General features: G+C 36.1%; 1 protein-coding gene across 2 annotated transcripts; it reads left to right on the top strand.

Annotated features, from left to right (window-relative positions):
• The first annotated feature begins 12,000 nt into the window (after window positions 1-12,000).
• LOC113497598 (headcase protein) lies at window positions 12,001-65,932 on the top strand. 2 transcript variants are annotated; one of them, XM_026877190.1, is made up of 6 exons: window positions 12,001-12,730; window positions 24,395-24,454; window positions 34,242-34,338; window positions 63,955-64,143; window positions 64,775-64,963; window positions 65,079-65,932. In XM_026877190.1, exons 1-6 carry the CDS (start codon window positions 12,138-12,140, stop codon window positions 65,247-65,249), a joined length of 1,299 nt encoding a protein of 432 aa, XP_026732991.1. In that variant the 5' UTR covers window positions 12,001-12,137; the 3' UTR covers window positions 65,250-65,932. The 2 variants fall into 2 exon arrangements, with proteins under 2 accessions (XP_026732991.1, XP_026732992.1); XM_026877191.1 differs by lacking the exon at window positions 24,395-24,454 and having other exon boundaries at window positions 12,004-12,730.
• The last annotated feature ends 6,157 nt before the right edge of the window (window positions 65,933-72,089 follow it).

Here is a 72,089-nt window from a genome sequence, read left to right as displayed (position 1 = left end):
AACCAATATTGACATGATGCGAACATTTTTAATTCACTAATGGGACATTTTGTCAACACCCCTTACGTAGTCCGATGCAAAAAATAGGTGACCAAAGAGTCCATTAGCAGATGAAGAGTGATTTGTCCACCTGAGCTCTTTGCCTTGTCTGTTTGGAAATAGATTAATTTTTAAAAAAGCATATAGAAACTTTTTACGATCAAATTCCCGATGCACGAACGCTATAGAAGAAGTATTGTTATTGAAGCGTCGTCATTGTATGGTGATTGATGTTCAAAACTATGAGTTCTCTTCATCAGAGTTTTTTTAATAGTGGTTACTTAATTATAATGTTTACGTTACAAATACTTTGCTGATAGTATTCGCCGCTAATTAATTGTCTTACTATTCATTATGTTGTGTGTTTAAACATATAGCCGAGTGATATAGGTACACCATGCCAAATGTGCGATACATATCGCGGGTTCGATCCCCGAGTAGAAAAACTATTTGTGTGATCGGCATAGGCTTATCTTAGTCTGAGTGTTTTGAATGTGTTCATGTGAATTAAATGTTTGACAAAGCCCGCGTTCGTTATTGCGGGAGTCTTTTTTTGCAATGCAATACTGAATTAGTGATAATTTAAAACGGTTTTTTGGGTATAAATACCGATTTGGAAAACCTAAAATATTTTGTTTTATAAAAGTACTCGCTTTGTTCACTCATCAAGATCCTTTTTGATTTCAGTACAAAGAAATACAAAATCCACGCTGCGTTTAATTTAATAACAAAAAGCTTCGTTCAATATGCATGGAACACGACGCATTATCACATAATTAAATCCACGTTTCATCCAGACCATTAAGAATCAAGGCCTATAAATAAACAGCATACCACAACTTCAATACAACGCACTCAACGTTACCGATTGTCATTTTTAATACCCAACACACGATTTCGGTACAATCTTGATACATTACAAAGTTGTGACGTACACTTGTGTACATATTTTCCTGCACGATCTTGTATTACAGATCTAAGAGATAACACCGAGACTTATAACTACAAAACATGGTACGTTTTGTCACATGTCACCAAGATTTGTTGCTAACTTCGATCAAGACTGATTTATCGCGAATATTGTCTAGACGAGCTAGTTCTAAGGTAATTTGCGTTTTAGATTTTGAAAGTACCTCATTTATAAATGTTAGCCCGTACCTCCCTTCAGGATTATACGCGTGGGCGTATGAATGCTTTCATAAATCTCGTTCAATTCGACTTTGAAATTCCTCAGCATAGCTCAGATTACTGAAGCAAATGCTGTCTCATTTTTTTGTTTATTCGAATTCCTCACAATAGCTTTCTTAGTTTTTTAATATACTTTTAAAAGAGTAGAACAAAAGTAACCTCACAAAACAAATGAATATATCTTTCTTGATAGCAGAAACAAGATACAAAGAAAATAGAAAGGTGCGCACTAACGAGCAATGGCTTTGAATTGATTTCACGAACTTTACCTACTTGTAATAAATTGTGAACGAAACAAAGAATTAGTTCTGAGTTCGGCTTTGGTTTCGAGCGTTCACAATAAACAGCGGCCCATAAACTACGTTGGCTGACACGCATATTTCTTATTTTTCTTTGAAAAATCTCGGAATGATATTACCCTAGCGGGCCGTAAAAGCTGCTCTATTAATTAGTGACCGGCTACGACTACTCCTGAACGTATGACATCATACAACCGCGATTTTCGACAAGACCTCTTTGTCTCCAAACTCAAAAGTTTCGGCGTAAATCACAGCCGGTGACAGCCGTGGCAACACAAATCTGAGAATATAATATTTTTTTAACTTGGTAATACTCTTTGTCCTCAAGGAGCGGCGTGCGGTTGCGTCAGAGCCCATCTCGCATGCCGCTGACGACAATGTGCTGAATGATGAAATGGTTTCACGGCTACATTTGTTTGTATGGACTCAAGATAAATATCCTCTCGTGAGAGCCGCCCGAGGAGGCGGCGGTTTGATTAAAAGAAGCATAAATGTTGATCTCTCGCACGTAATGATATTTACAGCTATTGAAATTTCGTCGTCAATCAACATGATTAGAGTGAAATATGAGACGATTGTTACAAAGAAGTAGGGGAGTCATATTTCATTCCCAGTTGCGAAGGAAAGAAATCAAAGCTGGGATGGTAACTAAACACAACAACCCACTGTTATGTATAAATTATAAAACCACGTCGAAATTTTGTCACTCCAACTAATCGGGACGATGACGTTCAAGTGTAAGTGGAAATAATTACAACGCGTTGTGTTGTCTGTAACAAAGACGAGTCGTGTCCTGGGGCGGTTGTGTCAAGAACAGGAATAGAACGAGCGGAGCCCCCGACTGAGCGCGAAGACGAGGTGTTTCCAATTTACAGACGACGACATCTCTAATGCGCGACAAGATTTACAATCGGTATTAATTTAAAAACATCTCTGATGACGTAACAAGCTATATTTGAAGATTCGAAGCTCTCATTAAAATCCCCTCGATACCACCTTGAGCACATAAACATGCAGTACGTCATGCAATGCGAGATTACTGAAAACTGAAATGGGCGAACTTTAGAAACGGCTCCATAAAAACCGCGTAAGAAACACATTATTCACCGTAGCCAGACGAATCACGTATCCGAACTGCAGTGAAGACGTTTAATTAGTACCAAACACGCAATCTTCGGGGTCTCAGAATACAGTTACTCGGTTATAAAAGAAGAGTGGCTCCCATCACCGATACTCGTAAAGTGGGTGCAATGAAAAAACCGTAAAACAAGGGAGAGTGCTGAGGCGAAAATATGATTTTTGTGGCTCGCCTCCTCAAAAATAATGTCTGCATGACGCATGTAAAAAATACACCTCTGGCTTTGTTGAATTTAATGCTTTAACGAATTAATGAAACGTTTTTATGTTGGGTTCTTTTAAAAAACTAAGAAAATTCATAATAAAGAATTTGATGAAATAAAATTGATTATGGAGAAATGTAAACAAATATTATCCTTAGTAAATTAAAAGTTTAATCCAATATCAGTTATCAAAAGATTTTGGAAGAAATACGTATTAACCCAATTCGTGAGAGTTCAGAAAGTTCATCATGTCTGATATTGGCTTCTCCTTTCAAGAGCCTTTTTGATGTGACATCAAAAGGAAAACTGATCCGTTTTCCGGTTCGATACCTGCGTCATTGTCATCGCCTCAGATCATCGTACACTTCGACTTCCTTATTGTGATCAACCCTCATAACTTTTGTCAATGAACAGATTTCTTTATTACACATGAATTCTTTTCTAATTCAATCTCGTGACCCTTCAGTTCATTTATTTATTCGTTTCAAAGTAATTCGCTCGGGAGGCAATGGGATTTTTTTCTTATTAAAATAGTCAAAGAGGAAAGCCTCGAGGGAGTCTATCGCATTGTTAGTCTACCTGTACTTCCTTTAGCTAAGTTCAAAATAAGTAAATCTTATTATGTTCTTCAATGGGCATCTGGTTACTTGAGGGATTGAGTTCATTTAATATTTATGACTGCTCCACAATAGCTTTTTATAAATTTCGATCTATTCATTCCTTTTAGATAAAGTTGAAACATAATCATTTTTGTGTTTGTTCATAACGATATATAGATGAATATATTCATATAACTCTCACGATTAATGTTATGTAAAATTACTTTTTATTTATAATATTTGCCCCTACGGAAGTTACGCACAAATCCATCATTTTCTTTCTGATTGCACACCACAAAACCGACCGGTTTTCGTATGAAACGATTCAAGTTATTTTTATGGCTGCTTTTGAAAAGCCTGGTTAAATCCATAACATATTATGTAGATATTAAAATGTGGAAACATCGTAAACGTTGGCTGTTCGCGAACTGATTACGAGTAACAGTCCCCTCGCATGCTCACATAGATTTTTAAACACAGGCGAGCTGAAGGGGCCCTTTTATTCTTTCTGTTAAGTACACGTTTACGACAAACTCGTAAAACACGGATCACTGAAAATTTTTGATATGTAACTTTCCTATTCAAATGTGCGCTTTACGAGGTGGCCCATTATCATTTTACTGATGTCGTATTTTTTCCTGTCGTAGTGATTATGAACGGTGCATCAAAGGGATTTTTAATAAAAAAATGTTATATCTTTTTAATCACTTCCTATCTTTATTGCTCTACTTGAGGTACCTTTAATATTATTCACCGTAGCGCTATAAAAATCTCATTTGCATTACGGAATTGCCTATGTTGCATGTTGATTTTGGCAAAGATATTTAGTAGACATTTTTATATCCTTATTTGCGAGAAGTAGTCAGTTGAGTGTTTTACACGACCAAATACACACATCGGCTGACATTTAACTTAACATGTTATGATGTTATTTATCCAGTGAAAAAAATGTCGACATCATAAAATTGCTGCACTCGTTAGAACAGATGACTATAATGACTTTAAAAAAGAAAAATAAACAAGTCCAATTTTATTGCCAACACGGGTTGATTCAAAAATTGCTCCAATTTATAGCCACATGATGTCATAAGGAGGACTGTCCAATAAGAACAAAAATGCGCAATGAAAAACATGTGGCTTGGTACCGTGAGAATATTAAACTCAATCCGATAAAAGAGACAAAGAAGCATTATTTCATAAATATTTTGTTGTACCGATTATAATCGGTATGTTGTTAAATGTATGGCCGTGTAAACACAACTGGAATATCGAATAAGGTCGTGTTATTGTGTTGATATTTCATTTAAAAGTTTCCAAGTTTCGCAACGTTATAATTAATTAATAAAGAATAAATATTCTATCATTTGACTAGACAAACATTTGCTGTTAGGTAATAGGTCGCCTTAATAAATATTATTGTAAAATTAATCAGCGGTAAAACACAAAGAATTGTATAAATACAAATAAATATAAAAACGTATCGAACCATACACAAAGAATTCAGACACTGCGCAACACGTCAACAGCTGCATACAAAATTCAATCCACTTTAGTTATCGTTTTGACAACTTTATGCAACTTTTTTTTTCTGCTCATTAACTCCATATTTAAATTCGTTCGTGCAGCAATATTGGCAATGTAAAGGATTAAAAGCTTGCCGGATCCAGATTGTGCCAAAATATCTTTTTAAACCGTAAGGAGGTCTTAGCAATTTACTGATTCACATTCATTACTGAGAGCCGTAGCTTCTTAATACCCCTTTATTATCTCCAGCCAGTACTTATAATCAAAAACAGGTGCAAAACCGTCCACCACAACTCACTTCAGCGAACCGTCATCATAAACATCATCAGTCCAACCCTTATTTATAAAATCAACAACTCGCTTTAATTAAATAACGTTAATGAAATAAAACAAATTGGTATACGAATGCAATCGATAACAAGTTCCTGCAAACCGCTTTAACAAGTCCTTTATTGTTGATATAACTGGATCCATGTTTTTTTGTGTTTTTTTTTTTATATGTATTGCTCATAAAGCTTGGTATCCACAGTATGTGTGGCGCTCGGCACTCCGCTCACGTACCACATACGCCACCTAATTTGCTACACATATCGTACCGCGACTCGCGACAGTCACTTCACAGTTTTCAGCACGAACATTCTTTGTTAACATAAATAAATATAATGACTAATAACTAATAAAGAGATAAAATAGTTTTATCGTTTCGACGAAATTTTATTAAGGTCAGGTCAATAGTCGTCTACAATGTGTAGCGTTGTTAGACCCGCAGTTATGCAATCACGATGAAACTTTAGCAGTGAGATTGTTCCGAGAAACGTGCTTTGAAGAAAAACATCGGAGGTTTTATTGATTCGAACACGATATGGGAACATAGCAGGGATTCGGAGCATAGCTTCCAACGTTTAGCGGATTTAATTCGCTGATTAATCTTGATTATAATTCGTTTATGCATACCGAAGCGCGGAGTTTATTGACATTGGTAGGGCTACGCTTTCTATTACGTTCGATATAAACGCTACAATAGATGAATCACGTGCATGATTAACATTTTGCTTATTGTGTTAGTTGAGTTCAAGTGCTTTCGTTGCTTCTATTATTATAGAGGACGAATTAATAATGCGATTGACAATGACATGACTAAACTCGATAGTAATTTTGCTTTGTTCTAATAAACGGGAAATCCCGAACTGTACTTTTTGGAACTGTACTTATACCACAATTTACATTATGTCATCGGAATACGACACCGCACTTTTTATTATTTAATATAGGTACTTTCATGCAGATGGCCGAGCCGTACAGATGCAACATCACAATGTGCAAGCACTTATAGAATAATAAAACAATCATACTTGTATCTCCAGTTTCCTTGCAAAATGACCAACAAGAACGACACAACGAATGTATTAAGCAAAACGAGTTCCACAGGTTCAGGTATTACCGAAGTATCTTTTTTATATGGTGTACAATTTCTTTCAGTGCACAAACAACACAATAAAGCTGGAGGATGCATGCTACCGTGATAATGGCGTCCAGTTAACGCATTGCAAACACACAAAGGTAGCAATAACACATCTCAATGGCGCGGATAGCTTTATTGATGTACTTGAGCGAGTAACTGTTGCACGTTTCTGGGTGACCGAAAACGAACGATTACATATTTTGGAGAACACCGCAGCTGTAGCCAATATTTCGCGGCGAACTCGAACGCCCATTATTCCGCACCATAAATAATCCACTACACAAAAAACGCTAACCCTTCATTGCCTCTTCCTTTTACGATTCAAAGAAAAGAAATAAAATATGTGCGAGCCAAAACAAAGGGTATAAAACCTAAATGACAGGGCCACACGCTTTTCAAGGAGACGCGAAATAAAAAGAAAAAACTATAATTTCGCATTATGTAATACTCGGAAGGAGTCGTCGGACAGGATTCGTATGCAGCCAGCGTGGTTTAAAAATAACTCAAGGTTAGCACGCAGATCGAGGGGTCCCTTTGTGATATCAAGGTCCACCGGTTTTGCAGGATGCCTATAACCAACGTATAAGTATTCGTTTGTTGATCAGCCGACGCGTAGGTTGTGCTCATCCGAAGAAATTGTACGGCATACAAATACAATGTAAATGTTCACCAATATTTAAATTAAATACACGACCATTAAAGGATTGTTTTTTTATTGTCGACTTAATACATTACGGCACGATCCTTTGAATGAAATTAATCAATTCTTCAGAACAATAAATTATGGTTAATTGATGAACGGTTTCGGAGTCATGTTTATGTATATTTTTGGACAGAGTATCTTAACATTAAGAAGTCATGTTTATGTAGTATTTGGTAAGGGTTATCGGATGTGCCCTATCAAGCATGGTGGTCTTGTTAACAGAAAATAGCGACAAAAAAATTGTTTTCAAGATATCAGCAGGAACCTGCTATTTGACGTAGTTATGTCATGAATGATTTTAACCATAATATAAGTATATGAATTTTGGACCATTTTTATTTATAACCACGTGCAAGACGAACTGACGATGACGTTACGTTTAAGGATCTTTGCTTTGCGTTCATCTTGCATATGATTGAGCAAGTGAGCTTTCTACAGAGTTTTCGATTGCCTAACAATGTTTACATGTTAAAAATATATGTTAGATCTTGCAATTTTTGAAGTGTGATGGAATATACCGGGACGTACATAATATACCCGTCCGACTTAAGTAGTTTAGAGTCCTTTTTAACGCATCTTTAAATGTATGTTATGCTGTTGGTTTACCTAATAAATAAATAAAAAATCTATATCCAACGATATTGTACCTACAAAAATATCTGCTGTTAAATAGTATAATAATGAATTAGTTTTCTTTTGTATAAGTAGTATAATTAATAAATATTAAATATATATACTATACTGTGAGATAGAGATACGGTATTGTGAGATAGTGCTTTGAATATTAAGAAAAAAATCTCAAAGTGAGTGTCGCTTTTTACAACTTCATAAGTTTAGCGCCATCTATTGATGGGCATTCGAAATGAAGGAAACGAAATGGTTTACTGAAAAGTGTCCTGTCTATCTACAGCATTCATTTTATCTATCTAAAAGGAAAAAGAAGAGTTTCAAGATTAAAAATGTAAAAACAGAAATTTTTAAATATATATTACAAATCGATTGCAATCATAGTAATGGTAATAATATGTTGTAGTCGGATGAATCTCGAGACAAAACAAAATTTATTAACTATTATTATATTACTATCAAAAGAATTTATAACGTTTTTATTTTACTTTCTAAAGATCATCTAAAAAACTAAAATTGCGTTAAAACTGCATCAGTCTTTTTTAAATATGCTTTTAACATATTTCTGTAGTTTCTTGGTGAAATATGTAAAAAACGCCCTAAATATCTATTATTGTCAAAGATAACATTTGAACTTTTGTATAATACCGAAAAAATAGACTTAAGTAAGACTGAGTAAAAGAATTGAAGTTACTTCGTCATTAAAAGACAATCCTTTAACATGGCTTTTTCGTTGTAACTACTGTTTATTACGTACTAAAAGTTATTTTAAGAGGCTTCTAATGGCTAATAGTGCCTAAAAGTGAGCAGTTTGACTTTTGATTTTATCTCAGGTTTTATTCGTCCTTCACATCTAAAAACTCCTTAGTACCGAAAAGAAAAAAATATTATTTTTCTTCTTTTAGAATTGAAACTGGCTGATTACAAAACCGCTAAGTGTTCTTAGCGATTAGTTGTCACTGCACTAACAACAGCACTCGTAACTGAATTAAATAGTGAGGTAACAAAAGCATTTCTCTGTACATGAACTAGTTTAATTGTCTTTATTGTACGAGCACGGAAATGCACTTAACAAAACATTTGCTCTTGAAACACCTGAGCTATCGCAAACAATGACTTATCCTGCGTTTAGTACAAAATAAAAGTCTAAGAACTGTTATATAATTCACATAAAAACTTATATTTTCGTGACGTCATCAAAAGCATCACGATATCGCTTTCAGCTCATTCTTAACATAACACCGCTTGAACGTCATGCTACCCTGGTACTTAACTCCCAGTGTACGTCGAACTTAACCTTTGGAGAGCGAAAACAACGTTACGTTGCCGTTTATTTCAGTACCAAAATTAAAACAATATTCAGTGCTAATAATAACCAGACTACTTCAAAGTACTTTGCGAAGACGCATTTTGCCCAGACCTTGAAATACCCTAGCAGGTGCAACAGAGCATGCACCTGCTAACATTATACGTTGACCTATAAAAGTAATAATTAAATAATTTATTCCCCGACAATTATCCCTTAGATGTGGGTCAAACAAAAAGGGGGTTTATGGTTCAGTGATATAAAACAATGGTTCTAAGTTAATTAATTTTTGGTTGGGGAAACCTGTTATGTGAAATCAGCACTGTTTGCCTCCTTATCCGAATCTGATTGTGTTGATATTGTTTCTAGAAAACAGTGTTAAATAATTTAATCTGATAAGATTTTAATAGCCCCAATAAGTAGTCAATAAATCAATAAATACGTTTACAAATTATCATGTTTATCAGTATTAAAAATGCACATTATTATGTCAATCTTTGAGTATATACTTGCTCGTTAATATTTTATTTTTCTCATCATTTAGACAAAAATGTCTTCCTTGGTAAGTTAGAGCTAAAACTAGGTATAGCAACACAGGACGTTTTAAACTCAAAAAGCTGACTTTACATAACCTGGTTTAAATCCAAACTATAAGTTTATGTATGTTATATTCAGTGCTATTCAGCCCTTTTGAACTGTTAATCTCACTTGAGTTCGCAGAAGTACGAAATACGGAACCCGATTCGCGTCGCAAAGTTACGTTGCTAGGACTTGACCAACATAACCACGTCTTTTTTTATGTCCCACAGCACGTCCGCTTGACTGCACGAAAGGAAATGGGGGCTCTATGTAAAATTTTACAACTGTTGGCGTTTTTACACCTATACGATACATAACTATAACCATCAAGTCAGTCTGCAAGCATACATTTACAATAAAGGTCAATATTTATTACCTACTCACATCAATATTAAAACTTAATGTGTAATATTTTTTACATGAATTAAGCCTGTTGTTGACTATAACCTATTTGTAAAAAAAATTATTTTTATATGGTAACATCAATTATTTACCTGTCTAAACACCACAACGTTCGCTGTTTGAATTTTTATGACGCGAGCTGCGACACAACAATGAAAAATATTTAATTTTTCAACTAAAATACACACAACGTTCCATTCAGACTTAAAATATTTAAATTTGCCTTTATTTGGCATATTGCGGTGAAATATATGGGCCATAATTAGAATTCATACATTTAGATAGCGTCCATTGAAAATATAAAAAGCCAGATGCACGGTACTTATCCATATTTACGCATTTATTTATAAATAAAAAATATTGAATGGCTATTCAGGGGTCACACAGATGGCGGGTCCTCAGACAAAAGCTTCACCGTAATAATATTGCTGGAACTCGTTCGCTTGAGACGCAGTTCCTTCGCAAACGTACTTATTTGACAAGTTAATTTATCGCCCATTAATCCTTATTGTGACGGGTTAAGGTTTATTTTTGTCAGTTTTAGTGGGTATTGACGACATTAACACGCAGTAATCGTTTGCAAGGGCATAATTCGGATGGTGTCGTCTATCGATACACGTGTTCTCGTGAGTTCCCCTCACAACGAATGCACCATCACCTGGCTCTCAGGAACGCAAGTAGGAATGGAATTGGGTCACACGTTACGCCACTAGTTTCTTTATTCCCTCCCGACTGCTCGGCCCTCCATCCTTGGACCGGTTCTTTAGAACAAGGCGATTTTGTTCCTTTGCTCCTTTCATACCCGTCCCCTATTAAACACGTGCGCGCTTTGAGAATGGTCACATCGATTCACATGAATGACGGATTCCTATTCATAATGTGCTTAGTTTTATAGGAAATAATAAAACCGTGAATTAGGGTGTCAACAATGAACTTTTTGTGTAGATTTCAACTGACCATTGTAAACAAACGAAGGTATATGCAGATTATGTAACGGATGTCAGATTAGCTATATAACTTTATGACAACAAATGTTATCTATTTATACCTACAACGAGTTAATCATTAATATGTATAATACCTATCTGTTGGTGTAAACAAACCTTATGTTTATACATGTATCTGCAAAGTTAATAGGTAGGTATGTTTTGTATTGAAAGATGACTGTTATGGAACTGCGGTAAGTAGATTGCAATAATTGTATTGTTTATTACAGGTATATTTCTACTTGCTTGATGAATCATAGGCAGCCTGTTAACCTGTCCCTAAACCCACCATAATTAATAATTCACAGACAAGTTGTAAACACAAATTAATATAGGAAAATAACGATAACATAGTTTAATTGTCCATGTTAATTTATAGCTTATGTAACATAAAAGGTGCACTAAACTACTTACCTACTCATCCAAGCAGCTGAAACAATAAAGACTTAATGATACCTAATACATATGTACACATATTGCATATCATAATTATGTACATAACTTGGACGCTGTGTGGTTGTGTAACTATTACAAGTCTACCTATAGTTTTTCATTTACAGGACCATTGTCTCGAAAAGTAAACAATAGTGCCTCCTAATATTTGGCGATACTTATGTAAGTTTATCACCACAAGAATCGCGAAAAATGAGGAGATAATATTGACAACACTGCAACTGCAGTCAAGGGCTATGTCAACATGAAGAGAGCGTGCGCGGCAGCCGCGGGACGGGGCCGCGGGCGGCGGGCGGCGGCGGGCCCGCTGGCTCGCCAGTCCCCGCTCCCGCGCCCGCTACCGCGCGAAAGTGAAAATTCGCTAGGCACTTTCTCCCCACCGCCGGCGTGTCGGCCGCATCGGCCCGCCCCTCGCTGCACCCCCGCGCCCCGCCGCGCCGCAAGGTCAGCCCCGCGTGCCGGCGGGTGGCGCGGCGGCGGCGCGGCGACGCGCTGCGCTCTTGAAATTTCGCTTTCGTTCACTCGCGGTTATTAGTCGGCCGCGCGCGCTCCGGCAAGCATGTGTTTTGTGTGACGCGCTCCACTACTTCCGCGCGGTACGTTCGATTTCGTTGGCAAGTCGATCGTGGTATGGCTCCGCGACGGCAAGGCGCCACCGGCGAGCGCGAGGCGGAGGATGCCCGCGGGTGCTGCGTACCTGGCGAGTGCCTTCGCCCCCGAGAACCGGTGCGCATCGAAGACGCCGTTCGTGTGCTATGCAACAATGACACGTGCGCCGCCGGCCGGTATATGCACCGAGAGTGCTTCGAGCAATGGGAAGGTGGGGTGCTCGCTTATCTCAAATCCTGCGGCAGGGCCCGCTCGTGGTCTGAACGTCAGAGACACCAGAATTTATGGACCAAGAAAGGGTATGACCTGGCGTTCAAAGCATGCGGTTGCCGCTGCGGCCGAGGGCACCTGAAGAAAGATCTAGACTGGGCACCTCCGGGAGCCGCGATCCGTGCTGAGGAGGAGAAGAAGCGTCGTCGCCGTACTCGGTCAGGACGCACGCCGGCAGCGGCCCCGGACGGCCGCTCGCGCGCCTTCAGCCTCTCCAGCTCAGGGTCCTGCTCGCCGCCATCAGCTCCGTCAGAGCCGTCGACCAGCCCCACTCACGCTCCGCCGCACGCCGTCACACCTGCTAAGAAGATATCCAAACCTGAAATTATTTCAGACAGGATAAGGTAAGAAACTTGGATAATATTTAAATGCTTGTTTCGAATGACTTTCCGATTGGCTTTGTGTAGGTAAGTTGCTTGCACCTCATCTAAAAATTAAGCTTAAACAACAAGTTACTGCACCGGTCAACGAAAATCGTCGCCGGGTCGGTAAAAATCTATCAACATTCGAGTGAATTATTAACTTGTTTAACATAGTAATAACTACCATAAAGTTACAAATTACAAACACTTATATCTGCCTACGAGGTGCATTGAATGTTATTGTGTAGGTGTACCAACACTTACAGCGTCGTATCTAAGCGTAGTGTGTGTATTGAATACATTTCTTGTCGGTTGTTTATATCGTATCGAATAGCAGCCCCACATAATTGGCGTAGAACTGGTTGGAGCGGTGTTTGAAGGCGGCTTAACGCGGCGGGCAAGCAAACCGGCCGGCACAGCCCTACGGCCTGTATTGAATTTAGATAAGATGCAAGTTGCACTCAATGGTACACCAGCTAACCAAGTTAGTTTAGCACTATAATGTTAGAAACCTCGCAACAAACTTGCGTAGAACTAGCGAATTAAAGATACATTTTAATAAATTAAGCCTCTTGTTTAATTCACTAGGCAAAATTAATTACAAAGGTGCTAGCATATTTTTTTTGCTACGTAATAAATTGCGAATATAATAAAAAATTGTAGCAAAACTACCCAATAATAATCACAATAGTTTTTATGCACTTCATTTCTTTTCGATAATAATCAAAGTTCTTGGGTTTTTTATTAGTTTGTGAAATACATTTGTTTCATGATTTTTTGATAGAGTACCCAACAGTAAACAAAGTGTAAAAAATATTTTATTATCTTAATGCGTATAAAAACATCCACTCACTTCCTGATCCCAATGATTGTTGTTTGTGTGCCATTGTTGTACAACCTTGCACACCTTTTTGTATGTGTGGGTCTTTATAAAAAAAATGGTGTACCTTGCGCCATAACAAAAGACTCGAATGTAAAAATTACACTAAATAAATTTACCAAAAAAAACGAAAAGCTCGCAATTAGAACGTTTTAATGAATAAAATTTGAATTAATTACATCAAATAATGTATTATAAAAACGTGTCGCGAAATAAATGTTAACACTTATTTAGAAAATGATTAAAATAAAACACGCGAGGGGACATTCTGTCCGCTTGCACGCAATCCGCAAACAATTTGTTTTAAAGTGAGCTTTCAACTGTCACAGCAGTTTTTGTGAGCGAAATATGTCGAGTTTCAATTTGCGCCCAAATTGGTGGAGCCTTAAAAATGCAATTTCGCCGGCTTAATGCATTGACCGCACTTCGCTGCACAGCTGGTTTCCGTTTCCTGGCAAAAGCGCGTTTTTCCCGAAATTACGGCAGCTGTCCCTTGCACAAATTGTTGTTGCCGTTCTGGCTGTGGTAAAAAAAACGAAGCACCTGACGTCATTAGCTATTACCGCGGTCCAATTTGTATTGTTTCAAAATTTAAATAACTTTGGTTAAGATTTGAATGATAAAATAAATATTTTATATTAATAAAAACGTGCTTATTTAATAACATAATTATGTTCTTATCATTTTAGGCAGTTAAAGGCCTGTTCATTAGCTTATCCATGAGTCACCTTCTTGAATATTCGTATCAAATGTTAAGGGTTCAGTTCACGTCATAATTGTTTACACCATAAACACTGATACGGACAACCGTCGCCATTATACTTGATGGTTGTAAACCTACGTCTATAAATAGCAAAGCACATGGATGAATGAACAACGTTATCCTGCCATGCCTATTCTATATTCAGCCTTGTTTAAAACTATGTGAATAGAAATATTTATAAATACCAATATCATGTACCTAATAATTAAATCCATTTTTTTTTAAATGTTCTGTTAATTTAATAACATTTACTTTAAGCGTTCATAAACAATGATTAAATTTGGTATAGAAGTAGGCACCTCTGGTAAATGATAATAAATTGCATAATTCGGTGACACGTGTGGTAATCTTATCTTTTTTGGCGATAAGGTTCGCGAAATTTTTAATTGTTATATGAATTTTTATTATTTTGGTAGCTGTGTGAGTCCTTATAAATTGGATTACTTATTTTGTAACCGGGTTTATGAAAATATAGCGCAAAGAAGAAAGGATAGTCTTTATTTTGTTGCTAGATTGTTGTTCCTACGACAATTTATTACGATAAACTTATAAGAATGTCATGACAGGTATTTTCAAAACAACAAAAACCGGAAGCCTCTAGACTCAAATAACAATTTCGCTACGGTAGAAAAAGGTTGGTAAAGTTATCATTTATTTAATCTGGACGCAAAATAAATGCACGCTCCATTTATTCTGTTGGACATAAATTCACTCAAAGGTCATCAAGATAAGTTCTTAGTTTAAATTTAAACAATAACACAGAGATACAAACATGATAAAAGCTTTGTAGAAAAAAAAACAATGTTCAAAAATAGAATAGTTTTTTCTTTTACAGATTTAAAGTCGCGTGTGCATCAGCGTGTGTAGGTGATCAGTTTTATTGAATCGTGGGCGAACCCCGGCTCGGGCAGCACTCTTTATTCATTGGTTATTTTAACTTGACCTATTAAAGATGGCTACGTTTAACCTCGGCGAATTTATATTATGACGTTTTTAATTTCTCGAGGTTATATTTTTATTGCTATTACAAAAAAAGCCCAAAAGAACCTTTCCAAAGTTACAGTTCTCAAAGGTTATGGCAACATAATATAGATATTAAATTTGTTTTTGTTGCAATGCTAGGTCCCTTAAAAATTTAATGTAACACAGATAGCTCGTCATAATAAATCTTACGTCATTAGGCGAGGCACAACTACCAATAAGCTACGAGCACTTCCAATCGATTCTAAACAGAACAAATCAAGCAGTTAGTATGCGCTGGCGCATCGTTTTGTTTTCAATTATGTTACTAACGCATAAATACAGTCTATTATATCCAGTCTTTATACTGGCGTCGCTATAAAACTGTATCTTTAAAAGTTTTTATATGACGTTGCTCGTAAATCTTAAATTATGTGTTATTCAAAAATCCTGGTCGTTATCGTATTAAAAAAACGACTCGATAAAAAGAATATTCCCAGTTCGAATTTCAAAATATTATTAAAGTTAATAGTCCTGGGTCTCCCACAGAAAACTATTCTTAGTTTGAATTGGTTTGAGTATAATCTGCGCCATGTTTGCAACTATGTTTAAAACAATGCGTTGACTGATGGTGTATTCCTGTTGCTCAATAAAACTGAAGGAAATTACGTTTGAAATAAAGCCATTTGCATTCCTTGTTCGTCTGGTGCGTTGCTTATTGTGAAGTACACACACTTAGCACATCTTGCGTGAATTTATTGTGTAAGATATCCAGCTGTCAATTGAATACTGTATGTAACTTTGTAAGACTTGGTTGTCTGGAATTTATAATGAATTTAAAGATTAAAAACCATCACTTTAGTGTAAATTAAATATTAAAATTAAAATGTAATTTCTCTTCATAAATATTTTTTGCACGATATTACACATTTATTAAATTTCCAATTTTAAACGAATTTATTTAATTGCCGCTGTTTGTTTCACTATTTATTAAGAGCCAGTATAAAAAAAACATGTGTAGTGTAGTATGTAGTTAGCAGAAAATGGTAGTTTGGAACTAAAACAAACCAGATCAAGAAACCTGATATGTATGGTATACTTAGCTAAGCACGTAATTATCGCTTTTAGTTAACACCGACGTTTTAAACTTAATTATAACTATATGAAATATAATTATCTTACGAGCTGTTAGCTGCGGACAGGCTGATTATTACAAAAAATAATATAGTACAGACAGAAAATCTAAATGTAATCGATATCGTTCACATTTTTTCTTTGCTTAAAAAGTTTGTGCTAAATCAGTTCTTTATTCAAATTATAAGAAGAAAAAAGTTTAGCAGTCATTAGCTAATTTATTACAACGCGTTTTGTTTTTAAAGAATATTTTTGCAAATAGATTCTATACAAAAAAAGGTGGGAAATATTTTAATCCAGCCTATTACAAAACCAAGGATCGAAAGCTCGTTGGAGGTAAGTCTTACATAATGATACAGTTAAAATAACTCCTAATTTTATTTTACCGCTGCTCCTTAGGAACCGGTCTTCAAATATTGATAACTGGGCGTGCTTTAGCTAAAACGTGCTTACTTAATTTGATATCAAGTATAGCAACGTGCTATTAAGTTGTTATTGTAATATTTCTAGTTATGTTAATAATACTTTTTGAGAATCACGTTATACATACATTTTTTTTATTGTATGTCAGAAGTTTTTGTTGCGTTACAAAAAAACAACGCCTTAAAGAGATCGTGATTCATCATCGTCTAGTTTATTTAGACTTTGCTGTTTTTTTTTTACTTAGTAAAAAAATTATACTAAATGGATTATTAGAGAAACGGAACTGAAGAAAATAGGCTCTGTGTGTGTAAACAAAATGATAATATAATGTAAAGACGCCGACGGAAATTAGGTTAAAAAAATTAGCAAGATACTATTTTGATAGGTTTATTTGTATAACATATTAGTCCAACATACTTCTGGTTTTACGATTCCAGATAAAATTATGTCTTCTATCACAGGTAAGTTTAAATGCAGAACTTTCTCCAAAAGGCCAGTCCTTGTCATTACCCTACATTGTAATTCACTTAATTATTTATTTTTCTGTTCATTATAAAAGTAAATACTTCTGCTGGCTTTCATCTTTGCCAAATATGGCTAACTGATATTAATAAGTGGAGTACTTATGAGTTTTTTGCAGTAGTGTTTAATTCCGCCTCTATGCAAATTAGTGTATAATTGAATCAAAATAATTGTAAATTAGTTAATAACACAGTAATAAATCTAGTTGTTTATTAAATTAGCTTTTCTTTACTTAAATTCTTTTTTAACTTTGAAGAAAAAATGTGTCTAGGTTTTATTTTTTACCTATTTTTTCCAGTTAAATTACCTTGGTTAAGTAGGTATTCTTTACATAAAAGATGTTCTGCATACATACAGTGATCCATACCATACGGATTTTCTTGATAATAAGTGATATTAACTATTATTATAATAAGTTATCATAATGTTATAGTTACACGAAAAAAAACTTGTACCACTATGTCGTCGTGGCCTTGGGTATTGAGGAACGACGGACATAAACACTAGTGACGCAGGCAATATAGGAAATCGTAAATATTCTTTGATAACTAGTCTGAAAGCAGTAAATTATCTCATTAAACTCTCTTATATCTAAAATTCATATTTACCGATACATAAGTATCTAAAATAGGTGAGAATTCAATTTATCCACACCACTGCAGTTATATTTTTCACAATCTTTTATCAAAAACTTCGCGCTGTAATTATTTAATTCACTAGATTAGTAAAAATGTCGCTGAACCGGTTTTAGCCAGTTCAATATTGAGTACCATTAATTCTGTGTCCGTATATCACGAATCGACAGCACTTTTTATTGATTGTTAATGTTTATTGCAAATAATAAATAAATTTGCAATAAACATGCCAATTTCGTAGTTGAATTTTCTTGATTATAATCGCGATTGCTAAGTAGCAAACATTGGCTAATGCTTGTCAAACTGTTTGATGTGACTTGTACAGTGTGTACTTATTTAAATTACATTTAAGTGCAGTCCTTAGTATGTCTGAGGCGACCAGTGACTCAGTCGTTCGTCAGTGGCGCGTGAAGTCGACTTGAGGAGGGGAGGCCTTTAAAGGATATCACTGCACCGCATTGAATACGGTTTGAAGTGTGTCAGGTTTTATTAAGACTCCTCCAACGGCTTCAACCAATTTACACACGATTCGAAACTCAAATCAAAAGGTTAGAAAAGGCGCGCCATTCCAACGTAATTTATTTACACATATTAAATATGCACATTTATTTGCAATAATTCTTAATCAGTATTTTTAGACGAAAACTGGTTGAAATTTTAAATAGTCTGCTTTAAATTCTTTGTCTATAAAAAAGATACCGAGCTTTAATTCCAATTTGCTGTCTAAAGTCAGACAAAAAATAAACAGTAATTTAAAGTAAGTAAATACAATGTAGGCCGAATAATACATTTTATACCCACAACTAACCTCATTTGATATTTTATGTCTAGCAGTTTTAAATTGCATTTATCTAATGAGTCAAAGCATTCTCGACACACTTGCGGTTATTTCAAGCCGAGTTCTTACATAAATGCGCATGATTTGCCGCGCCGCTATGAATAAATAATACCTTTTTATGTATTAAATGCTGTTTTTGTTGAGAGCATTTCTAATCAATTTAAAGGCTAATTATTCACTTATACGTCTATTAAAAAAATTGTATGCAACGTTTAGCAGCTTATGTCAAATTGTTCGTCTTAACTTACTTGCAATCGTTTAATGTGTAAGCTGTTGCTATGTAAGATGTTCTGAGTATTTATGATTTTACATTGTCGGGATTTAACTAGAAAAAATCAGTTTATTGTTACTAAGCCTAACTATTCAAAACAAATAAAACTGAAACTAGTATCTTTATTGTATCGTTTGTGGTGGTCAATTGTCTGAAGTGTGTCTGGATTTCCCGCCAGTAAGAGGCGGTGATTTCCGTTCCCATGGCGATGCCGGCGGCGCGGTGCGACGGTAGCCGGCACGGCTCGTTAGCGCCGTTTTTAGGGCGTGATCGACGCAACGGCGCATGCCTGCATAAATTGCATCCAAATACTAAACTTACCCCGAACCCCCAGTACTTGCATAGTGATGCTCTCTATTCAACATTCACCTCGCTCATTTCGGTCGACCTTGCTAAAAACTTTTCACTGTAATCACCTTCGTTGTCCAAAACTCAGTTTAGCAACAACAATACCGCGTTTTTACATTTACAAAGCTTAAAAAGTGCCGTGTCTTGTCATTTTACTTGCAAATTGTCGTGATTATGCATAGTGGAGTCGGCCGAAGATGTATTTACGTGTGCATTGTATGCATTGTGTGGTGAGGACGTACGCGTGTGGGCTCCCACCAATATGCCCCACTCACTACACGACATTTAGTGCATACACAGGCATACGTTCCCCTCTGCATTCTGTTTCACGCGACTGTGTCTGCTCCAATGATCGATGCTACCCTAGGATGCACTTTGCTGCTCGAAAATTATTAATGGCTCTTAAAATGTGGAGTGTTTGCCGTTTTAAAGCGTCGTGTTTTCTACTTCATTCTATTTAACAATTTATTGAAATTCAAGTGAAGCGCGGCCATTTCGTTTCGAGTTCTTCGTATCAATTTGTACTCTAGGACTGGTTTTTGTTTTGATTTCATTGGAAAATGTTCATGAAATGTGGTATTTTATTGTTACCCACGCACATGGTCAGCGCTGCAGTTTAGTCCATTACGCAGTCGAGCGTTGGTCTCGCGACAATTCAGACCGAGCTATGCATAATTTACACATTAATTCTCAAAGTGACTCTTGGAAGTTCTACTCTCGCCAGACACAGATGACCATCCTTGTAATAATGTAAGCGATAACTTTGCATGCAACTTTGAAGAGCTCTTATACCAATTTGGATTGAACGTGCAATAAAAATAAGAACAAAACAGCTTGAACTTGGGAGGATCATGCCGAGTTAGTCGTGTCCTCTTCTTATAGTGTATCAAAGCACTTAGTTGGATAGTAGGCGGTTAGTTTATGTCGTTTACAAAACAAAACAACAAATATAATCGCAGCGTTCGGTGTGCAGTGAGCAGGAGAAAGTTCGGGTAGGTTCAGGGACGAGTTGTAGCTATTTGCGTCTCGTGGCGGGCGATCGTCGATGCAATTAAATTTGTAAGCGAAGCTTTATGTTCCCGGGGCTAAATATAAGGCGATCGCGCGACGTTGCCGTGCCGACCAACTGCAAAGGCAATCACTTTCGTTGCATTCCCGCTTCGGAGACTGCATCCAATTGTTCCCCGATGCTTTGCTGCATGCTTTGTAATTTGTTTCCGGCTCGCACTTCGGCCGAACGAACAAAACTGCGAACATAAATATTTAAATACTTATTGTTTTCTTGTAAACGCCGTTTTCATTGAAAGAAACAAACGTTTTCGCAAAATATGCACAATCGATTTTCTCATTTTCACATCGTGCTTATGAAGCCATTGTAATCGACGGTCTCGATTGATTATACTATTCAAATATTAGTAAAGCTAGTGTACACAGACTGCCTAGGTATAGAATGTCATTAAAGAAGGGAGCGTGAGTTGGATGGAGCAATCGGCAGCAGTAAGCAAAGTTCACTAGTTCAACGCGCCCGAACACCTATCGCGTTCATTGTCCCTTCGTAAAGGTCAAATCTGCTGTTACACTCGACTATCTGGTGCCGTGAGCTTTGCACATAAAACAATACACAAGGTAGCCCAACATATTACTTTTAAAAGCAAAACTAATTCAAATCATCTTAAAAAAGTTCACAACAGATACACAACTCCACTACACGTGTGTTTGCTAATAAAATGTTACATAATAAGTATAATAACATATTCAAACTCATAAATATGCAAATGTTTCGTTTCCATATGCAATTATATATAGAATTAATTATGTTATTTTCTTTATACAAAATAAATGTAGGTATAGTATTAATTAATCTAAGAGAACGAATGCATCTGTTTGGGAATAACATTCAAAATGGAACCGGTCTAAGTTTTTAATTAAAAATGAGATATGGCAGTTTTGAAAATATTCGTTCCACATAAATCTATGTGGAACGAATATTTCATCTTAAATGTAGACCAATAAAAAAAGTGAGAGAAATATAGACTGCACAGTAATAAATGTAGAGTCGTTTGAAACATTTCCATTAGGGGATATTTTTCTTCCATTTTCTACTATTTTTCTTTCCCTCTGTAGAATGTCAAAGTAATAATTCATCCACATTATTTAACGTTCCCCGCGTGACTTTTGACTCTGAAAGTGGCTTTGTTTTACCATAATTATGATCGCAGATAAAATTAATTACAGTAATACCTTGTAAACTTAATTATGTAACGGTTAATCTCGTATCGTTCTATCAAAAACATGGCATGATAAATAAATTTACTTTAAATTTATTACTTAAGTTTTGATACGGCCCTAATTTTAAAGGTATTAGCATTTTGAATAAGTGTTGTAAAATTTAACAATGTATGATGTACCACGATAAAAAAAGTAAATTCATAGATGTTCACAAACTTGATTAGTAATGTAAATAATATATTCAATGAACTCTTTTGCGGTAAAATCCCTGATCACATTTAAAAAGCCAAAAAGGTTGAACCAAAAACCAAATCCTTTTCAGTAGTTCTGTGCAAATACCACGCGAAAAGGGGGTGTAACAGCACACATGTAATACCGAATGACAAACACAGAGAGCAATAAATTCTAAGTTTGTTCCCTGTCTCATTGGCAAGTCAGTTGGTCGTGCCATGATTGTTAGCAATATATTCGCTGTAAATTGCTGGCTGTACGCTTGTACCGCACCGAGAATGACGTCCGCAGCAGATTTATAGTCGCGTTGACTCGTTAACTTGATATCGTATCAAGTATTGCAGTACACAGATATTATTAACAGCTATGTCGACTGTTTTAAGTGCAATCGAATAGTCTGGGTATGGTTCACCAGACGCTTTTATATAATTATAACGTTCAATTTGTAATTTGATCACTTGATCAGGCTAGCATGCGATCGTTGATATTCAGCTCTTACAAACTAAAAAAAATCTTGTGTCTCGGTTTTTTGCAAATATAAATAAAAAAGTCTTATAAGTTAGACCAAGAATATTTTTAAATATTTACCATGCAAACCACTACAGTTTCGCAGTTGCCAAGGGCAAAACTGATACATAGTATACATACATGCAAAGTATAAAATTCCTCCAGACACTGCGCATAAATAAGTCTTGGAATAAACCACAACGCTATTCAGCACGTTTGACATGCAATAAAGTATTATTTTATGTGTCAACACTAACCATACTCAACTAATACATAGTTGGGAAGGTCAATGTGTTACACATAAAACTGTGTTCATAGAACAATTGTAGGTACCTACATACATTGTTGTAACTGTACACTTTTATTTCCTGTCATAAATACACGACGTGTAATAAAACACGTAGACACTGATGCCTGCGAGTAATTTGAAGGATTTCTTTTTATTATTATATAAGTAAAGTAAATATATTGGCTTTGCCTTGCGCTGAGTATTTTCGGATGCAGTTTCAACAGCTGAGGAGTCAATATTTGATTTTGTCATTTGAGACTGGATCGACTTAATCATGGCAAAAATGTACGTGATTGGTGAAAATCTTATTCTTTATATTTATGTTAATGTTAGGAGTGAATCCACATTCTATTTCAAAATTGTAATAGTTTCGATAGTACTTGGGTTTTCATAAAACATTCGCATCGAAAAGTTTGCATTTCAGATTAAATTTTCACCAAAAAAACCAAAACTATGTATGTGTGAGTGCTTATCCAACTGTTAAATATTTTTTTGTTCGAAAAATGAAGGTATAAACTCGGTAAAGACTAAAAAATACTCTCAATACATCCCGCATGTTATTTACGTAACAAAAAATTAAAGAAAAAAATAACTTTGAAACTAAAGTTGTAATATAATGAGAAAACCTGTTCGGTCGGAAACGATCCTAGTTCTTTAATGCTTAGATGAAGTTAACGCCGACGATTGACGTTGCATGTAACTTGGTAATTCATAATAATTACTCGCTAATAATCACCAATTGCAGTAAACTTAATAATATGACCATCTGTAACGGCATGGCATCATCGCAGAATAGACAAATCAGTATGATCATTATTGCGTGATTATTCTTTATCAATTTTGAATATTATAGTTAATAAACTAATTGTTTGTACACCAGATTATGTCTGAATCAATGAAAATTTTCATTTTACGTCAATTGATTCAATAAAAATGGAATCGAAAATTTAAATCTGTAACTGCAAAGATTTATCAAATTTCACATTAGATTGGATTTTCTCAATAGGTCTACTCAAGTGCCTAACTCTACCTAACGAGTAAAGATCTAACGTTGTCGTTGTTGATTCCAGCCTTCTGCACTTTAGTCTGATCTGAATCGCATACAATCGACTGGCCACAGACTCCTGATAATCACGAGATAAACGCCAAATGTGGCTGCGAAAATAAATCTTAATGTTCAGAAACTGGTTACGCAGTGTCTTGCAAAACTGACCAGAAAAACCTTTATAAAATCTTACCGGTGCATAATTGGCATATGACCGTGATCATAATAAAAAGAAATGTAATGAACCCACTGTTACGTTTGTGCTGTGTCGTAATGATTACGTAAAGTTTCCCACACTGCAACAGGTTTAGTGATTTAAGCGTTTGTGCAGTCGTAATATGAAAATTATTATTATTGTTGATTTGTCTTGCTCGTTATTAGAATAACTTAACTGCCTGTTTGTTTACGTTTTATTATGATTGCATAAAAAAAGGATGAGTTTTGTGTGGCCAGTTTTTGTGTTCTGCTTTTAATGACTGTGACTTTGACAGCTTGGCTGAATGTGTGGATACGTGGAGTGCAAAATTTTAAATTAAAAAAATAAATGTAACGCAGATTATTTTTCTTGCAGATATAACAAAAAACCTGTGAAGTGCGAGTTTGATTTCCGCTCCGAGGGTTCCGTACTAAGGTACGGATTAAGTGGTTAAGGAGTTGCGTTTTATCTCTACACATTACTACTATCAAAACTTTGACTTTGAGCTATTTGATTCTGTTGTGCCACAGCTGCACAGTAAACAAAATAGCTCATTTTTTTCCTCTGTAATTGATATGAAAACGCATTTCCTTAAACATTTTTTAATGTTGTTTCGTGAGGTTATTTCATAAGGCTATTGCGATTGATATATTATGTCCTCAAATAATTCCACGTCGATAGAAACCAAATGATATTCTCACATTTTAAATGAACCATATATATAAATAATTTTATGAGTTATTTAGTTCTTCTTAGGTACGTAACAGTACAATATCCAATCTAACACAGTTTTCCTTTTAAAATTCACTTTTATCGTGGCTCAACGCGATCGAGCAACAAACCTTTGGCATTATAACAATATCGTACTAACGAGCATAGCATTTAACGTAAACAAAAGTAGGTATACACTGGTGTGTTGTTTTCAAGAACATTCCATGATTCCACATCCTTATTATTATGACATTTAGCTGGCGAAGTGGCGATGTAAAATTCTTTTATGGTTGTCGACCTTCAAAATGTATAAAATTTTTCATTTGACTATTACATACTGTAATTAAGAATATGACTGCGGTTGATGAACATGTTTGAATTAAGGACAAAGTTATTTACTAGAAAAATTAAGTTTGATATAGAAAAATTGAAATCATCGAACAAATTTTTATCAGAGGTATAAAATTAAATAATATAAGTACTAGTGGGTGTGTTTTCACACAGGTTAAGATTGTCACAAAATAAGTTGACAGCCCTATTTAAATACAAGTATTGTATAAAAACTATATTATATTGCTAAGACGCTACCTGTTTCGTAATATAAGGATTTCTCAGACATCGCTCGTATAAATATTTATGCATAATCAAGCATTGTTTAACTTGATAGGTTGTTGTTTTTTTTATAGCCAACAAGACTTCTGAATATAAAAAATGTGGTGCTTGATGCAAAAACATAATTATACTCCTTTGTTGATAGCGATTAGGTAATTATTTAAATATTGGCATACCGCACAAGCAATTACACGTAAGTCATGTGTAGGTTTATCTTAATTTATGCTTGTTAATTATACGGATACGTTAAAAGGACTGATTAAGTTATGTCTGTGATGTTATTTTTCTCAAAGTATGTTTAGAAATTCTACACTCTCTCACATAATTTTTCAAGGGCAAACTAATACTTCCCAAATAAAAATAATGTCTTTATTGTGTTATCAGAAAGAAATAAGAAGGTTTTTGTTATACATAATGATCTTTATTGGGAAGTTTCACGAAAGCAACATTATTATGACTTCATTTTTGTATTACCCTTCAATAATGGCCTATTTTCTCCCTTCACAAAATCGATTAGTTTTCAACACCCACGCCTACAAAGTTACACAACTTTTAAACGAATTTATATCAATAAATAGCCATCTGTCAAAATAACCTAATAAAATAATTATAATAACATGTACCGACGACAGCTATAAAAATAATTTGACACAAATAGAGCTACGTAATGGATTAAATATTTACATAATTTGAACAAGCTGGGTTAGGCAATGTTAATGAAATTGGTTAGAAATTAAATCGTTACATCCAAATACCGCCCTGTAGGAGGCTACCAGGGCCTAATTAGTAGACTTTTATAAATAATAAATTTATAAACGTTTCTTATTTTGCGTGGGCTGTACCATGTGTAACTTTATGTCTTAATGTTGGTTTATTCAAAAACACCTACGGGATAAATTCTTACAGAATTTGGCCCCATTGTTTTTTTTATTAAGGCCCGATTTTTCAATCGTCAGATAACTTTTATCTGAGGAATTAATATGGCCGTTTGACATATTTTCCGGACAAAAGCTGTCAAAACGTCAAACATATTCATCGAATAAAAGTTATCTGGCGATTGAAAAATCGGCCCTAAATATTATTATTTTAACTGGACAAACACCATTCCCATCTAAATTTAGCATTGGTTATAATGTAAATCAAATAAATCTTTTTTATTCGATATAGATTTAATAGCATATTTTTTCGTTGTCCGGCAAAATCAATAAATTACCGCTAAACCTGTTTTGTTATAAAAGCTACTATGGTTCTAAAATAAGCAAAAAATAACAATAAACTTGACGCAAAACAATATGAATTTAGAGAATAGAATATGCTAATGTATGTAATATATTCATTGTTTTACGTCATTAATACAAAAAACTTAATAGTATATTCATTCGTATGCAGTTGCAAATTTAATAATAAAAATATTGTATCACATATTCTAATTTGGATTAAAATATAATATTGAAGACTTTTAAGACCGAAGGACCTTTTTTATCAATAATTAACTTTTAATATCCAATGTTAAAAACCATTACAATATCACCTCTATCTTGCAATACTTTTCTAATTAATCTAATTAGTCTATAGTAAAAAGTGTAAACACGTTTAATACAAGTATTGGAACCATTGGAACGTTTGATAACGACCAATACAAATAAACAGTAAGTTTCAATATCGTATTTATTTTTATTTACAATGGAGGTTGAATCAAAGGGTACTAAAATAAAACTGTTGTTCATCGTTACGCCCGATTGAATGAGTCAGCTTACTTTTTTACATACTAACAGGGTTGCTTTATCGCTATTTCACTGGAAATTATATCGAATTTCTTTTTTGTTTACAGCTGAATGAAATTGAAAAGTTATTTTTATTGGAGCTCAATTTGTTCGAGTCCAGAATGTTGTGTGTTTTACGTAACATTTATTTGACCGTATACATTTGTGATCGTGTGATAGTATTTCTTTTGACATGCTCTTTATTTTGTTAGTTCGTGTTGATCCTTTAATCCTCGTGACTTAATCGTCTTTGTGTTTTTTTTTTCATACGTTGTATAAAGAAGTTCTTATCACATTAGACAGCCCTACTCATAATGAAGACAGCGTAGATCGATCGCCACGCCTCCGCTCCCAGTTCAACTAATTGCCTAATTATTTTTATTGCCCGTTTGTTTTGCCCAGCACATATCTCATCCAATTTTTCAATTAAACTCTTCAACGTGAATTAAGACAAACTTATAAATGGTAAAACGCGCAGACGGAGTGCTATTGATCGATAAAAATGTTATTCGACGTAGTCCAGGAACAGCACCCGTCCGAATAGCACCGGCGCGAATAGCACCGAGCCTAGTCCACGAACAGCACCTATCAATATTTTTGGCAGGTGCTATTCGTGGATACAAATTTATTTTATTATTTGTGTCCACGAACAGCACCTACGGCTCGGCAGCCTAGTGCTGGGATGCATTTGTTTAACAGGACGTTATTAAATGAAAAATATCGATAAAATCACTAGAACGTTTATTAAGAGTAGAGTATCGCTACTCTCATCACCTTTGATGTGAATAGACTGATTGTGATACATTAAAAATTAAGAAAGTGTTACAGATTTATAATTTTGTAAGATTAGTAATTATTATCATAAGACTTTTTATTGTTTTTTCTTATATTTAAATGTCGCCTAGACCGAGTTCTTAATAAACGTTCTAGTGATTTTATCGATATTTTTCATTTAATAACGTCCTGTTAAACAAATGCATCCCAGCACTAGGCTGCCGAGCCGTAGGTGCTGTTCGTGGACACAAATAATAAAATAAATTTGTATCCACGAATAGCACCTGCCAAAAATATTGATAGGTGCTGTTCGTGGACTAGGCTCGGTGCTATTCGCGCCGGTGCTATTCGGACGGGTGCTGTTCCTGGACTACGTCTGTTATTCGATTGTCAATTAGGCTCGATTCGTAAAGAATTCTTTTGGACAAAGAATTTTCAAGTTTGTTAAGAGTTATTTGATATAATTGGAATCTTTCGGTGATTTCGACTTAGTATTGGGAAATGGTTTCGTAATTTATACTTAGTTTGTAAACGGAATTCTTCCTGGAATTCTGATCAGTTTATATTCGGTAGAACGAAAGCTCGTTTTTTTTGTGTTGTCATTAAATAAGCCTTGTAAACAAACAATTCGTTTCGTGAATTCATACAATTCCCTTTGTTTTTATGGCCTTGATTTCAAGAGCGAAGTATGAGTGTTATGATATAATGTAATAAAGTAACTAGTCTTGTACGAGATATAACATTATGTACCATATGGAGAAACATTAACATTAAAATATGATAATTTAATGTTAAAAATTAGAAGTTATTTTGAAGCGAATAAGTAAAAAATGAATTAAAAGACTTGAATTCCAAACTTCTTGACCAGCGGTAAATATGAAAAGAAAAACAACAACGACCTAAATCTGTTGAGACGTACCTTTATGTTAAGACTATTGATAGTTTCTTCCATATTAAGCAAAAACTGAACAAAATTAAGTATGTGTTACAACATGTACTAAAAATTGTTAAAAGTGTAAGATAAAGACTGATTTCCTTTAATAATCGAATTCGTTTGTACAACACCACAATCATAAATATGTTATGGTAATATTTATTGTTAACAAGTATTATAAAAATATGAATTTGAATATCCATAACGATTTCGAACAAAGGAATAAGAATATGGCACTTCAATAAAAATAACAATATGATTATTACTGGTTTTGATTTTGTGGATTTAAGTAACAAAGACACATTTTTTATTGAAATAGAATAGAAATACGTAAAAGTCACGATTTCCAAACAGTTTCACTCTTATTGAACTAGGAAATAAGCTTTCAAACCAAAAACCTGTCCTAAGAAAATCTACAGAAAGAAAAAATACGAAAGTAATAAAAAAAAGAAAAACAAGAATAGGCCAACATTTCTTAAACAACCAAGCTCTGTGTATTATATTACAACATCGCATAGATAAACTTCATTCAAAACATCAAATTATAACCTCTAAAACCGTATTATATTCACAATACACAGCTAAATAATTATATATAATTATATAATCGAAGGCGCGGCGTAGTTTGCTTTTATGGCAAAAATCGTGAGCGAAATAGCCGAGACTATTAGGTAATCGAATTTAGTGGGGCCGTGTCCCATTGTTCGGTGGCGGCCAAGGTCTCCGCTGTTTACATCGCACGTTTGAACGATGATGCATCATTACAACCGCTAAAATTCACACTCTAATGCGTTTTTTTATGCTACGTATGTTATGTAAATAAGACTTAAGAGGTGTGGCGTGTTAACTTTTTAGTTGAAGGATTTTAAAAATGCCGATATGTTGTACAAAATATATCCTTGTCAGTTGTAATACTTGTAGTAAGAATGCTTCTCGCAAACCACTTTTCTTGCTCTATTTCACCTTCACTTTATGTCCAAAACAGTAAGGAAATAAATTAATCTAGATAATTGCATTAGGTATCGCCATTGACCTTGGTTAGCGAATTCAAAATAACAATGTTTGAAACAGCCGTAAAACTCATTATGTTTCTGAACACAGCTGTAAAGTGCGATTACGATCTCTTATTTACAACGATTTACATTTTAACACGGCATTATTGTTGTGGAACTTGTTAATAAATGTTACTATAAACTTGAATTCAACATTTTGTTAATTTAATTAAAGTGTTTTGGTAAGTGATGTAACAGATTATGGACAATAACTCCCACGAATAACGCTCGAGGCAACTGAGGGCTGAGATTAATATAGCTGTTTGTTATTACGAAGGTCCACGTAAATAATGTACTAGCGGGGGCGAGACGCCGGTGATTTACACATAAAACATTGTAATGTCCATGTTCGACTGTGAGATACAACAAAGATTTGGTGAGACAGTTTGTCAGTGCCGCGTCTGTCCGGCGGCGTCTCGACTGGTTCCAGTAGCTAGCCCACGCTCGTCTCAGAGATTAGGATAGCCACTAGAATGTTATTGGTCGTCGGCGCGTAAACAACCACTTATTGCAACTCAGTGAATCGTTAAAGCCTACATAGAAACTGGACGCGGTACGCCGACGTGCAAGAGATGCGTACAAATATTTCTTTGACGTTGAATTACTTGTTATGTTGACTGTGAGCATGTCTGCTCGCCGGCCAACGATTCGATAAATCAATACGCGTATTTGCTTGCACATTGCATATTTAATGTTGTATAGACACCAATAATTACGTAAGCGATGGTCATCGTAAGAAATTTCGAAGCACGTTCGCTTTACGCATGTTTGAATGGCGCCCAATGGCACCTTGAAGTGCCTTTGTTTTTAAGTCTCAGTTTCCTTTGTCATATTGTGCTTTAATTGTTCCGTCTCAAGGTCTGCTAACTGTGGGAGTCCGTTTAGGGTGTAAATATCTGGACCGTGACCAAAATAAATGTTTAAATGGATCGCTTGCATACACGCATGGTTTGATATTAATGGAAGTAAATATTTTGTAGTGTGGGAATACAAACGTTTAAGAATGTGTTGAAGGTATTGTTGGTGGACAAAATTAGCATATCAACATTCGTAGCTCGCGACTAGTACTTGTAGAGGTCATCTCATGTAAATTGTAGCGCCCCACCACGTAAACAACTCGATAGTATCAGATACAGCACACAATGCCCAATTTATGTTACAATTTAAATATAACTATGCGTCGGTATGCGGTATTCATTTAATGTATTTTTTATTCAAATTGTAGCTAATATGTTTATAGAAATACGTACATGCGACCCAGACATTACGTTTAGGTAGGTATACACTTGCAATTCTAAAACCATTTATGATAGTAAACACTTCTTTGTTACAATTGTTTTTATGGAGCTGCGTTGGCACTTGGCGGGCTTAAATCATTGTGTTTCTTCGTGCACGTACAAAAACCTCATGGTAGACATCAATTTGCACCAGACAATGCTAGCTTGTACTTATGTGATTCTAATCTAATAATAAGGTGGGTAGGTACAAGAAAATGTTTCATTACATTTTGGTTCGTGTCAGTTGAGCTGGTCGGCGTACGTGGGCCGCATGAATGAGAAAGTCTTAAACCGGTTCAGAGCCAGCTTCCACTAGGTGTCTACTTTCAAATCACAATAGACATTCGACTTATCTCAGTACTAAACTGAACAAACAGCTTCTGTACTATAAAACTTGTGTTCGTGTATTAAAATACCTCAGATATAAATCGAATACAATTGAATTTATATGGAGTGAAGGTATGAACATTTTGATCAATTTCGTATCGTCGTAATCGTGACAATATACAATTAAACGACCATAATATACTAATTTCATAGCATACTAGTTGATCCCAGAATTTTCGCAACTAACTTAGGTAATAACTTAGTAATGAAAACACCGAATATCTTTATGTGCTATGGCTAGCCTTGTTATGGCAATGTTTGTTAAACACAAACGTTAATATAACACTTGATAAACAAAGCACAACGGCTCGAAAGAACAGCGTTGTCGGACAACTGCAAGTGCTTTTAGCACTTAAGTAATATTCTTGGTTGACTAATATCGTATTTATCGTGAACACCACCGCCATTTTAGTCTCTACAGAGTTCTAATCCTAAGCAAACACTGTGTGGAGTGGAAGGTGCGCGGGCGCAGCCGTGTCGAGTATTTTGGTCGAATGCACACACACGAAGCGGGCGCGTCCGCCCGCACTTCTGATATATAAAATCAACTCGACAAAAACATCGTTATTTTTATTCAAGGCCAACCCGCCATATTGTATTCACTATATATCAGGCCGACAGTGTTGGTCCTGTAAACAAGGTCTTTTATATGATTATCATACGAATAAAAGACATGGTTGCACTTAGCACTATAGTTTATTCTTAGCTTAACAGATTTATTCACTTGATCCGTCGTTTGTCTATCGTAGTAGGTACTTTGCTATATTTTTACTATAAACATTTGCAATGTTATGCTGCTAAAACATAATATATACAAACCAATAAACATACCAGACCGTAAACAAGTCGTGTTTTTATTTTGACTCGTAGCAAAATTATACGGAGCGCCAAATCTAATCGGATTCACGCTGTCGAACACGTGTATAGACGAGCCACCAATGTTTTCGATACAGTCATGAATATTTCAAATCGTTTTGTTCATCTGCAAAACATAGCTAAAGCTGCATTCCTAAATTTAGGAGACTAATGGATTCTTGTTAGCGCATACTTATCAATTATCATAAAGTTTAAAAATATATCTTGGTCCCAAATTTTGTCGGATATTCTTCGAAATTAAACCAACCAGAATGTCATATTAATTATCCTTTAATTATACCACTTAATATTCGGCTTAAAAGGGCCATCTTTATTAGCACTGTTACTGGGCTAAAAGCCGGTTGCGGTCTCAAAATACACAGCAAAATAAATTGGAACATAACAAGTAAAATAATTTCTCGTCACTGCATAAAGTACTCACTTATCAACAAAAATGTCAGTCGCTGTTGCTGTTTACAATTTCAGAACGCGTTATCATTTTATGTGCTAATTTAATTTACACGCGCAGGCATTAAGGGGCACTATAGCGATCACATTACGTAACTGTGGCACCGTTCGTTGTCGGCGTTTTTGTTGATGAAATTAAAGTAACCCATTGTGCGCCCAAGGCATTCAAGGTTACCCATATTAAGTCGAGCGCACTTCCGTTCAGTCGGTCGTCAGAAACTTCGTCTTTGAATCTAAATGCCTAAAGTAAAAACAATGAAGGAATCCTTTTTGAAATGCATCGCACATAACAGCCTTTTGCGTTGATAAATACTCACAAAAAATACTCAAACTAGCAAAATCGATCGATTTTTCTCTTGAGATTCCAATCGAGAATTAAATATCTATTTAATATTAGTGAAATGTCAGTCCTAATTATTACCAGGCATCAGCTTGTATAATATTTTATCAGAACATCTACCTCGTTTAAAATAATCCAAAACTCTCCACGTAGATATAACACGGCGTGTTTTTATCTATCCGCAAATATAAACACAGTGTGTATTGACACGCCCGCCGCGATACGAAAGCCGGTATCTAATTCAGCTGGCCTTGACAATGAAAAACAAGTTTTTTCGCGCTACCTTGAGACTGCTTTTTGCTTCGCGTGGATGACTTAAAAACGATGCATATTGTACTAGTTCACAGTTTATTAACTCCGACGTAGAAATATTTTTTACAATGTAATTGTTTTATAAGTATGACGGGCTTGATCTAAAGGTTTTTATTTCGACTTTTTGCCTGTTCCGAATATCTTGATGGTATGGTATTAAAAATATGTTAAGAGGCTTTTAAGCGCCAAACGAGTTTAATCTTTCTTTATTTTTATTGTTCACGATTTCCTCTACATCTTGATCGTTTTATATTATAATGATCGGTTTCAAGGGCTTCCTATTTACAAGCGTTCATATAGAATGTAGCTTAATGATGCATAATTATATATTCAACATTCATTTTGTATAAAAATAACAAATAAGACGTCAGTTGATTAATAAAATCTCATTACATCGGAGTCTTCATTAAATCCGAAAGTCTACGTGGTCGCTTTAAATCCGTTTAACGCGATTAGGCATAAACCATTTCAATACTGCACGAAATGCTCGCTAAGGGCAGTACACAGAAAATTGGATTTCGATTCATCACTGCAGTGAAAGGGTTAAAAGTTAGAAGAATCCACGAGATTGGAGGAACGGAAAAGGTATTAGTTGCTCTTATAGCAAAGCGGAATGGAGTAAACGTGATGTCTGGCTTTGTAATATCCGAGATTACATATTGTTAAGTTCTAATGGTTCCTGTTCTGCCTTCAGGCTGCATTGTTTTACGTCATAATAAGTATTTTTTTCTTTGCAGAGCCGGCGCTGGCGCTAACGGAATCTTCTCCCGAAGACTGGACTTTTCTACTTTCAACCTTCTTCCGAAGCACAAAGTCAACTCATATCAAATCAAGGTATGTACGCTTAAGTTATCATTATAAAGAATTATTTTTTACAGCCAAGTATAATTTGTGTACTTAATGTATCATATTTATAGAACACATCGTTTAAATGCTTCCTAACCATATCAATTTGACAGTTTCGTGTTATGATATCGTATCGTGCTCATATCACGTCGCGCGTCGCAAAAATAAACAGTTTACCAGCACAGGATCAATTCCTCCGGGGGCGATAACGTCCAACGCAAACAACTCTTTTCAAATACATAAATATACTTTCAAGTTTCATGTATTTTCTTCGCGCGTCATACATTTAAAACCTAGGAGTAATTAACTCGTGTAAAAATAAAGCGTGCATTGACACCCTAAAAACGTTCTTAAAAAAACCCTGACTGCCAGCCAAGCTTGATGACGTTAAAAGTGCTAGCTCCCAAAACATGCGCGGTATTCTCTAATTCGCTAATTGTCGACGAACGCTAACTTTGATGTAATTAATCATTGTTTTTTCGTCTCTCAACGAGATATTACTTCGTAGCTGCTCTTTGACGTGGAAACCCGAGTTAGCCAATAAAATATTTTCATTGCTGCGAAAGGTTTGCGGAGGTGAAAGTTTGCTTTTGTTGTCGCCGCCATAAAAACACAGGGTGACACTTTTCGCGATAGAACGCTGTCACGGGTGGCGCCGGGGGTGGCCGGTACGTTTTCTACCAAATAAACGTAACTTTTCTGTAATTTAATCGTACCTCTGGGTGGTTTACGGGCACGCCTCTAGCCGCCAGACGAAAGTAAAACGTTCGCGTTACTTTTTGTTTAGATAAACATTGTTCGGTTGTGTCATTATATATGTTGGAATAGGAAGGACAGGTGGTATTTATGGGCTTTAAAAAGACCAGTGTGATGATAAAAGGATTTTAGCCGAAAATGAATTAAGGAGGCACACAGCGCGGTTTTAGACCAGTGGTTGTTAATAACAATTCCCACAATAAACAGATTATGGTTACAAATCCGTATTCCACCCATAAAAACAAGCTATTTAACTGCTAAACAATTTTTATAATAGAGATATGCAAACATTACATTAGTATAATTTACAAGAAAATTATTTAATTGTTTTCATTCATTCTGTCCTTGTTACGAACAAATTATGGAAAAGAATACATAACGTACACATAGGTACATTGCTTCCATATTTTGTGTTCGCATAATGTTGCACCTACTCAAACCACACTCAAACGGCTGTTTAAAATTAATGAAATTGTTATTAGTGCTTGTGTGCTAATGTATTGCATAAACTAATGTGATGCATACAATGTTGTTTGTTTGGAAGTATTTAGTGAAGTATTAGTAGATATTCGGAACTATACTTTTGGCACACATAACAGATACTACTGAATTTCAATTTTAATATATCATTAAACCTGTTTAAAATTCTATTTAAAGTCGTGGTTTCTACTAAAATGACATTTTATTTTAGGCCTTATAAAATATGATTGAAAAAACAAAGATCGTCAAAACCAGTCAAGTCAAATACAACGTTTTTCTGGCCATTGCATTGTAGAGGGAGTATTTATTTTGGTATGGATCCGTGTTTGCAAAGAAATGTCTTATTTTTTCCGAATAATATTAGAATTTATTAACTCAGTAAATCCGATTTTGCAATATTCAAGTATCTATTCTAAACTTCTCCTATAGAATCTAGTTGAATTGTAACTGAACGCAACTAGGTTGAAGTTGTTTGAATGTCGATGATCTTGCAAACATTGTATTGCCTCCGAACGCTAGTTGAATAGTTCAGATTAGATAATATTGACAATATGTGTATATTTATCACACGTCATTTTATGCAGGCAGTATCTTTGACAGGTAGTCATTATCATGAGATTGACATATAAACTCCTTTAAAGGCGTCACAAAAAGATCTGTCATCAGACGTAGACGTCAAAATTTTCATCAAAATATTAAAAAGCGTCGCGTCAAAAATAAACAAAAGAAGCTGACATTTTTGTGCGCAACCTCCAAAAGTCTTTTCTGTTGTATCAAACCCCTTAAATTTCGTCTTGGTTGTCAATTCCATAATTAATATAATTATCTACATAAAAATAAAAAACGGAAACCTTCAACAAACAAATCATACAACACCGTATTGTAATAATCTTTATTAGTATCTCTCATTGTATGAAGCATACATTTCTAATTGCCATTAACTGATGGCATTTTCTCACAATTCATTACAAAAAGCATAAAGACGTTCGTTCATATCTTAGAACTTTTTACGCAAGAAAGTCGAATTGAAAGAAAAGAAAAATACTTGAAGAATCAATTAGTTGTAGTGCAGTTTGTAACTGTCAAGCAAGAGAAACTTATGTTATGGCAAGTCTAGTGTCCAGACAGACTGGACTGCCACCTGGTCCTACAACCACTTATAACCTTTCTAATAGCCACACAGTTTTATAAACGAGACTTTCTTTAATAATCGCACCTCATAATCTAACTAGATAAAGTTCTTGAGATTTTATTTACACAAGGTTTAAAATGCTTGTTTATTTTACGATGCAATTAGTTTACTTCAACATAAAAGTACCTATCTACAAACAATTAGATTTTGAGACTCAAATGTCTCAAAATCGAATTGTTTAAAACTTAACGAAGAAAAGAACTGTTAATCCTACCTCCAGTTTAATCAAGCAACATCAACAATTCACAAGAATACACCATTTTAGCTCAAAGTCCCTCCCTAATACGGACACTTAATAATTATTGAGTTAAATAAAAAGAAAAGAAATCCTTCTCCAAATAAAATTAAACAGTTTCCTCCACCCAAGTAAGTACTCGGCAACATAAATGTCACAGTTTATATTTAGCCGTATTCAGCGTACATTTTTCTATTTATTCAACGTTTTGCGTGCTATTCTTTGCTGGATTGTTCTCCACACGGATTATTTTGCAATTGTCAGTCGTTATGTGTATTTGTTATGCGACTGTGGTATCTAATCTCCTCAGGCCTTGAGCCAGTTGTGTGTCAACTGACGGTCATTCCCCTGCCGTCGTGCCGGCGTCTATTTTTGCTCGACGTTTGTTTGTTATTTATTACAACACTAAACGCATACAGTACGCACTTGTCGACGGCTTCGTACCGATTGAATCGTTCTCGGTTTAGGTGGTGTGTTGTTGCTAGGGTGATAAGTGCAAGACTTTCTCTCGTTTACATCTTCGCGTCTATTAAAAATAATAAGAATCTTCTTCAGTTAATTAGCTTTGTAACTTGTAATGATGTCTTTGTGTGATAGCTTATAGAAAATGCCGTAGTGGTTTTTGTTTATATGCTCATGAATAGTAATTTTTGTTTTGCTATTTCTATACACATAATTAAATATTCAATCTAGCGAGTTTCTTAAATGAACTAGTCAGTAAAATACTCTTTGGTGCTAAATTATTAATTAATAGATTCATAAACATGCTTATTGGTTTTCTTTGTGAGAGTTAATTGAAGAGTTAATATAAACATAGATTTTATTCACTACGTTGTGATAAACGCTGATTTTCCTAATATAATTAGGTAGTGCGAAGTATAATTTAATGTTTTGCAATTTAAACTTAAATAAAATACCCTATTTCATGGCACCTTTAATACAAGTCAGACGTTAATTCATCCATTACCTACATATCAATTTACGGTTAAAAACTCCATTTAGTTTTTTTTTTATTTCAATGGTTTAGTCACGATTTTCGTACCTAGCTGATAAGTAATTTAGATAGTAATTTAACATAGATAATCAACGACGGTAATTTAAATGCTATTTCGTGCTATTCTGACGCGCAGAGTGCTACTATTGTGGCTGCTAACGTCCGCTCGTGCACCGACTGTAGCACGCGAGATAATTTAAAACATTTTCTTCACTTATCTATCGCGTAAATAATGCGACCGGTATTGTCTTGTAGCCGACTCGTTTCGCGTGAGAACACCCCGTTTGCTCGCCGACAGGGGAAACTTCATAACTCTCCGCACCCTGCCGTATTACCTGCGATATGCCACCATTTTTATGATCTTCCAATTTATCTCAAATAACATCCACTTCATTTAGGTTTGCAAAAAACTCGTGTCCGTCCAAGTCGAGCAATAAAATTCAATAGACTCTCTATAAAACACCGTTTTCTTCCTACTGGAATCTAATAACCAAGTGAAACGATACTTAGATAGTAGAGCTAAGCTGTAAGCATGATTGATAACAGCGACAACCGAGGCACGTTTTCGCGGAGCGGCATCATTAAATCCAAGTCCTCGTCTTCTATTTATGGTGGCCCGCTGTCTGCCAGCATATTGATTGCGCCGACCGGTTGTATTGCTCGTAAGACCCAAAGCCGGGCTTATGAATTTATCGCGCCGGTAATTTTCACGTCCACCGTGCATGTATACATACTTGTATCGCATCTCATGATCAAATAACCTAACGAGCTGAATGACTTCATAAAATGCTGCAGATTTTAATTTGCTTGTGACTTCTCAAGTGTGATGGATGACCGCTGTCGTATAGATCAAAAGGGGTTGGTTAAATTTAGGATGTAATTATAAGGAGTAATGTTTTTATCCGAAGAGCTCGCCCCGCGCCCGCCACATCTTCCTATGTGGCGGGCGCGGTGACGCGGTCGTGCATGTAACTAAAACCGACGGAGCCGCGGCCGCAACCCGACACCGCGCCCAAGGCTTCCCATGTGGATTAACACCGCGTTTTTCTTTAAATCGTCTTGCTCAGCGAGCGCAACAGTCGCTTAACTTTTTTGCGTCTCTCCTATATGTACTTTTTTGTTTAAGTATTACAGGGTAAATGCTCTTATAGCCTTTGAGAAATAAATTAAACGCTAAACGATAAATGAGTCAGCCCGACCGTGAGTGGGCCTAAGTTATGCTGTCATTCCGTCTCTTCATCATGAGCTGATATATTGCAAAATGCATCTCGATTTTCTCAACGGACCGTAAATGGCAAGAAATGAGAAAGTAGCCGGTTAATAGATACAATAGGGCTGGATAGGTCTCGCGGTGCAACTTTCCTTCGTTGCAAAAAGTTGTAGAATGATAGCACGACGTGCAATAAGTTCTTACTAGTTCTGATATCGGTCGTTTCGTAAGAACTCGATAAAAGTAATTACTCCATTACACAGATGCTTGATAAATAATTGCTATTTAAGTATGACGAACGAATCTCTTTAAATCAGAAGGTATTTATGTTCACGTAGTACGATGGTGTGGTGTAACCCGTGCAACAGATGTGTATCTTGCATTTTCTTCGTGTTTAGCTTTCGACACCGCTCGGACAGGGTGGCAGGGCTATAAAAGGCAGCAGCCGTGCGAACGTTATCCAGCGGCCAGGACCCCGCGACTTGCGAGACCGTTTCGTGTAGTTGTGATCAAGTTTTTATAAAGTTATCGCAAGTATCCACTTGCAGGACACTATTGCCATACATGGCACTGCTTTGGAGCCGGTTTTTGTTGGCATCGTACTGTTGAATTCAATCTTGATAAACATGCTTGTTTGCGTACATTTAGGAGTCGTTTGGCTTAGTATTACGCAGTGCGTCCATAATTTAGATTGGGTTTTCAACGCTGCTTTTTATGCGTTAAGCGATATCCATCATAAAACTTTCAAAGCAGAAAGTTCTTTATTAATTTATTCGAAGGTGTTATAGTATGAATGCGTAAGTAATTTTGTTCGGATAGTAAATAGAATGGGTATCTCTGGGTACCGAATGTCCGTGGATAATGAACGTATGGCCCACGCTGCGCGCGCGCCTCATGCCATGTTCCGACTTGGCGCGCCCACGCCCCGCTCGTCGCAGTTTCAACGCGTGCGCACCCAAATGTGACATAAATGATCTATACGCCTTTATTTATTAAAAACTTTAAGATATTGCATAATAATTTCCGAAAATTACATTCAAAATGAATATTACCTTAATTCCAAAATAGGTAATATTTTCAATAGTTGCCATGTTGGTCAACCATTTAGTGTCAATCAGATCAAGGTCACATTAATTAAGAGTCGACATCAGTAAATTAAGAAATACAACTTCTGCCATATTGTAAATATTTACATTTTAGTTATACACTGTATATTTATCTTAGCTTGTGGTTTGTAAACTGAAGATAATTATGTACTCAACCGAGTTTACTTTATCATCAATCAGCTAGTTAAGAAGATATTTGGAATATCTAAACTTTTTATCTACTACGAAAATATGAAACAGTAAATTTTAATTTATGTTTCGTACATTCTTTGAGAGTTGATGTTAAATTATATTGCAGACAATTTCTTAATCTTTAAAAACTCAACAACAGTGCTATAAAAACCGAGCACTACGCTTTTCCAATCCCAAAGGAATAAGCCACGCAAAAGAAACTGAACAAAAGAATATTAATCAAACGTTAGATATAAACACGCTTCAAAATAAACTCTTCTATTTATTATTTAAGAACGGTTTATGTTTATTATGAAACTAGCTACGTCCTGCGGGTTTATCCGCGGATTTCATATAGTGTGCCCTTGCTTACCCCATTTAGATCAATAAAATGCCTATTGGCGAGCGAAGATCGCTTGTTTTTCATGTCTTCATTCAGGATGTCCACTAACTCAGTACTATTTTTCTTTAATTTTTCCACCTTTTGAACGTAAAGAACTGACAAATACACAAAAATGTTATCTTCATAACATTAGTAAAAAATTAAATTCGACAAAATTTTCTTTTTCTTACAAAGAAGAAACAATTCACACATTTCAGTGTATGAAATTTCATAGAAACAAAGTTGTAACACTAGTTGTATGTAACTAGAATAGAACTGGAGCGGTCATTGACCCCGCACTCGCTATTATTAACACGATAACTACGGCTATAATGTTTGGAAAACACGAGCTTGATTTCAGACCAAAATAACAGGCTTATTAGAAAATTAATAATATTTGTAATCATAATCATATCTTGGATACAACTCGTGGGGTTACGAAACACCATAGAAAATGGAGTTACGTACTTGTATATTCAAGTGTTGTATGCTAAAGGAAGGTATTCAATAGTGATTGGGCAAAAGGTAGCAATTGGATAAGACTGGCTACCAAACCAAAAAAAAATGACGGCTACACTGATATGAAATGAAATCATTTATCCTGTAAGTATACCCTACTTACATATCTTTTTGAGAACGCTGGAGTCGACATTTTCTATCTGACTACCCTGAGAAGGAATGTCGAAACAAACTCGGGTCGCAGTCTCCAAGTCGCCAGTCTAAAAAATATTGATATTGTCTTTTAAACCACTATTCAATCATTTTCGGGTCTATAATTACACATTTTAGTGTCATATGCCTCGTTCAGTATATTATAAAGACTACATCCCGTTGACAAGTCAACCGTAAGATCGAGTCGTGAGTAGGTTGGCTCTGACAGCATTCACAACTAGGACTCTTAATTAAATACCGACAGTAATATTTGTGTAGCCTGTTCTAGACATAAGACGATTTTGAGACTTCATACAACCTTCTTACCTATATTATGTTGAGAATACTTTAATGTTTGACGACTATATTGGCTTGGTTATATGTTCCAATGATGTTAAACTTTAAACAAAAGAAAACCAATGAAAAATTAGATATTTATGATATAATTTGTTTGATTTTGGTGATACAGTCGATTCTGTTGAATAAATCTACGTAATAAATGGGTTTTGGATTGATAATAAATGGCTCATAATATCATGACATTTATCTTTGGAATACCGAAATAAAACACCCAAGATTTAAAATATGGTATACTGCTATCTTAAAGGAACAAGTCTTGTTAAAGACGTTTATATCTGAGCTATTTATTCTTACGAATAGTGAATTTATCATTAACGACTATAACACTAAGGCAGATTTTTGTATAAAATGCACAAACATTGATCGTTCAATTTGAGTAGATAATCATAATTAACTTTGATTAAAAACACAAAGAGCGTGCCAATACCAATTATCCTTAAGATGTATAGAATCACGAGCTAACCCTCGTGCAGCTGACAGCCCTACGAACGAGCACTTGGCGTTAAACGTTAACCCTGAAGTCGGGCGCGGGGTCGACGCTCGCGCACGACCTACTTACCAGTACTCACTGTGCACGTCGCCGCGCCGCTTGCAAATCTCTAGCGCATAGAATCGCAACTACTAATGCCGCCATATTGTGTGATTTGATTTGTTACGTACGCTCGTAAGCTCGTACGCGTACCTGTTGGCTCTGGCTCAAATGCTTTTGTTTTTGCCAACGTCTATTCATGAATTATGGCCCCCTTGTTGTTTAATGATTTATTGTACAAGACTTTACTATTCAATTCAATGATGCCCTTTAACGCTGTTCTTTTGGCATCAAAGGCCTCAATTTTTTTTATTTTTTGCTTCAAGACTTAATCTTGAGATCCCAGAATTCAGTAATTTTTATCATAGGTAAATGAGGCTTTTTTCAAAATCAGATTTTTGTCTGTGTTCTATGAGATAATGTCAATGAACTCCTGCAATAATATTGATGGATGCGCATGCGCATCGTAGCCGTTCTAACGATTTCATCTCATTCACTAGTCAGCAGACACTTAAATGTGTTAGATTAGTAATCATTCCGGCTACCAAATGCCGTAAAGCCTTTTACCCGATACTTAAGTGATAGGCAGGTTCTCAAGATAAAATACCTCCGACATTTAAAACTTTCGTACCCCACAACCTTCTATGGGTCGACCGATTTTTATCAAAGATGTTTAAAACACTCGCACATAATTACCTTTTAATACAAAACAAATTAATTTGAGATTGCTCTATCCATTCGGGAGCTATGATGCCACAAACACGTAAAACTTATAACACCGTAAAATTCTCCTTAGCTATCTCTACCAGATTTTCTTAAACGTACTTACACGAACTTTGCTCTCATACAAGTCCATACAAGACACTCATTCAGATTCAAGAAATTTACGTAACTCAACGCATGCTCCTAACATCAACCAAGTATTTATCTCCGAGTTTCCTTATACAGAATGTTTTATGTGTGCTTTAATAACACCACTACATAAACTATTCACATAATCAAGACCTAATTGCGAGGTGTGGTCTGGATACGTTATTGCTATAACTAATTATTATAACTCGAGTTAAACTTGCGTGATCGTAGCGTCTGTGAATGGTCACGCGCGACCAACCACAATCTTATGATACTGGGTTTATGGATAAAGTGATTGCCAGACATACGAAACGGCGATTTATCGGTGCGATAATGTTCATAGTTTCACGAAACCCGTGTATTAGAAAAGTAGACCGACAGGCCCTACACGATGCCTTTGAAAGTACATTTTCGGTGTACTTTGCGCAACGTCTGTTCTACTAAGTCTTTTATTTGCTTTTAAACTGCACCTGTTACTACCTGTTCTTATTTACTTGAAAGATTAAAGAACGAGTCAATTTGCACATTTATTAAGATGAATTTACGCAACAAAGGTTTACGGACCATGTACCAGTTTTCCAGCTACTAAATGTTTCGTTGTCGTTAAAACTGCATGGCAATGTTGTATAATTGTGTCTATCTATCTTGAATCTACGTCTACAAAATGTTCTATAATTATACCCGTTTAAATTGTGAGGCGCTTGATTTAATCGCGCCATTTGATTATAGCTACTCCACCTACGTTTATTATACCACCTTTTATGGATGTTTGTCTGTCAAGATACACAACGAATTTTAAATAACATAACCTCCAAAACATAATAACTTAATGGCATTTGACAAACCTCCCTGATAATATCATCATTTTATGTCAAACATAAACACATTTTATTACGCCATTTTATCCTCGCATTAACCTTAGTCAGACTAAAAATAATATTGACATGCATTTGAGTAAGAAAAAAACAAAGAACGCACGTATAATACGAACCTAGTTTTGTTATCAGAAATGTTGTGTTTTATCTTGCGCAACGGGCCGTTTATGAAGAAAAACAATATAAAAACAAGTGAAGCATGAATCGCTTACCTTACGTGACCTAGGTACACATCGACGAAGTTATGACAGGCTCCTTGGTTAGGTCACGATTCACTTCTACAAACATGTAAAACGTAGTATCTAACTGCGCCACGACACTTGCCATAATTACACTCCATAATTAACATAATTTAATACCTACTCGAACGATTACAATGATTAGTCAGTACTCAACAATAGACATAATTGATGCTATTTCATTATATAACATAAAATTATGGTTTTAATTCATTCAAAGATTATTAAGTTATTATTGCCAAACAGGACAGTGGTATTAACAAAACAAGTACTGCAATTGCCAGGGATTTGCTATTTGCCGAGGGAAATTTTTGAGTAGAAGCGGGAATTGAGACGATTGCGGTAGGACCATTAGCCGTATTGTTATTGCCAACATTCCCAGTAATGAACCGCTCGTTTTCGTCCTTTAATATCGCCGCTTTTGCTCCCTTTACTCACTGTAATAGTGCTCGAGCTTGATTTCACTTCATCTCATCGGTTTTGTAGTCTCTAATTAATTCCTTTATTTTCTGAGAGCTACGCTTTTTTGCGAGATTTCAATTTACAATCCCTAATATTACGAGTTTCTGTATGCATGCTGATGAGGTATAAAGCTCGGCGATATTGGCTTTTCGAGTGCCTTTACAGTCTAGGTAGAGAAATTCCCCGCAGTTGTTTTTCCAATTCGAGCTCCCTGACATTTTTCCAGCGGTTTTCTCGCGCCATCGACGCCAACGTCGGTACTCGAAAAATGGCGATTTACATGGAAACTTAGTAAAATATTCACATCAGTTGCCGATTGTCACGTTATATTGAGATATTCAAACTTTCTCTCCGTCGGGGATTGTGCATCTCATTTGCATAATGAGATGTCGGCATTGTGTTACAGCTGCAACGGCTTATCAGTGCTCTTATTGAGATTATTCATTTCAGACAAGGCAAAAGTCTTTTATGATGAGCTAAAACCGCTCCATAACATAGGAATACAAAGCACGACCGCCCTCGTGACGCAACTAAAGATATTTCTACACTTTCGCCCACGAATCTCGGCGGCGGCGGCCGAGGTGAAGTTCAAGACTATTTATAAAACGAGCCGAGCCTTACTTGGCGCCTATTGATCGTGCAGAGAGCACGCACCCCAGCGTATTACGGTAGGTTAGTAAGCCCGCGGCTAGCGACGTTCGTAGCTCCCGGAACGCGCCGAAACAAGCCGAAATTTTACGTCCCCGGCCGTATTGATCGGACTTGACATTGAAATCGTAATAGACGCAAACAGCTGGGAAGTGAGGGTGCGTGCCGGGACCTCGGGCCCTCCTCACGCAAGCCCGTCTCTTGCGACCCGCGCTACACCCGACCGGCCTTTTCTGATACCAGACTACAATTTTCACATTCTAAATCGTAAAATTAAATCCTAGCACCTGACTAACTTTCTGTCTAAATTTAAATATCCATTAAAGTTATTCATCGGCGATGAAATGTATTTGAACGTTTGTAACGTCTAGTAATTATGCACAAGAGCCCTAAGACGGTCGCTGTGGCGGCGGCGTTCTAAAATCTCATTTATATTCAGTGCGGTCGGAGTTTGAATGTTATCTAAAATCCGTGTTTAGGTGTTGGTCGGGATTGCTCTAATCTCGAAACTAAACACATTGTTGAGTTAGCCGAAGCTTTGTTCTCTCGACAGCTCTGTGATTCTGTATCTGGATTCGTTCGTGAAATGAATCCTCGAACTTGGTGCTCCAGACACTGTTGTTGCCGAAGTTTTCGGTTTTACGAATAATTTATTGTTATAATATTTGCATGTGTATTGTTAAACGAATAAATGGCATAAGTTTTATTCCAAGTTAAAAATGCACGCTTGTTTTAACAATTGTCTGGATAAGATTAAAATATACTTTTGACGTTATCGCTACATTGTCATGTAAGTCGTAATTTTCCATTGCAAGGTATCTCAGCTTGGCTTTATCGTCAAAGTGTGTGTACAAGTGTGTTAGACGTTTATTTTATCCTCGGGTGTAGTCTTATCATTTCACATAATATGTTCACACACTTCCGTGGCTACAAGTTCCACCGCTTACCTTAGTTTCCTGCACCGAGGTGGCTGCTCGCTAAGGTACACTTATACATACTAGACGGCGACATTAAACTTTCTTTTTCTGATAACACGCTAATTGCACTTTTTTTCCTAGTTTCTACGTCATTACCCTTTCAAACTTTCAACTGTTTTCACTAATAGCGCATTAGTTGTTTCTTATGTGTAGGAAGACTACATTTATGAAAGAGTCAGACATTATTGTTTCTATCAATTCAATGGACCTTAACGAATTCCAAAATTCTGTTACGGCCAATTTCTTTCTGAGCTCTCTAGAGCTTTTGTGATTGAAAACCTATGCTACCCTGTCTAATTGCTTATTTAGACAAAAGATGTCTTTAGAAAAATCTTGTTTCTATTAATATATATGATTAAATCGAAGAAATTTATATTTGTTGGAAGACAGCGCTAAATTTGCATTCAATAATTCTCATCAGCGGTTTCACAGCAAATTGCAAAGCTGATCGGCGCGCGAAAAGTTGAAGACACACCGAGACGTTTGCATTGAATACAGATCAGTTCTATCGAAATTATTCCATTACCGCAGCTGTTCCAATAGAAAATTTCATAAATAAAAAATGCGCACGGTGTCTGCTCCGGTGCGATTCTCCGGAATCACGGCACCTCCAAGTTAAATAAGTGATCACCGGCGGCGACGACGCGACCTGAACCTCGATGGCTTATTACCTTACAAATTTAGATAAAGGCCGCTTTTATGCTTAATTTTCCTGTTTCTATTCTGTTCTATGAATACTGCAAACATTTATCAAAATAAAGTGAAATAGCGCTGTCTACTACTCCGTTCACACTGCATTCTATTCAATGTTTTCGCGTTTACATTAAAATGTATAAATGTCGTCGGAAACAATGACGGCGCCTGAACTATTAATGTTTATTTGATTACCAATTATGATCGAAACAATTTGGCAGTTATAAATTTAAAAGAGAACATAAAGCCCGATAGATTGGCTGTGGCGGAGCGGCGGCGGTTCGGCCGCTAATCGATCGATGTCTGTGTGCACTGCTTCTGGCTCCTGCACCCGTGCCCGATCATTTGTCTCGCTCCACTCTGCGATCATTCCCGATACACCATCCTTGTCGCTTCGTTATTCATCGTCCCTAACCACCCGGTAGTCTGCTGCCTCCCGGTGTTCTCCCGTATTTAGACACTGCACTATCTAATTTATGTTTTAAATTGTCCGCTTTTAAGTCCTTTGGGTATGCGACGGTAACGACTATATCTACGGTTATCGTTATGACTTTGCGAGAGGTAATGGGCTATATCATTATAAATTTGTCTGGCTTCTAAGTTTCGCTAAGTTCAAGCGGCACCTGTTATGAATGTGGCGCAATTTTGCAATTTAAACAGTTTGACCTTTAGTCTTGTATGAATTTTGTTTTCTATCAATTATTATTATATGTTTCTGTTAATCTAATATTATTTCGAAAGGTTAAGTAGTGGTTGTCTACTTTCAATTGTTGCGGGGCCTTGGCACGAGCTCGCCGCCAGTCGGCCAGCATAGGAATAGCGCGGTGGCATTTGGTATCACAAGCGTGCGCCTGCGGTGCAGGCCGCTTACATAACGCACCTGCCATATCGGGCCGAGCACCGCACCTCACGTTCACTCGCTCATTCTATGAATTACTTATAGGTCATAGACCTCATCCATTATTTAATTCTGCCTCGCACTCAATCATATTAATCATTAATTCTTACGTATATTCCTGCGGCGGAGTGCAACACGACGTTGTTCCGTAAAGCACTAAACATTTCATGACTTTTCATTGATGCGCGGACAAGACTGGATTTGTGAATGATGATGTGAATGAGCACACAATACTCCATCTCTAACTGTAATCGTACATACTTTATTTTATAAACCAAACATTTTCGGGCTTTTGAGTTCGTCTGTAAATTCACTAAATCCTTCAACATCCCTGTGGAGCTAGTGGCTACGGATAAAACGGGAATCGACTGCTTAAACCTCGCAAGTGCTCTCTTGAAAGTCTTTGAAATAAGATTTTAAATGGCTCTATTTTTGTTTGTGTAAAAAGTTTTTGTATAGTGCAGTTCAGTGAGTACGTCGAAGCAGTCGTGACATAAACAAGCTGAGGATAATTCATGTGTTCGCTTCACATAATTCAAGCTACGTGACTGGTCTCGTACAAAGTATTACAGTAATACGTCTAGAGTTGTAGAAAAATACAAAACGAGGTATCAGGTTGCGAGGCACAACAGTGTATGTTGTTAGTTGGCCCCGCCTAGCTGCTGCCCGGACGATAAATCGTGGCGGGTCGGTGCCTCCGGTTAATACTTGGGATTAAGAGCGTCGAGCATCGCCGTAAACTGAGATATACATCATCCGGGTACACGCTCCGCTCTACAACTATATTATATTAACAGCGCAAATTAATATCTGCGAAACCAATTTTAGAGTTAACTACACTTTTATAGTTTTATTGCAAACGGCACGCCCCACTACACATTTCTCTTAGCGTTTTATGAAAGTATAGCTAGATAAACTTATTACGAATTGATTTGTTCTGGTCTGGAGTAATGCATTCATGTTTTACGATTACTTTGGACTGTTATAGAACTTTCATCCGTGTCTAATGTATCCTGCATAAAATAATTTCTCAAGTGATGTTTATTTTATGAATGAAGTAAAACCTCTTTCTCGTTACTCATTGGTTCAAATTGACTGGCATTTAAAATAATTATTGAATTGTCAGTTGTGTTGGTGGATGCTAAACGCGATCGAATCATTGGCATGAATTATGTACTGATAAACATCGACCGACCTCTCTGCCACTGTATGCTAATATTTTATTTACTGTGGCAACTGTTATAAAAACAAACAATGTTTATTGTAGACAATCTGAATATTGATGTAATTAATTTTCAACCTCAATTAACACGACACGTAAGTTTTAAAAAAGATTTTCGTTTAATGTAGAATGACAAATTCGCTAAAGAACATTTAACTGTCAGTTACAATACAAATCCGATTACTGCTTATTCCTTAAACGCAAACGCCCGCAGTAAATACTCAATAAAATATAGCATCTTACGAACAAAATAAAACAACTTGAACACAGGTAACAGATAGCTAAGCAAGTCTATTTGTAACAAGTTGTGCTACGTTAACTCTATTAGACTGTATCCTAAATCCTTTAGGAGCACAATTTGTTGCATGGATTTGCATATCAATGTAATAATGGATTCATTATTATGGGAACGGAATGCTAATATTCTCTCTAATTCGAAGGCTAACTGCTTCGGGATAAATGTCTTTGGAATCGATGTAAATACCATCGTTAGCTCTTTAAATGGTTAACGAGATTAAGTTTTTATGTTTATTACATGTACCTTAGTAGTTGTGTGGATCTTCGCGTCTTATTATTACGCTAACCTAACTTGGGTATAGGCAGATCGAGGTAGCTATTCGATTCTAAATGATGATCTAAGTAGTAAGTTAAGACCAGGATTCTTCTATCAAACAGGAGAATATTTAACCTGTTGTATAACAATCTGATATATTCCACACATTGTATAACAATGTAAATAATTTGAATAATACAGGATGTGCTTCGAATTTAAAATAATTAACGAGTATTTGTTGTTCTGTGACTAACATCAGACGGCTCTATTCTTAACTTGGCCATAAATTACATATAAGGCAAGCCAGTATCTTAAGAGGCAACGCAATGACGCATCAAATAAACAAATCCTACGCACGCTGTATAGGTAACATTAACACATCTGTGGCACCAGAAGACTCATAAAGTACCTAATAATATTAAAAACATAGATGCAACCCATTTAAAGTATTGCCTGTTCATGTACAATATACATAATTGTAGGTTTCCGAGCTATAATTAAAACGAGTCTTAGGCGTTAGTGCTTAACAAATGCAATTCTCCACAACTGCACTTAGAAACAGAGAGATTAAAAAATAGAAGTAATTACTGAGAGGAACATTATTTTTTATTTTGTCTTAGATGAGCGTGCTGTATACTACGAATAGATAGAAGCAATCTCAGATCGTCCGATACCATTGTTCACGATTGTTCCAACTTTATCTATGCCCTAATAGTAATTGATAAGTACATCACTATACTTAAATGAATAGCCATTGATGATATATCATGATGAGTGCCCCGATAAAGTACAGTTAGATAAGAACTATAGTGCAATGACCGATAGACTACTTGTCTATTGCCTTGTACCATGTGTAACTTGTGCATTTATAGTTGCACTGAATAATTATTATTTAGTTATTAAGGTCGCCGGACGTGTATGCTAAGTGGAGCACATTTGAATGGACGGATTGAGGTGTTGGACGTATAATGAGTTTGTATGCTCATTTAAGTCTTAATGTTATACTTTTACGAAATTGGACTGTGTATTTAACCAGTTAAGGGTTTTGGTTACAATTTAAATCGTAATGTTAAGCCCAAATAAGACCATGATTATAACTTTTAGTTCAGATTGTAAATGTGTTTATTACGAGACTGGTATTTGTTGAAATTACAGACTACGGTTTTTGTTCATTTTTGACCTTCAGCACAAAAAACTTGCTTCAATTGTTTAAGAAAAGCTTAATATTTCGTAAAATCTAAATCGTCTCGATTACATACAAAACAAAACACTAAACTAATAAAGGGAACATACCATAAAAAGCGTTCATGTTGAAAAGCAGCACAATCTAAAACGTCGGTCGGTATCACGGATCTATCGCGTCGGTCGTTCGCAATCGCTCAACCGCTTCTCGGTAACAATGTAGACAATTTGTAGTTCGCTGGCGTAGTACAACATTTAGCATGTTATGTAAGGGTCGCGCCGACATGTTTATTGTTGGTATACGTTTGCCTTGGCGCGGGCGTTATCCTCTGCGACCGCGATACTGGCCGCGACTTATCGTACACGTAATAGGTACTATGTTGAAAGGACACGCACGGTGCTGCTAGACGCGGTTTGAACAGCGAATCGCTTGCGCTTATGCGTAACAATTTGACTTTATTAATTTAAAAAATATGACATAGAAAAAGTAGATAGAGTGCAGAAAATATTTACAATTTGTTTTATATTGAGTATTTTGTTATCCGCTAACCTGTTCTCTGACGAAATTTTCAACTTTCAGCAAGAAATCTGAAAGGAGAGTCGGATGTTGTTTGGCATTAATAAACTAACTGCTAAACGTAATGAATTATATTTTTATCTCGCATCCTATTTACAAGATTACAAAGTTGTACCGAATGTACTTCACATTAATTAGACTTGTTTATTTAGATAAAGCTTATCTTAGCACCTTTATTTATAAAACATTTCATTTCGATACAAGTGTCAAACGTACAACCGGACGTTGAAGCGCAACGTACGCTTCAGAAAAGAGATAAAAGATTATTAAAGCGAGATCAAAATTTACAAAAACGGTATGTAAGACAGAGATGGGGATATGTTGTGTTTTACTTTAGCTCGACAACTTAATATCTATTTTAATCGCTTATCGACCTCTGTGGCCGTAGCCTTACGGCTGTTTACTTAAATGCATTTGTGTGCATTCAATAACAGCGATAAAAAGCCTATTTCAAACGCTTGACACATTACATTCTATTTTTATCAAGTTCTAGACTTTTCTATTCTTAACACATAATATATTTTACCGCAAATGCAGTATACATTTCGTAAATAAACACAGCCGCTATATTGGGGTTAAATTAATTCTTTTCCTCAAACAAAATTAATAACGGAATGCACAAACACAAATTAATGGAAATATAACGTATTTCAATAACTTGTTTGTTATAACAGCTTGTGTGATAACTTATATTAGTGGCTAATACTCTTATCAGTTGTTTAAGACGCAAAAGATTTATAACTTAGGTACAAGCTACTGCTGTGTAAGGCTAAGTGGTAAGGCAAGGTGTGTCGCTTAGTTAGTAATAATTCCTTAGAATAACAGTCTAGCTTTTACATCTTTCAGGCAAAGGTTAATGGGATAAGTGTGTACTACAATATACGATTTGAATGTTTGTATAAATATGCATAATTGGGAATACTGTTGAGTCTTTAATGTGAGAATCTAAGCATTAGAAATAATTCACGGCGTTGCTAAATTTTCTTCATTTTTGTAATTATTTTATGTAGCTAACAAGATATAAACTAAAGAACTCAACGCAAAATTCAAAATCACATTTAAATAATATTTAAAATAAGTAAACTATGTATAATTATTGATATGGTCTGTAAACAGTAAATTATACAACATATTATTTGTTTCCCGATAACAACTCGCACAATTAATGAACACGCCACATTAATTACTATAAATATAATACGATTATTTATATTTTATTGCAGGTTTAATTATTGCCGTAGTTAGAAATAATGAGTGTTTTTCGAACCTTCCATATATGTATACATATGTCAACTGAATTAAAGATGTGTGATGTTTTAATTAGGATAATTAATCTACATCTATATTAAAAAACAAAGCGAACAATTGCACTAAAACATTCTCGTAGATTTCCATTTAACAGTGACAAATTGAGTTCATCCATCATGTTGAATAGCCATCATAAATCTAGCCACTTTTTTGATGTTTTACCTAAAAACATGGAAAATTAATGATCTGTGATTACTAGTGGACTATTTTATAACACTAACAGGAAAAATAAAAAAAAAATCTAACAAAATAGAGTGACTATAAAACGAACTTCTTGTTTCCTCAAAAAGCAAAAAAAAAAAAACAAATTTAGTAAGATATTCTTAACCTATAATAGATAGTACAGAAAGGAAAACATTTTAATATTGCAAATTGAAATCAATATTATTATTGTGAGGAAAACCTGCTTACCTCTCCTACATGATCACAGTCACGGATACCCAAAATTACTAAGAGATATATCGTCATACAGAATCATATTATCAACATTTCCATGCACATGTGTCTTAGCACGTACGCACTATTAATTTTCGATCAGTCTGATCCTGAGTCATAAGGCATATATTAAGACACTATATTGTTTTGTCTGGTTGTTGCGGAACGCGTGTGTGTGCACGTGTTTCGTTTTGTATATTGAATCATTAGATGTCCAAAGTAGGTATATTTAAGTAGTCTACACAATGCGATGGATAAGAAGGTGTTTACATGACTGTGTAGGTGGAATTAGCTGTGTACGGAGTAGCTGCTTCCTCTTAACCACTTTGTTTTCGGAAGCATACCTGTATGTCACCTATACTAAAACAAAATCTAAATTATCAAGTAGTAATCGATCATCTAAACAAAACACAGTACATTTTTATTACTTCTTTCCGATAAATTTCAGCAGTCATTTTCTCCACGAAGGCAATGTTCTTAACAGAAAAGAAACCTATGAACATTGCCTTCAAACATAAAAATCAGAACATTTCTTGCCAACTTCATACAAGTCTTAATGTACAAAATTCGGTATGTTTGCGGCAATAACACAAGTGCCACGGAAATAAAGTAGACAGACGACAAGACTGCTTCACTTTATTTTGCTCGAAGCTATTTGAAACGAATTCCTTCCATGAGAATTGGCACTGCGATATTAAAATGTAGCGCTTTTCGAGATCCTATCAAATTATGTTTGCATTTTGAACTTTGATTTCCTTTTAACTCATCGCTTTATATTATAGTATTAGCCTTAGTTATAACAAAACATTTTAAATCCAATACGCGTAAAATAGAACGCTCTAGTATAGAAACAATACAATAAATTTCTCATAATATAAACATTAACCTGACCTTTTAACGTGGTCCACAATTTAACGCGCCTTCCGAAACACTGAGGATCTCGTTATGACATAGATGATCACCCATTCATAGACCGACCGCATCAGTATCTTACCCTGTGATCAATTAAATTATGCAGTTGTTTTATCGGCGAGCCTCTCTCATTCTCATAACAACTATGTGCAAAGAAATTTAATTTACAATAAGCAGTTTTATCTGCATTATAAAGGTCGTCGCCAACAAATGCAACTAAGCGGATAAGATTCAGTCCAAGCGATGCAAATAGCGACGCATGACGTGACAGTTGCAGTTGTTTCTTCTTTCATTTCGCTCTGTTGAGCACAAGAATAAAGTTATTCGTCGTCCCAAGCTTGATATTTGCTTTCAAACTATTTTTCTCGCAAGATATTTTCTGTAAAATGTGACTCCAACATCCACAACTCCGCGTTCTCTAAAGCTTGCTTTCGCGTTTAAACGACAACTTGCTTTATGAATGATAATATTATTGAATTGTATATTTACTTATCGAATATCTAAATACAATTGTAGCATTTAGATCATATCTATGCAAGTAAACTCGCAAGGATAAGTTTACAATGATTGAATACAAATAATAATTGTCTTATTCAACTCAAGGTAAGTTATGATACATTCCATAATTATTTCTAAGCTGGTTGCAGTGACTAATGTTATTCGATATATTTACCTCAATTATTATATCAGATAAAGCTATTAAGGTTTCGTTTGCATTTACATATAAACGGAATTAAAGTAAATGCAGTCGTAAAATAAGGATAAATAGTCTAGTTTTATTTTACTATATTTTTTCCTGTTATCATTCAAATAAACAGAATATAAAGTATTTAAAACTCGCATTTATGCCACTATTTCCTTCGCTATAAATTTATGTTCAACTGAAGTGAGGCACACTAAACACTCATATTTACGACTCATATCAACTTTCTCAGCTCATATCAGTGAAATGGTAATTTCGTTGAGTTATTTATTAATTTTCACTTTATCACTATAATTGTCACTCTTATTCTCATTGTGAGATAACGGTACAAGGCTGCTGTTGGCAACTTTGCAAAACAGATAACATATTCCAAAGTGACACAGAACTTAGTGCAGGGTTATCAGTGCAAGCCGAACGGTTTGCTATACTGGTATCAAGCAGCTGATAATGTAATCGTCGTTTGTTTTCGTCGAAGTAATGTACTCGCTTCAAATTATCAGTTTAAAAACTTACCTACGTTGATTGATGGTGGTCTTATCTGAAGTTATACAATGCGTTCAGATTGCGGTCTGTTTATTTACACTTCTGATAGACTCTTGATGATAAAGATCTATTGATTTAAACGTGAAACGGCAGAAAAAAATACAGATTGTCTTTAAAAATAGATCGGTGTTTTAGTATTTGCGTTACTTAAAGGCACATATATTCCTACTAAAATATACATACATTATGAAGATGTCGGGTTTTGAGAATCATTAAAAAAGGATTCGTAAAGAAAAAACCAGACATAATTATCACTTTAATACAAACCACTACAAATTAGCGCTGCATAATAGATGAAATCCTTTCATTTTCTTCTTTATCTCAGCTAAGAACCCGGAATCAAGCTAGACTGTTGAGGGTGTTTCAAGTATTTAAAAGGATTTATCTTCTCAACACACAAACTCTTTGCTGTTGAACTCAACAAATCCTTTGACCACCTTATCCAAACTGTTTTAAAACATAAAAAAGATTAACATAAGTGTCTTCTAGTCATAATAAACAGTATTTGCAAGACACTCATAATTACGTCTAATGCTAATCAACCTAAGTACCTTTACTACTCATATACGATGCAATAAATAGAAGATGTACTTATATATCTAGTCAGCAATCAATGTACTCCAGCACTAACAAGCAAATAAAATAAAAGAACCCATTGCCATTCGAGTCGCGGCTTAGAGATCAACACTTGAAATAACCTTAATAATTTATGATGCGTTTCAATTCAATAGAAAAATAGTTCCGGGGCTGCTATTATAAATAAATGAGGTAATACGACTTGCTTAGGCTCCTACAATAAAATCTGGAAATAATAAACACCTGCCCGCAGCAATAATTACTATTTCACATTCTCTTACATATGTTTAGTGATATAAGTGCGGCGGTCATCAAGCGACCATATTTCCAGTCGCAGATATTTGCAGACCGGCTCGCCCCGCACTAAACAAACATATTCTATGACCAATGAATTAGTTCCAAATGAATTTTACGACTTGGACTACACCAACGTTGTTATGAGCAAAATGATTTCTCACTACAGCTCAGGGCCGCGATTAAAATAGAAAAGTTGAGAACCATACTAACCTGACGTAGCGTTACTGCGTTGAGGTAGGTCATGTAATGCCGATAAGGCGGACTCTTCTATTACAATCGCAGTAAAATACATACCTACATGTGCGATAGCGTTAGGTATTTGCTACCTAAGAAACAAACCGGTCAGCATTTTATATCGCGATAGCAAATATGAAATAACAGTGCAGTCTCTGACACCGTTAGTAAGGGCCCGCGTTCCGTTCCGTGGCGCTTGCCTATCGGAATGTAAACTCGTCTATTCAATACAATTATTATTCATACTATAAATACGTACCTATGCTTATCTCGATAGATTTATGTTGCTATAAATAACTTTTATGACAATCACTGTGGAATATTTACAGCGTAAGTGTACTTGGCTTTAATATATCGTTAATATGACTGGGAGTTAATAGTTTTAGTTATGATGTCGTTCACGCAGCCATGATATGTCACTTAGTCAACTATCCATAGGCTGACTTCGATTCTTGAAAATGCAATTTTGGTGGAGGTCGCCACGCCAAGCACACTGAGCGCGATGTGTCGATGGTTCGATCCTCGCGTAAGACAAGCATTAAGCATCGTTAAAGAGGGACTAGTTTTATAAAAAAAAAAACTACTATTCGTTAAATTGTTACTCAGTTTTACTTTTGAGTTTCGGGACGGCATAAAATAACGATAAGAATTGTTTGTCAGTGCGTAATGGGGCAAGTGAAATGCTCATAAAACAGATGCTTCTAAGAAATTCTCTGCGCTTGGACACTTACCAAAATTACTCGTCTAATAAATACCCTTTCTCTAAACACAAGAAAATTAATGACAGACCATCTTATTACTGTATATTTCAGCTTTATTATGATAGGAAATGCCTACGCAATAATAAAATTATAGTTTTGGTACAATAAATCATAACGCTAATAGTTTTAAAGTGATACAACAAATATAGATGTCAACTAATAAATTATTCGGTACTAGTTGTTGCCAGTGACTCTGTCCGCGTGGTCTTCAGTTTACAGCGCGCAATGGTTCACGTTTTCGTTGGAATTGCGGAATAAAATGTAGCCTTGCCAAAACACATTCATTCCAACTTAAAATTAAAATACCCAAGTATCGCTGTGCACATATTTCATTCAGCAATTTAAAAGAAGGTTTAACATGAACTTTGACCCCCTTCAACCTTATAACCATTTTTCATTTAACAGGCCTATGTTCTTTCTCAGGCTCTGGACTATCTGTGTACCAAATTACATTTCCATCGTTTCAGTAGTTTTGACGTAAAAGCGGGACAGACAGATTTAATTTCGCATTTATAATATAAGTATGGATGAATCAAATCGAAAATCCCAGTTGGAACATTTGCGGCGGGCAGTCGACTATTTTTCTTCAGGACATGAGTCAGCTCTAAAGCAAGCCATAAAAATACAATTTACGGGTCATAAGATTGCAACGAGAAATAATAAAGATGTTTACTAGTTGTACGTAAAGATTTATACTCTGTACATATAGCTCATACATATTTGCGCAGTTCTCAAGTCGTTCCAACTATAAGTATAAATAAAAGCAATCGTATTATATTGTTTACGTAACTGTTAATAGGTTATACTTTGGACTAGCAACTTTGTTGAAGTAGTTTATAGAAGCAATTTTAATTTAAACAGCATTAAAAATAAGGTGATATCCCAGTATATTGTAAATGCGAAAGGCGTGTGTGTGAGTATGTTTGTTACCTCTTCACGCCCAAACTGCTGGAGCGTTTTCTATTAAATTTGGTATGACAGTAGCTGACTCTTTTGACTAACACATAGGCAAATCATTTTATCAGATATCGTTAAAGGGCGTCCAGCTAAGCCATGAACAACAGCTAGTTCAACAATATATTCAATCAGAGCAACATTTCTTCACATTATGATGTTGACTCAGCTGTCGGGCGCACGTGGCCGATCGCTAAGAATTATCGCGCCAACAGTTACACTGCTTCACTTAATGTAAATATTTCCATATGGCGAAACGATTCCGATAATCGAACCATCTTACTAAATCAACTACAGTGTTGTTTTCTTTAAGTCCTGAGACGAAAACGTTGTAAGAGATATCGAGTCAATGTGGTGGTGACTGGTGATGATTAATCGCCCTTTTTACGTCGTCATAGAGTCTCTTTTAAAACTGGCATGTTTTATAGTATGTGTTAAAAAACAGACTTGGTAGCAATCAAGGAACGACACAGCATCGGTTGCGTGACTGTTCTTCTGTTTAATTGATAACTTAATTAGTGAAGTCAACATCACACTATTTTCTTAACTAAGAACGCAAAATACGACGTCTTAGTAAAGATAAATAAGAATTAAAATGTTTTCTATCATGTAAAACTATAGACAAACATAGGTATACAATACATCAACAGACAGACATTCTGAGTTTGTTAATCATAAAGATGCATCTCCATGGTATATTCATGAACATTGCATATTAACGTATGTTGAAACAAACTAGCTGAGCAAACGCGCACGAGCGGTGTTTGCTAAGCGAATGAGTTTGGCGCTTGGCGAAATGTCTTAGATATATCATAGCAGTGACTATACAGGTCTGTCTGACTGAGTACGCAAAAGTTCGCAAAATTGTGTGGTCTTTCACCTGAAACTCTGAGTCACTTCAATCGTAATAATCAATCAATACTAATACAGTCATAAAACCTGTGTTATTTTCCATCTAGAATCGAATTTCGTTAAAAATACCCACATTCCACATATATGATAACTTTTTCTGTAATAAAATGTGTTTTCAGACGAAATCCCATGTACACAGCATCCAGACTAAATAAATGTTTGCTGTCCAAACTTGGCCGGAGTAAATGTTAAAAGAGTCGTATTTTTTTAATTAATTCATCTGAGATGGATGTGTTTGCCTGTTAAAATACATAACATTCACAATTTAGTATTCTTCGTTATTGTTTGCTTACGTTATTATTGTGTACTTTAGCAATTAACACACAATACCTATGATATAAAGAAGGTGTGGGTTTCTTGATTTTGCCGTCGATTAAATGCATTCTTAAATTTTAATGAGGTACAACATCAGATAGGCTGCTCTAATCATATGCCAGAAATAACAATAGAAATATTTGAAACTTGATGTTTTCGTTACAAAGCAGCTTTATTTGTTTATAGTTAGAGCATGGTAAATCTAATGACGCGTTAGCTGAATGGGCAGTAACTGACATAACAATTCAGTTAACGATAAAACGAAGTTAGGATAAGTAGTTTTCCATGTAGCGTGAACTGTTTCGTCTCGTCTGCGGCTCAACGCAAACAATCGACCTATTCCTTTAACAGGCTGGCGATTTTTCATTCCGATTGCATCATTTAAATATCGAACAAGGCGGACAGGGCCGCACTCAATTACCTCCCGACGAATTTACGACATCTCGTTCATCGAACATCGTTTTATTGTCAGGCAACATTTTAATAAAAATGTCACCGTTCAGTCTCGCTCGCCATCCGACGGGGAACCTCATCAAAATCGCATCAAAGCACCCGAACACCCACTTGGTTCGTTCAAACATTTTTAACACCCATTTGAATCTAAATTTTACTTAACACTAGTGACGAGACGCGATCCTTCAGACACTCCATATCCCCCGAGACTTAGTGCAATAAAATAATAACGACTGTTGCATAGTTCACCTTCAAGACATTTTAAAACATAGTATCTAAAGATATGTACATGCACATTCAAGTTTTCTTGTCACCAGTTAGCGTCGAATTAAGATGCCTTTTGTCACTCCACAATATCTCGGCATTCATATCGCGCGAGCAACACCGCGTAATGTGGAATGTCGGGGCGCTAATTCAAGCGAGAAAATATCTTTCAAGACATTTGAATTTTTGCGATATATTTACACTCGACGGGAGTATAGGCAACATTTTATGAATACACGGACGAGATGCTTCCAATACCTTTACATAAGGTTGCTCTGTGAGGTATTTGCACTTGAAGAAGATTAACAAATTGTTCGCTTCACGAATTCTCCGCGCTCGCCTAGTGTATCGACATTTACAGAGTTGCAAACGTAATAAATGCTCGAGATTTACATAAACCGCTGCGTCCTTTGACAGTCGAATACTGATGAGCAGACAAGTTACGCTTGAAAATAACTACCGTGATGGAATAAAACCATAATTTCCTTTAGAAAGTTGTAATCTGCGTAGCCCTGCGCAACCGAGCTAGGTAACTGTGATTCAAATGGCATTCACCGTGTTTTATTCTCATTTAGATAAGTATCTGAACCTACTCATACACAGATTACGCCTTGTTAGCGATTTAAAAGACAATTTCATAAACAAAGAGAATATTAACAATACGTAGTTAACAATAATACATGTTGTTAGAAAGCACGAGTTCACAGATACAGTTTTTACATTCCGACAATTGCATTACTTTAAAAATGCATTTTCTGGTAAGAAAAAGAGCAAAGAGCAAAGTATTAACGTAAAGCTCTCAGACAATGGCAAATACAAGACAGAACGCACCGCAGCCGTCACGATAAATGTATCGAACCACAAATACGATCCGCTATCCGCTCTCAGACTTATTGTTTGAGATGCCACTGGTGAATAACAGCTTCCTTCACTCTAAAGGCTAAACATTTTGGCGCCGAGTACCTCTCCGTTCTATAACAGCTTAACGCTATTAAAATCCTCAAATAAAGTGAAGCCTAAAAATTCAATTAAATAATTTCACTGCTATCAGATCCATAGTATTGGATATCTTGTCGGCTAATTGGATTTGCGGCGAGGTTTCACATTTTTTCTCGGCCTTTCAACGCAAGCTAAGCAACGTTTTGCTTTGTATTTAATTCCCATCTTTACTAGCTATATTTAAGTGAGTGCCGGCGACGCGAAGGCGAAATATAATAGGAAAAGTTTCATTTGGCTAATTAAAAATAAGCTACCCCTGAGAACAATCCAGATTTATCGTCGTTATTTACCTTTGGTTGGATGTCTGTTATTTTTTATTATAAAAGCTCGTTTGCAAACGTTTTACCGAGAATACACTACGTAGCTACTTAGAACAATAGGAAACGATGTTGACAATGTAGCGTGAATACTTTGCAGTGAAATAAAGAGAAAATACAAATGGAAGGGAAATGTATCTCCTTTACACTTTATTTTACTTTTAGCAAGTTTATGTTACGTGATGATGTTTGCTAAGTGCATTTTTACATATTATAACGCTGAGTGTACATTTGATTGACACATTGTTAGTACAGAGTAGTAGCAACAGTAACGTAATGATTTATCTGTTGTGTTTGTTGTTTTCCATTTCCCGGGCTTGACAAAAGCGCCGCACGGTGGGGTGCCACTCCGTGCAGCTCTTTAATTATTGCGTCACCTCCAATTCGGAAAGTTTTAATGTGTGTACATTCGTTCTGCGGGACGTGGAGTGCTAACGTCGCTTCGAGCACTCTCTATACCACTCGTCTCCTCGTTCAAACGAGCTCTTCTCGCTCTTGTTGTTTGAACATCGAAACAAACGAACAGAACCGCGATTAAATGTATGCGACACAGAATCCCAAGTTTACGCATTATACCGACACTATTAAACTCTTTGTTTCAGTTTTCATTTTATTTTAAGCGCGTTCTGTCGCGGAAGTGACTGCGAGGATATGGCGGTCGGGACGTTTCGACACCATTGAAACCGCAAAGTTTACTGGCTGCCAAGTTTCTCCGCACTATGTAAATTCAGTAGACGTAATTAGAGGAAGCTACGTACGTCTGCGCCCGTCGACTAGCTCGGCCCGCTCTTGTTAACTGACTACATATGACCATATCGCTTTTTGCTCTCTTTGCAATCCAGCCTTTAGTCGCCTTTAGTTACTAGTTTTCCCTACCTAGGAGACATGCACTTACCTAAACCCTGCTAGAAATGTTATGTGCCAGTTTACTACCACGCCGAGTCATCGTAGACTACTATAAAAGGCGACGATTGCGAGACAAAGCGTGATCGGATTGAGTAAATAAATAGTCTGCGTCGGAGTGCTCATCAATCTTGCAGAACAAAAGTAAATTGTGCAAGTTTGCAGCAGTCGCCGCGAGTTCGTCGCCCGAGACCTGCAACCTCACTAAACTGTCGGGTGCGCGACACTTAACAATTTAATTGTCACTCATTAGTCCTAAGGCGAGGGCTCAAGCACCGTTTTAATTAACACAGTACCTAATTCATAGGTGTTTTATTAGCTACCGAGTAGTAGTCGTCGTGTCTCCGTCTTTCACGGCCACCAAATGATTCGGTGTTATCAATCATATGTGAGCAGCTGCTCAGCTGAATCAATCACGCGAGTCCCGTGCAGGCGGCACTCGCGGCTAGTTATTTATCACGCCAAAGCGACAACACGAGTCTGCGATTACAATTTACAAATGGAGAGTTGCATTAACATTTGGCTCTAAATGTTATGATCAGTAGTTAAATAACGAAATGTTTGACACGTCCGGAATAGACGGCGCCCGTGCTGGAGTTGGTAGCAAGATATCGCGGCGGTGTTTGCTATGCCGGATGGCCCGCCCCCGCCCGCTCGTCTCTTGGCAAACTGCACTGCACTATACTGCAAATCATACTGAGTTTGTTTGCGTAGGTCAACGCTCTCGCCGGGTACGTTTTATGTGTTCCTGGTGTCACGACGTCACTCTAATAATAGATTGGAATGCTTAGCATCAATATATGCACGTTGGAATGTAACAAGAGTTCCTTACATATGCGTCTCGCATTCTGGTTCTTGTGTAGTCAGCGTGTAGACAATTAACTGCTCGTTAGTATAAGTGTTAGATGGCAGACAAGTCTGGCTGACTAACGCCAGCCACGGGCCGGTATCTAAACGAGGAACAATGCTCGCTAATCAATACGTCGATAGAGAATGGGAATAGACTTATTAAGCTTGACAGCTCATAATATTATGTTTAATTAAGGCGTACCGCTATGCCTACGCTGCAACAGTAACTCGTTAAACTTTCATTATTATTCGCTCTCACAAATTGCTCGTACGTGAACGAATTGTGCTTCACAATCGATCTCCGTGGCTCGTGAGCCTTTGTTTGACTTCGACTCCGAATTCAGCGTAATTGCCTTTCAGCCTTTCATTATTCAACTTTATGCAGTCATTTACTTGTGTTATTACGAAGGGAGAGTTGCTGCGGTAAGTGTCGTGGGTGGATGCATTAATCGTAATATGTAAATGTGGGGATATGAAATATTGAAATTGCGAGCGTGGATTTACAATAACGTCTGCACCCCAAGTGGATAGGGTCGTAGAAGTGAATTGTTTTAAGTATATTATGGTTACGAGCAGTCTCATCATTAATACAAGTTTTATTGATGTGTGGTTTCTGTTGTTATAGATTGAGGACGAGGGTAACCATGGCAACGACGACACGCGCCTTTTCATCTTGTCGACTCTCGCCGGGCAGCACAAGCCGCGGGTGTCGTGCGCGCTGTGCAAGGAGACCCTGCACGTGTTCGACCGCTACCCGCTCGTCGATGGCACCTTCTTCTTGAGCCCGCGCCAGCACGACAGCGGCGCTGTCGAGGTAAATACATAATACGCTTTAAATTAATATCTCATGTTGAAGTAGTCCCTATATCACGTAAGCATATTCCTCGTAGTACCTACCGATCTCTTTTGTGAACACGATATTAAAATCACAATAAAAAGGTTCCCAATTTGAAATTGATATTAAAATAAGTCATAAATTGAATTCGCAAAAGTTCCAACTTTCTTACATTATTGGAGAAGTTCTCGCTAGCTTCAAATAAAAACACCATTACGCCAGACATTTTAAAGTACGAATTCAAAACAGAAACTTAAATAAGATCCGCGAAAGTTTGTTTAAGTGTACAGAATGAGACAAACGTAGTCATACAAAAGTTGTGTTGTTGTTTGTTTTGTGGATTAGAGACGAGTTGCCTTCTCGCTACTGTTTGACGTTAGAATTAACATGATACTTGTGTTTCTGTATAACACGAATATTTTATAGCGGACTGGGAAAGGGGAAGAGGATTTAAATGGCAAATATTAATTTGTGCGAGACTTTCAGAGGTGTTCAATGTAACTTATTCTGCTATGATATTTGATTAGACAAATTCGTTAACTGACTGAAATTGAATGAAGCCGGTGTTTGTATTTTTCGATATGTTAAAGAATCTTGTTTTTTTGCACAGGTTAAAGTGGAAGGTCGCACGCAGTACTTGACGTGCGTGTGCATGGGTTGCTTGGAGCGCTGTGATCCCGATCGTACCATCCGCTGCCGGTTCTGCGGCCAGAAGTGGGACGGCTCCTCGCTCGTGCTCGGCACCATGTATTCGTATGACATCTTCATGGCCACGCCGTGCTGCTCTGAGAGACTGAAGGTCAGTAATTCTATTCTTCTTTATTATCGCCTAGTAGACTGTTAAGTCGGTCACATAAGCTCAGTTTGGTTTTGCTTCCAAATAGGTTCCTAATGAGGTTTTATTTTGCCAACAGTGCAACAACTGCTATAAGGCACTGCTGATACCGCACCAGCGGCTGAACTACTCTGATTACTCGCACCCGGTGACGTGCCCGCACTGCCGCGTGCTCGACACTCACTTCGTGAAGCCGCTGAGCTACTGCTTCACAAAACGGGTTTTCCCGCTGTACCAGCAGTGGCCATAACAGTCGGCGGTGCCGGGAGGTTCTCCCGGCACCCCCCCTGCCGCCGACGCGTGGGGGCTGGCCCCGTCGCCACCGCGCCGCGCCTCGCCGCCCGCTCTGCGCCCTGTCGTCAACACTAGCATGGCCCGCGCACCCGAACCGCCTGTAGAAGAACCCGCGAATAAGTACCTATCTCCTTCCGTGTCGAGCATCACCGAGTCGTTGTCCCTGTTGGGCGTGAGCCCCGAGACCCTGGCCATCAGCCTGGGCGAGTCCCTGGCCGAGCGCTACCTGGCCGGGTTGCGGCCCAAGCCGGCCGAACGCCCGCTGGACCTGCTGGCGGGCTGCTTCCCGCGCCGCGCGCCGCTCGCCGAGCCCTCCCTGCAGCTCTTCTCCAACGACTTCATCGACTACTTGAACCAGATCGCTTAGACAGGCGGCTGGAACGGCGTGTGATACGTGACTTATGACGTGGCGACTATTGGACTTCTCTGTGTTACGAAGGTGTTTTCTTAACTTTTATTGCGTCCCAGTGACGCTAGAAATAATTTCTGTTAAATTAAGTTGGTATTATTGAAAATAATTTTATGTGTCAGTTTAGATCGTACTATTGATTTTATTTTAATTTTATTCTGCACTTTGTTGATTAGAAGTTGATTTTTATAAAAAAAAAATAATTAGCGGTGTAGACGCCAGAAATTGCATTTTCGTTTCGATTCAATCAAAAATTATGGAGACTTTTCCTTTTGAAGGATCTAAAGGCGTATGTTTTTAAATTACTGATTACCTTGTATTTCAGTGATAGTGATGACCCTATCTGATAGGGACGTTCGAGTGGCGTGTTGTTTAGTTCAATTTAGTTTATTAGTTATGTTTTATTTTAGCAAAATTTTAAACCTAACTTAAGTGTTATACAATATTTTCGTAGGTTTATTGTAAACTTTTATTTCCTCCCACCAAATGGCACTTGCATAGTGTAAGGGAAGTCTACTTCTACTGGAGATGCCATGTTAGGTTATCGTCTTTGATATCAGTTCGTTTACTTACTATATTTTCACATACATACCTAATTTAAACAATGATTATGGTAGAGGATTTTAATTGTAAGTGATTGCTGTGTCACCAATAATATGATTAGCCTGTCTATATCTTTTACACTATTGTAGGGTTATGTAATGTCTAATTGTTGTTTTACTTACGTTTCCATATATTTATATCCCAGTGATTAACGGACTACATGACAAATTATAAAAAAAAATATAATCAAATATAACTTTTTGGAATAGTGCCATATCAGTTATAGAAAGGGTGAATAGACACAAGAAATTAAGGGAAAACAAATGACTGCCGTTAATCATTGTGAAAAGATATTAATTTCTAAAAAAAAGTATGATGATTTTTCAAATATTATCGACTATGCGTTTTGCTATCTGAATAGTTTAGGTTAAGGGTTTTCTTATTATCATGAATGTCTATTTATTTGTAAGTGATAGCGCTTCGACGTGTACTAAGCGTTTAAGTGATTTGCACATTTACTCAGTAACTGTTTAACGTTAACGTTTTAGGTAAGGTTTTTATACATTTGATACTTACTCGCAACGTGATTACAAGTGATAATTCTTAGTAATAGTGCGTGTTTAGTGATTAATGAAGATACTAACAACTAAAGTGGTGCGGATAGCAGGCGATAAGTGTATACAGAACGTGATATAACTGCGGCATATCCGCTGTTTGTTAGGCAATAATTCTAATGAAGACTTGACACTTTTTATAGGTAAAAATATTTTGCATAATCCTTCTTAAATTGATACTGCCATTTACATTTTACTAATCTTATCGAGACAACATCGAGTTTCATATCGATTGTAAAATCGATTACCGACTTGAGGTTGTTTTCGTTCTTATTTTGGACTGACTACGACTAGTTGGTATCTGTTGCGTAGTTGTAGGTCACCGTCATAGCACCTCACGCCATCATCCGCATCACTGCACCTCATTACGTCATTGTCATCACGGCACGGTTTGAGTGGACGGCAGACTGGTCTCTATGCTCTAATTAATAAGGGCGGTTTCCGCAACACTAGCGCGACACCACACCTTCATCAGCTTAAGTATTTATTGAAAGCTTTTCATGTCACTTAAATTGTAACTGCATCACGTTTTGAAGTTTAAATCAAAGTGTTTATTCGTTAGTTTATGTACGACAGTGGTCGAGATCCAAAGATAGCTAAAGAGACTCACAAATCAGCTTCCATTATGGTAAATGTCACATCCATATTAGTAACAGCCCCGCACGTATAAGGAGCTCGCTAAAAACCGTTTCGGCTGCTGCTTACACACTGTAAAAAAGAACTCCAATCACAAGTAATTACACGCTACAAAATATAATAGTCTGACAGCAAATCGAGCTTTCATAAAATATTTAACGATGTTCCCGAGGCTTCGCGCGTTGCCATAGGACCATAGGTGCCAGTCGCCTTGTGTGGTTGCAATACCTCCTAAAATATTTATAAATTAGTATCCTCAGCTTAAACGTTACTTCTAAGATTTATATATTATATTTGAAACGATACCTTTATCATAGCAAGGCGTAATATTTGTAAATATGCCGTTTATTCTACTACATGCAGATGCTTATCAAAAAGTATTTAATGAAAAAATTATTGCATATTTCTAGATTAGCAGTAAATCGATAGTACATAATACCACAATATCAAAGAACCCTAATTATTTTAAAACGTTTAACGGCCGCGAGGCGATCACACTTCATATGTTATTCAATTTTAATTTTATCGAAGTTTGCTCGTTCGAATATAGAATTATATTTAAAAGTTTAATATACATTAAATAAATGTATGTATCCAAGAAAATATTTGAAAAAAATAAAAAAAAAAGATTAAGACGAGCTGTTGTTGGTATATTTAGAAAAATATTAAAAAAAAAATGAACCAGATCATCTGATGGTGGCCATGTACAAATAAAATAAGTGAAGTGTGTTCGAGTCGCGTGCTTGTATAGTAAAAGCTACACAAAGTATAAGATCATATTGTTTAATAGTCAAATACAGAGCCATCTATGTAGATGTATAATCATAGTAGGTACATGTTTACGATGTCTCATCGAATGTATCAAGTCATTGACTCCCCCTTTATCCGGTACAAAATCATAGTATTTTGAAACGCTATATTGAAAACAAATACCAATAAGAAGACGTTTATATCAAAGTCCTCCGATCAAGATTAAGGCTGTTTCATATTTTATAGATATTTCAATATTAATCTTTGACAAACATTACCTCTTTAGATACAAAGAAAAAAAAATAGTAAATTATAGTAAACCGGTATGGCTCCATAAATATTGTGTTTAGAGAATATTTACAGTTATGGGTTTTGGGTACTACACGTTGACAAAGTTGTGTACTCGGGACCCAGCTAAAATATACAAATCCAGAGTAAATGTATATTGTAGCCAGTAAAGAGTAACATCGAAGGATTCAGTTCGAACGATCCCCCAGCGGGCCGGACCTGAACATTTTACACAATTCTACATTTATTTAAATAGTATTTTCGGTTGAAAGCTCCTCTACAAATTGAGCTCTTTTAGACTATCATTATAATTTTGAAGATTTTATGGAACTTGAAGGTTGTATAGGTAATTTATTAGTGAGCAGATACACATAGGTGTTTGTACAATACAAAGTTTGGTTTTTCCTTACTCTTTACATAAATGATACATCATTTGAATATGTGTTCGATTATTCATATTTTAGAGACTTAGTTACTTGTTCAGTTTAATAATAAATGTAATTACACAAACGTTGCCAACTTTCTTAGTTTATTTGCACATATTTGTTAAATTTTGTAATTATGAACAGTTTATTTAGACATCTACATTTGAATTTCTTAATGTTAAATTTTGATGTGGTGTAATTTAGTGAATTGCTTAAAGTACAAAGAAACAATTTGTTACTTTTGCAAATTTTATAAAGTAAATCAAATACATATTAAATAACCTGATCTTAGATAATCTTTACGAAATAGTTGCTGTAAATCCTAATATAACCGCAGTTGTTTTTGTTTGACAGAATTAATTAAATTACAATTATATTGGTTTTAAAAAAAATATTTTGTTTACGTTCGTTGAAATTTAGGAGCAAAAATTGTTACTTATTATAAAAATACTATATATTATTATCCTAAATTAATTTGGATTACTTTATGACTCGTATTTTATCGAATGCTATATTAGAAATCGTACATTGTACCTCTAGCACTGTGTAAGTAGGACTACATCATCGGCATAATATTCGTTGATCTATCGGTATATGTCTCGCTTTTGAATATAGGTTAATTCAATCTTATTTCCATCGTCGTAGTTCTTATTTAGGGTCTTAGGGTTTTCTTTATCGATAATTGGTGTGAATGTGGATGTATGTTTGGACACACTTAACATTAAGTTAGTCATCGACGCGTTTTTCTTCATTATAATGGATTATCGGTATGGTAATCTCGTGCCAAGCGAGTATTGTTATAAATCGTGTACATTCTGGTCATAGGCGGTGCGCACGCGCCACACCTAAGTATCTATGTGAAATTAACTTAAAATCTTCCCGTGATATGTAACGTAGATTAACGTTCTCAATGTAGTGCACACCAGCGTCGTGTCACAGCACGATGTCGCGTCGCTGGTTCACCGCATACTGTTCTGTTGTGCCATCCAAATAAACCAAATCACAATGGCAACGACGTTTATGTCTTTATAATACGCTGTTACCAATCATTCTTTCTCCCATAAAACAGAATTGTTTGCGAGCGAACGACGAGCAGATCGTGCACAGCAGTCGTTTCCAACAGAACTTTATGAGTGACTTGTGTAGCATAACATTGATATTTGTATAGGAGGGATGTCGCTTTATACCCAGAGCGTTACGTGAAGCTGGAGGCGGACCATTGTCCGAGAGAGGTTATCAATGTGACATTCAGCATCCAAATGATACCCGGCGTCCATAAGCTCAAAATTTCCCAAACGCATTGGCTGATTCTAGTATACGGCTGTTATTGGTTAGTGAAAAGATGCAAATCAAAACATGTTAATTATATTTTGATACTCGATATTTTCTACACTAATGTAGTAAGGTCGTAATAATCTTTTGTATTAACTTGTATAGGGTAGGGTTAACGTCGCGCTCGTTCGCATTTAGTAGTTTAGACGGACCAGTAAGTGTTATCAATTGCATTGCCGCGTACGGTTTATTTTTCTACGGGGCGTTCCATCAGATGAAGCTATCAGCTCTGGAACTATCAAATGCGATACGATTGTGAAAGGTGATATTACATTGCAGCCATTAGGTGCAGTCGTGGCCGAGGCCGCGGCGAGCGACGTTCATGTGAGTCAATACAAGTTCGTGTGCCCACACAACTCTTTAGAATCGGAATCCGACGTAAAAGCCGATACATTTTGTACGCACTTTTTAAAATTGGTGATAAACTTACGAATTGGTTAATGATAATAATTAAGTTATTGCGTAGCAATTAGACTTACGGTTTTTACTACGTAATGCGCGGGGTGCATCAGGGTATGAGTGTCATAATTTGTAATAACTTAAACTTTTGTACTTTCGTAACGGTAACAAGTAATTTAGTGATAACGTTTTTTCTAATTATATGTATAATGCATAAATTAAACATCAAGTAATATACGTTTTTTTACTGGAATTGTAGATGTAGTATTTTTGTAAGACAAACCGAGACTTCGCTCTCGTACGTGTATCACAGCGATAATAGGTATTGTGTAAGGCCGCTTGTGTGTCAAACTGTAGGACTGGTCTTGTGGAACATCTTCGATGTATTTAGGAAGATTTCACGGTTTCTCGGTCAGGTTCAGACGGTCTCTCGACGTTTGACGCACAACGATAAGGTCATTGTGTAATTAGGCTAGTTACTCTTCACTATCTGTGCATTTTCTATTTGAACAGATGCTTTTTAAAAGTTCTTGTAATTCGTGTTACATTTTCGTTCATAGGAATTCAAAAAGACATGATATCGATGCATACTCATGTAATCGCAATATTCGCTTTGTCGATCCGACTCACGGCGAAATGCTAGTGAAACATTTCAGCCATATTGCTTGCAACAAAGCAATTACTGTAACAAAATTGATCGATCGCTAGACGAGCGGGTAAAAAATGTAATAGCGCCGTCTCGGCCCGGATTAAATGGCACTTGTGAACGGAATTTGACTTTTAAAGGCATCTTGAAAATAATAAAGCATTTTTCATAATTATGTGTATCGATAACGTATGTTTGAATGAATGAATAACTTTGATAATTTTATAAATCCTCCGTTGTCCTGTGTAGGTACAATGGATATCTTTGCGTAATTTACTAATATTGAGTGTGGTCATGTGTTATGTAAGTGTTCTTTTCTATAATGATCTCTTGTTTACTTACAATTTTATCTGAAATAAGGTTCGAGAGGAACAGTAACGTGGAACGATGCTGAGATGCTCAGATGGAAACGCCAATTGATTAATTTTAAGTAAATTATAAGTGCTTGAAGTATTGTAAGGGTTTTTTAAAGTACGACTATACCATTGAAAATTGATATTATTTAAAACATCGATACGTCTCAACGTATATTTTTGTATATTCGAAGTCGATGCGTAAGGAATTGGCACAACTAAAAGTATTTAAAGAGTACATAAGATTAATCTGATTAAAATTAAGAGAAAAGTTCCATTTTGTAACGATTTAAATATTGAGAAAGCTATTAACTTTTGTAACGATAGTGAGCGTTGTATTGTCTTTATTGTAACGTTGGTGGGCGAGAGCTTAGATGTAAGGTTGTTTCAGAAAATTGTAA

Source organism: Trichoplusia ni, chromosome 9, assembly GCF_003590095.1.
Source record: "Trichoplusia ni isolate ovarian cell line Hi5 chromosome 9, tn1, whole genome shotgun sequence".
Classification (NCBI taxonomy): domain Eukaryota; kingdom Metazoa; phylum Arthropoda; class Insecta; order Lepidoptera; family Noctuidae; genus Trichoplusia; species Trichoplusia ni.
Note: the sequence above shows the minus strand (reverse complement) of the source record. Positions and strands in the feature narration are given on the sequence as shown.

Coding starts and splice junctions, on each gene's coding strand:
- LOC113497598 (XM_026877190.1), top strand. CDS start 12,138: ATGGCTCCGCGACGGCAAGGCGCCACCGGCGAGCGCGAGGCGGAGGAT. Junction 24,455..34,241: donor TCCGAGGGTTCCGTACTAAG/GTACGGATTAAG, acceptor TTTTCTTTGCAG/AGCCGGCGCTGGCGCTAACG. Junction 64,144..64,774: donor ACGACAGCGGCGCTGTCGAG/GTAAATACATAA, acceptor TTTTTTGCACAG/GTTAAAGTGGAAGGTCGCAC.